General features: G+C 34.8%; 1 protein-coding gene, 1 non-coding gene and 1 pseudogene across 2 annotated transcripts; 1 reads left to right on the top strand and 2 right to left on the bottom strand.

Annotated features, from left to right (window-relative positions):
* Nucleotides 1-26,123: 26,123 nt before the first annotated feature.
* LOC114382874 lies at nt 26,124-26,230 on the bottom strand. The gene has a single exon (XR_003660332.1). It is a non-coding gene; the product is annotated as a small nucleolar RNA R71 (small nucleolar RNA).
* Nucleotides 26,231-56,780: 30,550 nt separating this feature from the next.
* On the top strand, nt 56,781-58,952 carry LOC114382151 (annotated as a pseudogene).
* A 1,562-nt stretch (nt 58,953-60,514) lies between these two features.
* On the bottom strand, nt 60,515-62,534 carry LOC114382150 (36.4 kDa proline-rich protein-like). The gene is made up of 2 exons (XM_028341385.1): nt 61,350-62,534; nt 60,515-60,897 (listed from the first exon to the last, which is right to left on the bottom strand). Exon 1 carries the CDS (start codon nt 62,459-62,461, stop codon nt 61,373-61,375), a length of 1,089 nt encoding a protein of 362 aa, XP_028197186.1. The 5' UTR covers nt 62,462-62,534; the 3' UTR covers nt 60,515-60,897; nt 61,350-61,372.
* Between the last annotated feature and the right edge of the window lie 9,555 nt (nt 62,535-72,089).

The following is a 72,089-nucleotide window of genomic DNA, read 5'->3' as shown; positions in this document are numbered from 1 at the left end:
TCTATTCTATTACTTAAACTTAATAAAATTAAACTTAAGAATTTAAATTTCGGTAAATTATAACAAATTCAAAAGACAAACCTTATTCTAGCAATATCATCAGTAAATTAAATAAACAAATTTATCATTAGATGAGAGCAATAATGCCACCTCGATGAAATTAGTTTGACAGCCGCGCGCTAATAGCAGTTACTGAAGATATCATTTGGCTTTGCACAGCCTTGAGAGAAGTTACTCTAGCCGCATTAGGAAAGATGTGAGAGAAAGATGTCTGAGAAAGATGTCACATTCGAAGGCAAAAAACTTAACTTCAGAAGCAACGTACTAAAAGGAATCGACACAGCAAAACCCGAGACTCTTAAAACTAAGTTGGGGGCATAATTTCTTAAACATAATAATATGTTCAAAACATAAATGTTGGGAGCATTGGTTCTATGTTTTTTTGTAAATTGTAAGTGTATATGAGGAAATAACTATAGTTAGCTTTAAAATTTAGTTAGTTGGCAGTTGTGTTTAGTTAGGTTTCTGTTACAACTGAATCTCAACAGTATAAATACTGCTCTTGTAAGAGATTATAGTGGCTTTGTAATATTTCACAATGATGGCCATGTTATCTATACTTTGTACATTCTTTTATAAAAATGTTACATGTTACGGTGTTTGTGTAAATGATGGTCATGTTCAACTCCCAAAATTCAACATTTGGGAGCTCCGTATAAAAGAAAACAAGTAGAAATTTCAATCATTACATCAAATCTTCATTCAATTTACTCACCCCACGTCATAAACATATTGAAGCACCGCGTCATATGAATGTCTCGCCAATGAGCCTTTGAAAGATATGTGCGAAAGGAAGGTATGATATGTATACATGAATGACATTGAACTGCAAAGAAGGAAAAATGAGGAGAGATTATGAAAGTGAAAGAAAGGATAGCTAAGCAATTAGTATTCTAAAACTGTAAATGAAAAATAAAGGACCAATATCAGTAACTTAAATGAAATGAAATTGCATATTGGGAGTTCTATATACGTATACGTATATTCATGTATTTTCGAGTATAATGCACGAGTCAATCAAAAAACAAGGGTAGTATAATGCACGAGTCTCTAAACACCAGCTAAGAGAGTAACGATAATCTCATTTCCTAACAATACTCCCTCGGGGTCACCAGTAGTTCCACTAATATACATTATGATAGATGTTACTTGTTGATTGATTTTTGCAATCTATAATTTCATTGACACTATAATAATCAGAGAACTGCATGATAAAGAAAGAAAATGCAAATGGCAAAAGAGAAATTCAATTTACCCAGGTAGTTCAATATTTTCTGATCCTGCCATGTTTACAAACATTAGCCACCTGATCATTTTCAAGAAGCATGTGGTTACAAATTGAGTAAATGAAATTTATTTTTATCTAAGGAAGCAAAATGTGTCAACAATTAATATTATAAGAACCATGACCTGCAACAAAGCATAGAAAAATTATATAGCAATAACCAACAAAAAAGGTAAACTTTACACCTTAATTTGTTTTACAGAGAAAATACTGGGTATTCCCTGCTAAATAGTCTTACCTAGGATAAAGTAATTCTCTTAGCTCTGCAACATAAGAATCACCATGTCAGACTCGGAATATATTCCAAAGGATTAAACATACAAATAGAACACTGGAGTTAACTTCACTTGATCAGAAACATCATAAACAAAAACAAATAATAAAATGGTAAAGGTAAAAGGGAAGGAAAAAAAATGAAAGATTTAACTATCAGAACACGTGGCAGCTAGCAAGACGTGATTCAATAGTACATGTGATCCAATAGTAGTGCAAAACTTACAGACTATATTTTTTCATAAAATTTAACTGATTAGATGGATTTTTTTAAAAAGAAGAGTAGAGGGATTAAGGTTGCTTCTGCTTTTTTTTAGAAGATGCTTCTGAGAAAAATTGGAGAAAACTGCTCTGAAGCACATCAAATTGATGTATCTAAACATACCTAATCTATCCTCTGCTTATTGTATTGAATCTATTAATTTTTTTTAAGTACTCAAAGGTTGATAATTTGAAAGCTCATCCAAGATTATTATTTATCAACATATTATCTAATTTGAAAAGGGCTATAATGGCAGGTGAGCATTTTAGCCTGCAAAAGATAGAGTAACTCATGGCTATCTGGCACGGCTTGGGTAATTAATATTTATGCCAATATATGGAGTAAATGATAGGACACTAAATGAACAATGCAGAATAATATGAAATAGATGGAAATACTTAATAGTATTATTGATTTAGAAAGATACCCAGAGAAATCAGAATTAGAAAGTTTCAAACATGGTTCATGGAGTTAAGCAATTTTAGCAAAAAGTAAATAAAAATCTCTCCCTCGATGTCTCGCACTAATCACATTATCTCTCCTTCGTTTTCTAACTTTTTTCCCCGTATTCTATCTAATATTAATGAAAGTTTGTTTTTCGAGAAATCTAAAATTGATAGCTAGGCTAAATGTTTTATGATTTTTTTTATTTTTAATGGAAGTTAGTGATGAGATGTTATTATGTTAATGGAAGTCTAATACCCTCGAAAAAACAGAAGTATAACAATGAATAAGAAAATATTATTTTCAAATTTAACTGATATTATATTAGTAAGTAAAAATAATATTCCTTTAGGTTAATCCTTCATTTTTTTGATTAAAAACAATCTTACATCTTATTATGCTAATTTTATAATGGATTTGAATTAAGAAAAATTGAAAGTATTAAGCAAGGTAATGCTGCCGCTAGTTAAAATTGGTATGCTTTTTAGTAGCTTTAATTTATTTATTATATTTTAAAAGTATTATTAATGGATGCTTTCAACAACAAAACATTGCATTGAATATGGTGATGTCAGCAACATAAGGAAAAAAAAATCAAAAAAAGAGGCCAACTATTCTAGAAACTAAGAAGTACTACAGTTGTGAGGTGGGGGAGTAGTCAAAACTAAAAATTAAATACAAAATACCAATCCTAAATGAAAAAAAGAAGAAGAAGAAAAAACCTAAAACTGAAAGGCGACTTTTTAGCTTCTTCTCCAGCAAGTCTCATCTTCAATGAAGTTTACTAGAATGATGTACCATGGAGGATTACATAGCCTTCTTCTTCCCCATCTGTTATAGACCAAGATTTAAAATGTTAAGTTAAAAGATATGTAAGTGGAAAAATATTTCAACTTTCTTGCAGCGCCCTCTTTCTTCCCCCGGGTCCGACCCATATTTCGTGTCAACACCCAAATCGTGTGGTGTCGACACGGGTATAGTGGGGAATAGGCGAGTCCAAGCATTAGAGCTTTATCCTACCCTACTTCCCTATTTTCTGGACCCTCTCACTAACTTAGACACATCACCAAAATCCAAGCAGCAGCACTCACTTCACTCTGAATAAATTGGACATCACCATTAATAGTAACGTTGCACCAAGGTCATCACCATTAGTCATCAGTTATCAGCTGAATGTTCCAATTTAAATAAGGCTAAACTAAAACACCTCATGAGATAGTGGAAGGATATAGATTGCATTGTTCTGCCTATTACTTTCTCACGCTTTATCGTGCCAGAAGAATTCATAAATCATGACATAAAATAAATATCAGGCACACCTGGTTCTTCTTGAGTCCTGAGGTTCTGAAACCACAGAAACACCTGCCACGACTGCAATCCCAGCTTATTAGCCAACTAGTCTTCCTCTAAGGCTCCAGTTTGTTCTCTTCTTCTTCAAAGCTTTTCTCCAACAGATGGACCTAACTATCAATCACACTACAGGGTCACAACATGTAAATATAGGATGCAACAATATATATTAATCTAAAAAACCAAGAAAGTGAAAGCCTTATACAAATTATCAAGGGTTTAAGGGAAAATTTTCCACTGCACCATCATCGGGTGATTCTCTTTACATAATCAAAAACAAGAAAATTTTATAATCTCTCACTTTGATTTGAACCCCAAAGGCAATAGTTGTGAGTTAGAAACTTTCGTTGGCATAAACCCTGGCCCATGGAGAAGAGTTAATCTGCTGGAAGTATGTGATGGAAGGAAGAGAAAGAGGCATTATAGTACCTGGAGCGAGCGAGGGAGCTAAGACACTGCACCGACGACAAAGAGAGTGAAGGGCACTGCTCTGCACACTGCACCAACAAAGGGGGGGGGGGGGGAATGAGAAGAATGGGAGGGAAAATAGAAATTTGGAGCACCCGCTCCCTCATAATTTGGATCCGGGGCCCAAACAAAAAGGGTATAACTTTGACTGATTTTTTAATTTTCTTTTTTTTTTGAAGTTTTTAGTCCTTCACTAATGTTTTGTTAACATTTTTAATCTTTCTAAGATTTTTTCTCCTTTTTAGTTTCTCATTTATTTTTATGACTAAAAATTAATCTTAAATATAAAATAAATGAAGGACTACAAATGAAAAAAAAAATCTTAAAAAACTAAAAATATTAACAAAAATATAATAAAAGATTAAAAATGGACAAAAATATTTGACTACACAAAGAATTGTGCATGTTAATAGCAAAAAAATAATGAGGGAGATTATTATTGTTTTGAAAATTAAGAGACTAAAAAAAGTAATTTACATATTTGCACTGCAACAAGAAATGTGGGTACAATAAATAAAGTAAAATAAAAAAAAATTAGAATAAAATAAATGATACAAAAATAATTTTAAAAAAACTAAATTAAAAATAAATTAATAAAAAATATATAAAAGAAAATAAAAAAATAAATTAGGGAAGGTTTTAGAGAAAGAGTGGTCGGTTATTGGCTATTAGGGAGGGAAGTTTGTGTATTGATGACGTAATTGAGTTTTGTTGTCTTCATGAAAGTTGTAAATAAATTTGTCGTTGAGTTAATGGCCCGGTTTGATGTGATTTGGAATTGTATACTTATCGGTATGCTGAAAATAACACAGGTATGCTTGGTTGAGATTGAATAACATGGCGAAGTTGAAACCAAAATTGGTTGACATGCAAGGCAAACGAGGTCTTGATCTATTGAGGAGAAATGTAGGTAGTTCTTTAAGCTATGCAAAGACACCTAGATGAGTTGGGTTACATTTAAGGAGAGAAAGTTAGGAGCATTTGAATAAGCACATGTAGGTACGAGAAAAGAAGCCTAAAAGTTTGAAAGGGCATAACTTTTGCCTCCTAGGTCTGATTTTGACGTATAATATGCGTATTTGATATAACTTTTCGAAAGGAATAGGCGGCAAGTTCCTGTCCATAAAATAAGAAGAAATTTTAATTTCAATGGTTTGAAATATGTAAAATTTTTATAAATAACATAGTGCTTGTATAAAGAAATAATTTTATTCTCAAATATGGACATCTACAAAGTTTAATTAATAATAAATTAAGTCTTTAATTCTCCCATGTCTCAAAAACTTTTTCCTCAAACTCTGAAAACAACACTTTTAATGAGATAATAATCCTAGTGAATCAAATATGTTCTAAAAGAGTTTTCAAATAGTGTTGTTCTCAATCAGTGCGGTAATCGAAAAAATCCAACTATGATATTTGCAAAATTAAATTAAATACATATATAGATATACTTATAAAACAATCTCAAATTTATTCACACAACAAAAGAACATTTCAGTAAATAAACACCAACATTTCCCTGCATTCAATTCTTGGACAAACAAATATCACAAACATAACTTAGTGAGTTCATATCCATGAACCAATGTGGATCTCTGATTCTTCAAAAGGTCTATGCACTACTAGAAAAAGCGTATTCTATGATGGCCAAACGACAAAGGTTCCTCAAGAATCATCTTAATATATAAGTTTCATACCCTAATTTCGTCCGAGGATTTTCATTTGATAACATGTTGATTCTTGCTAGCCGAATTGAGATGCTTAACACCAGTTGTCGTGCAATCCGTAAGGTTTTTCGACGTTTCGGAAAAGAATGCGAAAAATACTCAAAAGGGAGTGCAAAAGGGTCTTTTTTACACTTTTTTAGACCCCAGGCTAGCCTCTGACTCGCTTGGCCCACCAAAATAACTTCATGGTGAAGTAACCAGCTCGCTTGGACGAGCAAGGTTGCTTCATAATGAAATAACAACTCACCTGGGCGAGCTACCTTCATCCCAAATGCCTTATTTTGCTATAAATAGGCGTGAAGGGAGGCTGAGGAAGAGGTCCTAAGGTCCAGAATTGAGAAGAAAGAAGAGAAAAACAAGCTAAAACGTCGTCGAATCGCGGCTGCAATCGATTTCAACATCATTCTTCGATTGTTCTTCGTTCTTTGTCCGGTTAGTTTTTATTTTTAAGTTTTGAATTTACTCTATGGACCCTTAGGGGTCCTTTTTATTGTTTTGTGCATCTTTATCTCCTTCTCCTATCATCGGTGATCGCTTTTCTTTTGTAAAGTAAGTTTTAACCAGTCGTTAGTGCCACAATTTATCTTTACAGGATTGAAGGTTAATAAACAAAAAAAAAAAAAAAACAAAAAAAACCAACTCATAAACTTCTTCATTTCATCAAAAATCAAAAGATCGTTTCAAGGTTCAACGCCTTAACGATTCTCTTCGCTTTTTAAACTTGAGAAGATCGTTTCAAGGTCCAACGCCTTAACGATTCTCTCCGCTTTTCAAAAGTTTAAAACATCGTTTCGAGATCCAACGCCTTAAACAACTTTTGTTCGCAATTAAAGTTTTTAGTCCTTCACTAATGTTTTGTTAACATTTTTAATCTTTCTAAGATTTTTTTCTCCTTTTAGTTTTTCATTTATTTTTATAACTAAAAATTAATCTCAAATATAAAATAAATGAAGGACTACAAATGAAAAAAAATCTTAAAAAACTAAAAATATTAACAAAAATATAATAAAAAATAAAAAATGGACAAAAATATTTGACTACACAAAGAATTGTGCATGTTAATAGAAAAAAAATAATGAGGGAGATTATTATTGTTTTGAAAATTAAGAGACTAAAAAAAGCAATTTACATATTTGCACTACAACAAGAAATGTGGGTAGAATAAATAAAGTAAAATAAAAAGATTTTAAATAAAATAAATGATAAAAAATAATTAAAAAAACTACATTAAATAAAAAAATATATAAAAGAAAATAAAAAATAAATTAGGGAAGGTTTTAGAGAAAGATTGGTGGGTTATTGGCTATTAGGGAGGGAAGTTTGTGTATTGACACTACTAAAAAAAGGAGATTCCACGATGCACTTTTAACGACGGTCGTTAGACGACTGTCTTACTAAGGAACGTGGTGGCATTAACATAAGTAAATTCCAACTCAATAAAGACGGTGTTTGAAGACCCGTCTCTAATGTAGCATACAACGACGGTGGATTTGAACACCGTCTTAGTACGGTCTTCATTGTAACTTATTTAAGACGGTGTTTTAAAATTGGTAAAACCCATCTTTGAATCAACGACATACAAAGAAGGTGTTGTTAAAACACCATCGTTAATACATTGTTATATAAGAAGAATTTTCAACTAGCCCTGTGTTGTGCTCAAATCGAACCCCTTTCGCGAAAGACACCATTTGAAACCTTTGACTGTGCTTAATCCATTTTTCGATTACCTGCAACTGATAAACCACTTTGTTGGAGATCGAAAGCACCCACTGTGCTTAATCTAACCCCTTTCCAGTTTGTTCGCGATTCCCTTTCACGAACCCCTTTCGCGTACCCTAGGTCACTGTTTTCGAACCACGTACCCTCAACTGGTTTCTAGGAAATGAGCCCCTCTCGCACCACTTTCAACTGAAGTTACGGTTGTTGGGTATTGGTCCCTGCTGCTGCACCTCAATCTTGAAGGCAAGTATATGCTTCTGCACCTCAATCTCTTTCGCATGTTCATGTACGTTGGTGCTAGGCCACTGTATCTCTCTAACTTCAGTTCGGTTTCTGATTTTGTTTCATCTACTTTCTTCAATTTGTACACACTACAACTACTTTTAAACTATGCAGCCTTTTCAATTGTAAAGCTTTTTCTGCTTCCTAAGATTCAATCAGTAACACCAATAATATAGCAACAAGTATGTTCTTTTCTTGTTTCACTCCTCGAAACATTTCCAAATCCTTTGTTAATTTGGTGTTTCATGTAGTTTTTTATTCTATTAGTGTAGAGTATGTAGAGTATAGACTATAGTATAGAGAGAAAATATATATGCGATAGGGTATAAGTAATTAAGTTAAAGCATTAGGTTTTGACTTATCACTCCTTAACCAATAAAAAGCTTAAAGTTGCTTTTTCATTTTGTTTTAAAGATAAAGAATACTTTTGCCAGAGGGTAATAAGAATTTATGAAAAAGGAACACGGTGTAGGTTCTGCTTAAAAACTTCCAAAAGAAAAGGGGCAAAAGTAAATGATAAAAACCTTCTAGTGGGGGTGACAGAGGGTAACTGACAGAGAATTTATCAATTCCAGAAGAAGAGAATCTCCACATAATTGGCTAAACACCTTATTGAATGCCATCAAAAACTATAAAAATAGATTAGCTTGATTCAGAATAGAGTAAACTTAGTTTATATTAACCATACACTTTTCTGAATTTTAGTGTTCATGGAATTGGGATCTATGAGAATTGCCTATATGAAAAAGGTGCCTTGGCTAGGCTTCAAATGCAATCTTATTTGGAAGAAAAACATTAATGGTTTCTCATTCCTCTGTCTAGTTGAAAGCAATAAGTATCTTTCTATTGTAGCTTTCACTGTTTGCCATAATTCTCAGATACTTGACATTTGGCTACTAGAAGACCAACACTTAATCTTTAGAGAAATTTGGATCATGATGGACATCCTATTGCCATTCCTCCTTGGAATTGGACAGAGACTCCTGGAAATGATAAGCTATGTAAAGCTTCATAATTTGATGCTTGCTTGCTCACCAAAGAAAGAGAAAATGACAAATTAAGCTTAATGGTTTGGGGGCAATTGATTTTGGTTACTAGATTCATGTATGCATAAAGAAGCATGTTCAGAAGCATAATTATTAGACTGAGTAGGAGGATCAGACTGATGGAGAATAAAAGAATGATTAGAAGGAACAACAGATTTGTTATTGGATTCATTAGACATGGGATTAGAGACAACTTGTAGTTGTTACTGAGACAAATTTTTTAATTCGACAGATTGTTGATACCTTTAAGGTAACTTAAAGGTGCTCTTCATTCTGGTCTTATTTTGTATCCTGCTTCTCCTCATCAACACCTTTCCATTAGGGGTTTATGTGACTAATAGGGCTTTAGACCCGGATGTATGTTGGCCCTAACTTGGTATCTTGGTGGTCCAAAAAGCATAAAGAGGTCTCCAGGTCTAGCACTGAAGCAGGATATAGGAGTTTAGCTGCTGCCATATGTTAGACAAGTGGCCTCAGATATCTTAAGAAGGGGGGGTTGAATTAAGATATTCCAAACTACTTCCCCAATTAAAATCTATTTCACTTTCTTTTCAAGTTATAAATTCCCTTAACAATGAACTTCTTAAATATTAATTCAAATAAAACAATTTGAATATGAATATAAAGCAATAATAAACAAAGGAGATTAAGGGAAGAGAAAGTGCAAACTCAGATTTATACTGGTTCGGCCACACCCTTGTGCCTACGTCCAGTCCCCAAGCAACCCGCTTGAGAGTTCCACTATCTTGTAAATTCCTTTTACAAGTTCTAAACAAACAAGGACAATCCTTCCTTTGTGTTTAGAATTCCTTTACAACAAGAGACCCACGGTCTCTTAATCCCTTAGAGAATGAGGAGAAGAAGAAGAATGAATCTCTCTAGAAAGAGATAGATTTTACAGATTAAGCACTCAAATAATTCCTTAATGAATTGCAATTGAATTGGCCAAGGAATTTTTAAGAGGATAGAATGATTTTTGCTCTTTGAGAGGATAAACACTTGTTGTTCTGAAAAACTCTATCAAAATCGTGTCTCAAGTCACATATATATAGGCCTATGATAGCCATTCAATAACCACATAAAAAGATGTGACTGTTGAGAATGTTTTCTGAAAAACTCCTCTGGTAATCGATTACAATAAGTGTGTAATCGATTACACTCTTTAAAATTTGAATTAAAACGTTCAGAAACTATTGGTAATCGATTACCATATATGTGTAATCGATTACACAGTGCAAATTTTGAATTCAAATTTTAATAGCTGTTGTAAATCAGTTTTGGCCACTGGTAATCGATTACATCCTCTGGTAATCGATTACCAGAGAGTAAATTTGTTGAAAAGACTTTTTTTTAACTTAAAATTCTTGGCCAAACCTTTTGCGATTTCAATTGGAATTCCCTTCCTATTTAATATCCTTTCTAAGACTCTATAGACTGTCTTGATCATCCATCTTGAATATCTCTAATTGCTTTGTCTTGAGTAAATCTTTGAGAAGCATATGATTCATGTAATCCTGGCATCATCAAAACATTCAGCTTGATCCTTTGTCTACAATCTCCCCCTTTTTGATGATGACAATACCTGAAATCAAGACAAGCTATATACAAGATGATAGCACGCTCACACAACCCTTACTCCCCCTATCTTTTGGCATGTATGCCTAATTGATTTCTAACCCATATGTGTTCTCCCAAGTTCTCTCCCCCTTTGGCAACATCAAAAAGAACTAGATCAAAACAATCAATATCCAAACATTAACACAATAAATATCCAAACAAAGCCAACCATTAAATCGAAATAAATCCATACAGCGTCATAATTAACCAAAACAAAAGCGAGAATTATAATAATAGTGCAAGACTAGAACAAAAAGCCAAATACATGGCGATAAAGCAAAGTACTAATAATATTTGACTACTAATTAAACTAAGTTAGAATAATAACATATAATCTAAGAGGATGAAGGAGGCCATGGTGGTAGATCAAAGCAAGTTCGGATGAAGGAGACATCTTCTTCAACCCTAGTGATCCTTGATTCCATAGCATCGAACCGCATGTCAACTTGCAATTCCATGGCATCAAACTTGTCACCAACAAAAGTCTGAAGTCCATCAAACTTGTCCATAAGCCTTTGAAGAAGAGTGGAATTATCTTCAACTGGTATGTGGCCTTCATCATCAACAGGTGGAACACCCTTTTTGACCCAAGAGCCATCACACTCTTTGCGGTAACCAAAAGAAGCAATCACAGCAGCACCAATTAAAAAAGATCGCTTGATTGGAACATAAGGTTCAGAATCAAGAGGAATTTGAAAATGGCGGAAAAAGAGAGTGACAAGCTGTGGATATGGTAGTGGAGCATTTAATAGCAATGCCTTATGCATGCGATATCTAACTAAGTGTGCCCAGTCAAGTTGACGCCCTGTATGAAAGACCCACATGATAATTAGATCTTCCTCAGAAACCTGGGCAAGGTTGGAAGACCGTGGAAGCAAAATACACACAATTAAATAGTGAAGGATGCGGCTTTCAAAAGCCAATGACCCGGCAAGAAGACGTCCGGTCATATCCGCATTGTTGGTGCAAACCAACTGGCGGGCATCATGGGCAGAGAAATCAAATTTCCAGTCGTCATTCAGTGTACCTTTAAATGGTACACCGTCACTGGGTAATTTGGTTAAGTCATGGAAAAGGGATTGGTCAATGACCATTTTTATCCCAAAAATTTCAGAAATCAGAGTGCTGTCCTAAATTTCAAGATTACAATAAAAAGCTTTAACCAATTCAGGATAAATAGGAAATTGTAATGACATAAAAGGTAGAAGACCTAAGTTCTGAAAGGCTTGAATGCAATCAAAGGTTTCAGCAGAAAAGAATTCCATATCAATAAACTTAGGGTCGATAATGGAACAAGATGAGAAAAGATTGGAGTACCGTTTCTGCTGTTCGTCGGAAGAAAACACTGGGGAAGAGGACAATGAGGGTGGAATTGGTGCTGTGGATGCGCTAGTGGCTCCAGAACGATGAGCTCTTGAAGCCGAAGAGGAGGCGGAAGAACCCTTTCGTTTCTTTGACGATTCTGCCATTTGAGGGAGTTTTTGCAGATTTTAATTGGTGAAATCAAAAGAAAAATGAAAAAGAAGAAGATTGCAATTTACGGGAGTTGATTTGATGAAGAAATGAATGAGATAGGAAGGTTTGGAGGTTTGGGAATGGAGGTACGGCGCAAGGAGGAAGGGGCTGCGCAGGAGATTCTGAAAACGTGATATTTATAGAGCAGGACGCGTGGTAATCGGTTACAAGTAGTGGTAATCGATTACAGGAGGAGGCAGCCTACTGGTAATCGATTACATGAATACTGTAATCGATTACAGGCCATCTGTTCTGGTGTAATCGATTATAGTATTCATGTAATCGATTACCAGAACAAAAAATAGCCTTTTCCTAAAAGAAAACTTATTTCTTAAGTCTAAAAACTTATGTTATTTAAAGAGTTAATTATACTAACAAGAAAAGTAAACTAAATTAAACAAGACAAGCGTCATACTTCATCAAAAACACAATCAATCATTCAAAAAAAAATTACCTATTCAAATCACTAAGGTCTAAAAGCCCTAATTCTCTTCTTATTGAAAAGAATATTTCTTTTGGGAGAGGTTTTGTAAAGATATCAGCAAGCTGATTCTTTGTATCAACAAACTCTAATATACAATCTCCCTTTAGGACATGATCTCTAAGAAAATGGTGCCTAATTTCTATATGTTTGGTTCTAGAGTGTTGAACAGGGTTTTTGGATAGATTTATGGCACTAGTGTTATCACACCTAATAGGTATACGATCAAGAAGGATACCATAGTCAGATAATTGTTGCTTCATCCATAAAATCTGTGCACAACAACTGCCGGCAGAAATATATTCCGCTTCAGCAGTGGACAAAGCAACACTGTTTTGTTTCTTACTATGCCATGAGACAAGAGCTGATCCAATGAATTGACAAGTTCCACTTGTGCTTTTTCTATCAGTTTTAGATCCGGCAAAGTCAGAATCAGAATATCCTATTAAGTTACATGTTGAGTTCTTAGGATACCATAATCCTAAATTTATTGTACCTAATAGATATCTCATGATTCTCTTAACTGCACTCAAATGTAATTGTTTGGGGTTGGATTGAAACCTAGCACACATGCATACACTAAACATAATATCAGGCCTACTAGCAGATAAATAGAGAAGAGATCCGATCATACCTCGATACTGTTTCATGTCTATAGATTGACCGGATTCATCTTTATCTAAGTAACAACTAGTGCTCATCGGTGTAGCCATGTGTTTTGCATTTTCCATCCCAAATCTTTTTATTAATTCTTTGCAGTACTTGGCTTGATTGATGAATATACCTTCTTGAGTTTGCTTGATTTGTTATCCCAGGAAGTACTTTAGTTCTCCCATCATTGACATTTCAAATTCACTTTTCATATCAAGGGAAAACTCCTTGCACAATGAATCATTAGTGGATCCAAAAATTATATCATCAACATATATTTGAACCAACAAAATATCATTATGTTTTCTCTTGATGAATAATGTGGTATCCACTTTACCTCTAGAGAATTCTTTTTCTAGAAGAAAATTACTTAAGCGTTCATACCAAGCCCTAGGGGCTTGTTTCAAATCATAAAAAGCCTTTTGCAATTTATAAACATGATTTGGTTTATCTGGGATTTCAAAGCCTGGGGGTTGTTCAACATATACTTCTTCTTGAATTAAACCATTTAGAAAAGCACTTTTAACATCCATTTGATAGAGTTTAAAATTCATTATGGATGCATATGCTAAGAGCATTCTAATGGCTTCTAATCTTGCAACTGGAGCATATGTTTCTTCATAGTCTATTCCCTCTTCTTGATTATACCCTTTTGCTACTAATCTAGCCTTATTTCTAATAATTATGCCATGTTCATCTAATTTATTTCTAAAAACCCATTTTGTTCCTATGACAGGATAATTTTCAGGTTTTTCTACTAGTTTCCACACATTATTTCTTTCAAATTGATTCAGTTCTTCTTGCATGGCAATGATCCAGTTATCATCTATTATGGATTCTTTTATATTTTTAGGTTCAATCATAGATACAAAAGCCATATTATTGCATAAATCTTTAAGAGAATGCCTAGTTGTTACCCATTTTGAGATATCACCAATAATGTTGTCGAGGGGATGATCTCTTGAAGCTTTCCATTCTCTTGGAAGTTCATCATTTGATTTGACTTCTTCTGGAGGATCTTCATTGTTTCCTTTATCATTTCCTTTGGAATCTTGTTCATGAATATTCATATGTTCTAAAGAATCTGCAATATCATCTAGCATATTCTTTCTTGACAAGATAGCATGAGATTCATCAAAGGTAACATGAATGGATTCCTCGATATTCATAGTTCTTTTATTATATATCCTACATGCTTTGCTTTGTGATGAATATCCAAGAAAGATACCTTCATCAGATTTTGCATCGAATTTTCCTAGATTATCTTTACCATTATTAAGCACAAAGCACTTGCAACCAAAAACATGTAGATGAGAAATATTTGGTTTTCTACCATTATATAACTCATATGGGGTTTTCTTTAAAATGGGTCTTATTAAGGCCCTATTCATGATGTAACATGCAGTATTGACAGCTTCATCCCAAAAATACTTTGGAAGAGAAGTATCATTTAATAAAGTTCTTGCAATTTCTTCCAATGACCTATTTTTCCTCTCAACAACTCCATTTTGTTGAGGGGTTCTAGGTGCAGAAAAATTGTGTTCAATACCATGTTCATCACAGAATAATTCAAAATCTTTATTTTCAAATTCACCCCCATGATCACTTCTAATGGATGCAATCTTGAGATTTTTCTTGTTTTGTATGACTTTAGCAAGTTTTCTAAATGCTTGGAATGAATCACTTTTATGTGTAATAAATAATGTCCAAGTATATCTAGAGAAATCATCAACTATAACTAGAGCATATTAACTTCCTCCAAAACTCATGGTTCTAGATGGACCAAATAAATCCATATGCAATAATTGTAAGGGTTGAGTGGTTGAAACAACATTTTTAGGTTTGAATGAGACTCTTGTTTGTTTGCCCTTTTGACATGCATCACATAATTTATCTTTTTCAAATTTCAATTTAGGCAAACCAACTACTAAATCTTTTGAAATTAATTTATTTAAGTGATCCATGTTTATGTGAGCAATTCTTTTATGCCATAACCATGGATCATCATCTTTGCTAAGAAAACAATGATTGTTTTCTAGTTTTATGCTTAAGTCTATCATGTAAACATTATTGACTCTATGTCCTACATGCTTTATATTAATGTCATGCTTATGTTCTATAAGACATTTTTGAGAATCAAATGATACTAGATAGCCTTTGTCGCATAATTGACTAACGCTAAGCAGGCTGTGCTTAAGGCCTTCAACAAGTAGAACATTTTCAATGGAGTTTGAAGAATTTGTACCTATTTTACCAACTCCAAGGATTCTACCTTTGTTGTTGTCACCATATGTTACGTGCCCACTTTTCTTTGGAGAGATATGTGTAAAATTTGATGCATCTCCAGTCATATGTTTTGAGCATCCGCTATCTATGTACAACTTCTTCCTCAAAGACACCTACATATCAAATTTTTGACTTAGGTACCCAAACTTTATTGGGTCCTTGCATGTTAGTATAAACTGAGGATCCTTTTGGGACCCATATCATTTTAATGTTGCTGTAATTTTTCTTAAAGTAGCAAGTTGATATGCCATGTCCTCTTCTTCCACAGTAAAAACAAGTTATATAATTACATTTTTGTGTGGAAGTAGAAAAGTTTTTATAAAACTTTTGTTGTTTTTCAGATTTATACCCTAGTCCATTCTTATTGGAAACATATCTTTGTTTACTTAATATGACATCTAAATTATTTTTACTATAAGAAAATTTAGCAAGTGAATTTTTCAACTCTTTAATTTCTTTTTCATATTTTTCACAACAACTACAAGGATCTGATAGTTTCTTGTCAGAAATAGTGGAGATATTAAATTTTTCATTTGTTTTAGAAATTGAGACTTCATTTCTAAGATGATCTAATTCTTTGTTTAATTTTGAGATTTCATTTTCTAAGTTTGAAATTGTTTTCTTTGAAGATGAAACTAATTTTGCAAGTTTAATTGATTCTTTATGCAGATCAGCAAATGCTTCTTGCAATTCATCAAAAGAAATAGATAAGTTATTTGAAGATGTTACCTCTTCATCACTTTCGTAACTTTTAGCCATAAGGCAGAGATTCATCTCTTCATTTTCTGAATCTTCAGAAGATTCCATATCATTTTCATCCCATGTGATGTATGCTTTCTTCAGTTTCTTTTCACTAAGATTTTTCTTTTCAGATTTCTCCATCTTTTTCTTGAAGATGGGACAATCAACCCTCAGATGTCCAGGTTGATTACATTCAAAGCATTTTAAAGTAGAGGATGAAGTTTCTGTCCTTCTCTTTGATTTAAAATTAGGTCGCCTATGATTTCCTCTTACTTTAAGAAACTTGTTGAATCTTTTTACAAAAAGACTTAGATCATCATCATTATCTGGATCATTTTCCTGATCACTTTCTTCTTGAATTGAGGATGATGCTTTAAGAGCAATTCCTTTCTTTTTCTTGTCATTTTCTTCATGTTGGTGTAATCTCAATAATTCCATCTCGTGTTCCTGCAACTTTCCAAATAAAGTGGCAAGGGACATGTTAGACAAATCTCTTGATTCAGTAATGGCCGTTACTTTGGGTTGCCATTCTCTACTTAAACATCTTAACACCTTGTTTATGAGATTCTCATTTTGAAATTCTTTACCTAAGGCTGCTAGATGATTTACTATATGTGTAAATCTCTTTTGCATGCTTTGAATATTTTCATTTGCATTCATTCTAAATAATTCATACTCATGAGTTAGTGCATTTATCCTAGATCTTTTAACATCTGTAGTTCCTTCATGTGTTAATCGAAGAGTGTCCCACATTTCCTTAGCACTCTTACAATTTGAAACCCTGAAATATTCATCCATTCCCAGGGCATATGTTATTATGTTTTTGGCTTTTAAATTGTATTGTACTCGTTTTCTATCCTCTTCAGACCATCTATCTCTAGGTTTTTCTATAGTTATACTTTCACTTGATGAACTGCCATCTATTGTAATTCTTTCTACTGTGGTGGGTATATAAGGCCCTATTTCTATGGCTTCCCAAATATTTAGGTCTATTGCCTCAATAAAAATTTGCATTCGGGTTTTCCAGTAATGGTAACCCTCTCCATTAAAGATTGGAGGTCTATTGATAGAATTCCCTTCTGGAAATAAGGAGTTTGCTGAGGCCATCTTTTTCTTGAAGCTTCTAAACTTTATACAAGAATGAAGCTCTGATACCACTTGTTAGACAAGTGGCCTCAGATATCTTAAGAAGGGGGGGTTGAATTAAGATATTCCAAACTACTTCCCCAATTAAAATCTATTTCACTTTCTTTTCAAGTTATAAATTCCCTTAACAATGAACTTCTTAAATATTAATTCAAATAAAAAAATTTGAATATGAATATAAAGCAATAATAAACAAAGGAGATTAAGGGAAGAGAAAGTGCAAACTCAGATTTATACTGGTTCGGCCACACCCTTGTGCCTACGTCCAGTCCCCAAGCAACCCGCTTGAGAGTTCCACTATCTTGTAAATTCCTTTTACAAGTTCTAAACAAACAAGGACAATCCTTCCTTTGTGTTTAGAATTCCTTTACAACAAGAGACCCACGGTCTCTTAATCCCTTAGAGAATGAGGAGAATAAGAAGAATGAATCTCTCTAGAAAGAGATAGATTTTATAGATTAAGCACTCAAATAGTTCCTTAATGAATTGCAATTGAATTGGCCAAGGAATTTTTAAGAGGATAGAATGATTTTTGCTCTTTGAGAGGATAAACACTTGTTGTTCTGAAAAACTCTATCAAAATCGTGTCTCAAGTCACATATATATAGGCCTATGATAGCCATTCAATAACCACATAAAAAGATGTGACTGTTGAGAATGTTTTCTGAAAAACTCCTCTGGTAATCGATTACAATAAGTGTGTAATCGATTACACTCTTTAAAATTTGAATTAAAACGTTCAGAAACTGCTGGTAATCGATTACCATATATGTGTAATCGATTACACAGTGCAAATTTTGAATTCAAATTTTAATAGCTGTTGTAAATCAGTTTTGGCCACTGGTAATCGATTACCAGAGAGTAAATTTGTTGAAAAATACTTTTTTTTAACTTAAAATTCTTGGCCAAACCTTTTGCGATTTCAATTGGAATTCCCTTCCTATTTAATATCCTTTCTAAGACTCTATAGACTGTCTTGATCATCCATCTTGAATATCTCTAATTGCTTTGTCTTGAGTAAATCTTTGAGAAGCATATGATTCATGTAATCCTGGCATCATCAAAACATTTAGCTTGATCCTTTGTCTACACCATATCCTAAGGATTCAGACTCTCCTCCAGGAACCTGCAATTACTCATACTACACCTCTAGTGCTTTGTGACAATTCAAGTGCAATGCAGCTAGCTCATAACCAAGTTCTACATGCTAGAACCAAACACATGGAGTTGGATGTGTTTTTTGTAAGAGAAAAGGTCCTCACCGTGCAACTTGTGGTTTAGCAGATCCCTGGGACAGAGCAGTGAGCATATCTACTTACCAAGCCCTTGTCTCCTACTAGGTTTACCTATTTTTGTTCCAAACTCAATGTAGCTAAGCTAGGTCTAGTTAGATTTCAGTTACAACTGAATCTTAGCAGTATAAATATTGCTCTTGTAAGAGATCTCAGTGGCTTTTGTACTATTTTCTAAATGCAATATGCAAATCCCTTTTCTCTTCTTTAGAGTTTCTACACAACCTAAGATCCAAACTGAGTATGGTTGGCATCTATCACCCTGCTGAAGGGGAAATGTTTAATGTTGACACTGATTTGAAAATAGTATCAGTCATAATTGACTAATTCTATTTTTCCCCAGGTTCTCTTAGTTGCACCAGGTATAATATTGTCTAACTACCTTAAAGGGATTATTTGTATATAAAATCCCTTCTGATTCTAATATGTTCAGATTATTTCATTGTTAGGTTTAGTTGTTTCCAATTTAGACTCCTAAATTAGTGTACAGTCTTCATTATTACTTTGACCTGTAATTGATATTTGAATCAAGGAAAGGAAACATATATTTATTTAAAATACCACAAATGACTATATATCAGGACTTAAATAGAGTAAATCTACAAAAGCACTCCTAATAACTAAAGGTGATTGAAGGATTAAGAGTAAAAAGCAACTAGCCTTACCTTGAGAGCTAAAAAGGGTGTGCCAACAACCAACTTTCTTAAAATCTTATGCGGTTAGATGAAGGTTAAAGACTAGTTATATATCTCTAACCCCCTCACACCAATTCCTTAGGGTTTGAGACAAGGCCATTGCACAGGTTTTCTCTATCTTGTGAGAGAATTGAACTTTATTTATAAGAATGAAAGTGGCAGGGATCAAACTTCTAACTACTTGGTCATAGCAGCTCGAGTACGATTTCAAGATTGGTTTTAGGTGAAGCTGGGAAGGTTCATATCATAATGCCTTAAGTTATTAGGTGAAGGTTCAGGATTGGTTTCATATAATGGTGGATGAAAGAATAAAATACACTCAAACAGATATCATAAATGAGGTTAAAAACATTTTTCAAATGGAAATCAGACCTTAGACATATGTTGGCTCAAGCTTTCTTCCTGGCACCCACTTGTGTAATTAGCATGACTTTCATAATTCAGCATGTAACATCATTATATATCATGTTTCACCGTAATTTCCTTTCAGCAATGTATCAAGTTTTAGCTGAATAGTGATTTTCTTTTGTAAAAGTAATTTTGAAACCTATCATGTTTTAAGGTCAACTGCAACACCCAAAGGGACATACTATGTTATTACATCCTCCCGATAACAATGTAACATGTCCTCGTAGGACTCATTACCTCTACACATGTATGTTTTAACACTTGGTATATTTTATATATTATGGAGTTATTACAATAATGTTGATGCTAATGTAGTGACATTGACCCATATTTTACTTGTTACTAATTCAATATTTTGCTTGGTACTACAGTGTTTTCTACAAAAGGAGCATTCCTGCTGTGTTTACCACATTGTTTCATCTGCTTGCCGTTGAAGACACGAAGTAACTTACTTGTTGAATTTTGTGACTATCTTTCCAGGTATGTTGTTGTATGTCCTAGCCTCCAAAATGAATATTACTTTTTTGCTTGTTGCTTATTGAATGTATTGTTTAATATAACCACTTATGTTCATTGCGAGTGAACCTTACTTTCCTGTTTGAGATTCAATACATTGATTAATACGGACAGTTTGCATTAATCATTGTATTGAATCTTGAATTGTCCGTTTGGACAGTTTGGGAGGGCTCTTTGTTTATAGTACATTGATACGTATGGGTTAACTTTTTATTTGTTATATTGGTCTAAATTTTGGTATACTGCATTTCACTTTGTTCTCTGGGTGCATACATGAAAGTGGTGGATGGTTACATTTCATCGCTTTCATGACGTGTACTTGGAGATCAAGGCGAAATGCTGCCAAAATTTAGTCACAATTAACAAATAACCAGGTGTACCAATGCGTACAAATGTGCTTTAAACTGGGTCTTTCTGAACGGGTTAAGGCCACATCTTTAAGGAAAAAAAAGTGAGCTTGTCATGAATGTGGGATAACATAGTCAACTTTGACATCAAAGGGGAAACATGGATCAAAGTTGGATGAATGCTTTACGTATAACTGAAGACTATGAGAATGGTGTTGTAGAGTTCTTGTAGTTTGCTCAAAGTAATGCGCCAGCTCTGCGGGGAAAATATTTTTGTCCATGTGTCAAGTATGCAAATGGGAGACACCAAACAGTTAATGACATAAGAACTAATCTTATCTGTGATGGGATAGTTCAGACTTACACAAAATGGATATGGCATGGGGAATCGCCTAATAGAGCAACAATGTCACAGGCTAAGCCGATTAATGTAAACATTGGAAATCCTATAGAAGAAATGATTTGCGATCTTGGGCAAGAGGGGTTTGAACAGGCACATGCACCCTTGTATGAGAAAATAGAAATTGATTCAAACAAGCCTTTGTATTCTGGGTGCACATCTTTCACAAGGTTACCTGCGGTGTTAGCTTTGGTTAACTTGAAGACACGATTTGGGTGGAGTGGCAAGAGCTTCACTGAGTTGCTTATGTTATTGAAAAACATTCTTCCTTTAGATAACACGTTTCCAAAAAATCACTACGAGGCAAAGAAGATTTTATGTCCAGTGGCGATGGAGTACCAAAAAATTCATGCATGCCGTAACGATTGCATTTTGTACAGAGATGAGTTTGCCGAAATGCATTGTTACCCTATTTGCGGGGTATCACGGTACAGAGTGAACGACGGGGAATACAGTGTTGATGCAACCGCAAACAACCGGCATCTAGCAAAGGTGTATTGGTATCTTCCAATAATACCAAGGTTTAAGCGACTGTTTGCTAATGGCGATGATGCAAAAAACCTTAGATGGCATGTAGATAGCAGAAAATCAGATGGATTCCTCTAACATCCTGCAGATAGTCCGCAATGGAAGGCAATTGACCGTCTGTATCTTGATTTTGGGGGCGAGCCTAGAAATCTAAGGCTTGGTCTAGCTTCGGATAGAATGAACCCCTTTGGAAACTTAAGCACTAACCATAGTTCCTGGCCTATTTTGCTGTTAATTTATAATCTCCCTCCTTGGTTGTGTATGAAGCGAAAGTACATAATGTTAAGTATGATGATAGCTGGTCCAAGATAGTCAAGGAATGACATTGATGTATATCTAAGACCGTTAATTGACGACTTGCAGAAATTGTGGGAAGAAGGGGTTGATACACTTGTCAGGTGTTGCATCCTATCTCAAAAGGTCCCCGAACATATCTGCCCCCAGCATGTTACACAATGTCAACTGCCGAGAAGAGAAGTTTTTGTCAATATCTGCATAGTCTTAAAGTCCCACAAGGATACTCTTCAAATATCAAGAGTCTTGTGTCTGTTAATGATCTTAAGTTGGTTGGCTTGAAATCCCGTGATTGTTATGTGTTAATGCAATAACTTTTGCTTGTGGCAATTCACAGTACGTTGCCTGACAAGGTTCGGGTTGCAATTAGTCGCTTGCGTTTCCTTTTTAATGCTATTTGTGCGAAAGTCATTGACCCTGGATGAATTGGAAAATGAGTTTGCCATTGTCCTTTGTCAAATGGAGATGTATTTTCCTCAATCTTTTTTTGACATAATGGTACACTTAGTTGTTCATCTGGTCAAGGAAATACAGTTGTGTGAGCGCTACATGAAGGTGTTAAAGGGTTATACCAAGAACCAACACCGACCAGAAATGTCAATTGTCGAAAGATACATTGCTGAAGAATGTATTGAGTGTTGCTCGCAGTACATTGCACCATTGAAATCTGTGGGGCTTCCTGCAACCCGTCATGATCAGTCAAGAGCAGGGAAGGGTACACGTGGATACAATGTCGTCACAATGACTCGACATGAGGTGTCACAAGCATATTTATATATATTAAACAACACAACAGAGATGTTACCGTACATAGAGGCTCACAAAAATCATGTCATAGTTACTCACCCTAAAATGAACATGATGAGGGTGTTGCAAGAGCATAATAGAACTTTCATCAATTGGTTTAGACAAACAATATTTGTTGATAACAGTGCTTCCAGAAGACTAAGATTGTTAGCTATTGGGCCAAATCTAAATGTCCTTACTTGGAAGGGATATGACATTAACAATTATTCCTTCTACACAAAGTCACAAGATGATAAAAGTTTTGTCCAATATAGTGGGGTTAGTGTTGATGCTGATTCGGATCACTTTTGCAGTACATCGGACAACAACCCTATTCGAGCATCGATGTCTTACTTTGGCGCCATTCAAGAAATCTGGGAGGTTGATTATAATGAATTTAGAGTGCCTGTTTTTAAGTGTAAGTGGTTGAATGGGAATACGGGTGTGCATCAAGATCCATTGGGATTTACTTTGGTAGACCTTAGCAAGGTGGCTTATATGGAGGAACCTTTCATTATGGCAGAACAGGCCAGACAAGTTTTCCACGTCGAAGATCCATGTAATTCAAGATTGTCGGTGGTTCTGTAAGGAAGACCAAGTGGAATCAATTACCATAATGATGATTCAACCCTTGACATTAGTGAGACGCCTGGTTTTTCACAAAAAATGCCTTGTATGAATGAAGCTGATGGCGTCGATGATGGATATGCAAATCGTATAGATCATGATGAAGGTTTATGGGAGAACATTCCTACATAACAAAGTTGCATTGTTTCAGAGTAATGTTTTGTTTTTTGTGTCAATTTACTTATTGTTTTGTATTCAGATTTTGTGTTATCATTGAACATTAATAATTATTAATTCTATTTTGACAGGATCATGTCCACACCTCCAAGGTCTCTGATGTGCCATCATTTTCTTCTATTTTCTAAACCCTTTTTGCACCATTTTAATTACTGATTGGTCTTAATTGTCAATTAATCAGGCAGTTTTATTATTTGGGCTCATTTAGCTAATTTGATGTTTTTAATCTAATTTCAGGAATTAATGAAACATTGGGCTTAATCCGGATTTTGGTTATGGACTTGAAGAGGGCAAATTAAGCAGCGCTTACCTTAGTTAATTAGGAAATTTCACAATTTTATTTTATGTTGTTTAGTGTTTATTTTGTTTTGGGCCAGAGTATTGTAATAGGGCCCAGTGACTTTGAGTGACTCTTTTTAAATAGCAGCCTTGGGATTCGTGCAAGGCTATTCTGTTATGCTATTCATTATTCAGAGCTTTTGTTTTAGGGTTTTCTTTTTTCTGCTTTGATGCTACTGTTCACATAATGCAATTTTACGTTTTCTGCTTCTAATTACAATTCCGTTCTTGCTTCTTCTTCTACTCTCATTTACGTTTCTGTTTCATTTACATTTCTGTTCATTTACGTTTTTGTTCATTTACGTTTCTGTTCATTTACGTTTTTGCTTCATGTTTCATTTGCGTTTTATGTTTGAATACATGGAGGGCTAGATTTTCTGGTGTTGTTTCCTTTTGAGGACGAAGCCCAACTCTCTTTGAGGTTTCGCTTGTAATGTGGTTTCCTGGCAGTTCTCCCTTCACCAGTTATCCCAAATTCATGAATATTAATCAGTGCACGCTTCGTGTCGACTAATTGCCTCTGAGCCTAACTTGTGTTCATGCTTAATGGACGAAGGGGTAACTGGTGTATGTGGTGCCTAATCACGTATTGATAACCCTAAGTTGATTTTCGCTTTGTAAATTGAAATAGGGTTGGATTAAGTGGTTGACTATTAGGGACGAATTCTCCATAACCCAGGATAAGAGAATGGCTTCTGAATCAGAGGAAACAACCCGTTTTTAATATTAGTAGTTTCGTATTCCAGTTTACTTGTTCTGCTCTTTAATCACAAAACAAACAAACCCGCCCCCAATCGTTACTGTTACTGCAAGTATATTATGAACATTTGGTTTGTCACTGCTCGTTGGGAAACGACCTAGGATCACTTCCTAGTTACTGCATTTTCATGTTTATTTTATTCGGCTACGGCCTCGATCAAATTTGGCGCCGTTGCCGGGGAGCAGTGTCCAAAGGTTCATAATAGCTATGTGTGTTAGTTTGTGTGTTGGTATGCGTGTTAGTGTTGTTTAGTGTCCTGGTATTTTGTTTAATGTGTGTTCTGTTTCAGTTTTCCCATTAAGCGTTTCCCCTGTTTCAGTTTTGGGTGTTTTGCTGTGAATAGTGTTTTGCGACGGACTTAGCGACCATTTCTGCTTGCGGCAAACCAGAGTAGTAGTAGAAATCCCTTAGCGACGAATTTTAGCGACCACCCATGCTGAATTATTTGAGATTTTTTGCTTTAATAGCTAGGGTTGTTATTTTTGGCTGAATTTTTTTGTGGTAACTTATTTTAACCTATATTTTGTGGGAAAAATAGCTAAAGCCTTTAGTTTGGTCAGGTTTGAAAGTTCCAAAAAAGTAGCAAATTTTGTGTTTGTCGAAACTTCAAACGGCCATAACTTTTGCTCCGGTTATCAGAATCGCAATTATTATATATGCATTTGGGGTTGAAAAAAATTTCCTACGCTGTGGCAGCTAGCTATAGGCTGGCTTAGGTCTCCATCGTTTAAAAAAAGCGATTCTGTCAAAAGTTTTTTATTTTTCAAGTTTTATTCACTTATTTTTCTTAACCTACCATTTTTAGCTTCCATAGTTAGACTTTGAATTTTTGCCTGAAATTTTTTTTGCTATCTTCTCATCATTTTATAAGGTTGCTCACAAAATTTCAAGTCATTTGGATATCATTTGAGGGTAGCTGTAGTTCAAACCTGCACCTTTATTTACATGACAAGGCAACTAGTTGTGCATGCTGAATGTAGTGTATGACTAGAGGCAATCCATCTGACTTACAACCCTTTGACCCTGAGATAGATAAGACATTTCATAGATTATTTAGGCATCATTTTATACCTTTTGATCATCCTGAGCATTCCATTACTGTTGAATCTGTGCATTCTGTTATTGGTGATTTTGAACATCCTGATTTGGAGCATTATAATTTTGAGCATTCTGATTTTGCACATTCTGATTATGAGCATTCTGATTTTGCACATTCTGAGAACATGGCACAACCTCCACCCCGTGAGAGGACTCTAAGGGAAATGGCTGCACCTGATTTCACCTACGAAAGCTTGTGCATCCAATACCCTGATGAGGATGTCCCATATGTTCTTAAAACTGGACTGATTCATTTGCTTCCAAAGTTTCATGGCTTTGCAGGTGAAGACCCGCACATACATTTGAAGGAATTTCATATTGTCTGCTCCACCATGAAACCCCCAGATGTCCAGGAGGATCACATATTTCTAAAGGCTTTTGCTCATTCTCTGGAGGGAGTGGCAAAGGACTGGCTGTATTATCTTGCTCCAAGGTCCATCACGAGCTGGGATGACCTTAAGAGAGTATTCTTAGAAAAAATTTTCCCTGCTTCCAGGACCACAGCCATCAGGAAAGATATCTCAGGTATTAGACAACTCAGTGGAGAGAGCCTGTATGAGTACTGGGAGCGATTTAAAAAACTATGTGCTAGTTGCCCTCACCATTAGATTTCGGAGCAGCTTCTTCTCCAATATTTTTATGAAGGACTCAGTAATATGGAGAGAAGTATGATAGATGCTGCCAGTGGTGGAGCCCTTGGAGACATGACTCCTGCTGCCAGAAATTTAATTGAGAAGATGGCTTCCAACTCTCAGCAGTTTAGCGCCATAAATGATGCCATAGTCATTAGAGGAGTGCATGAGGTAGCTACAAACCCATCTGCATCATCTGAAACTAAGAAGCTTGAAGGCAAACTAGATGCATTGGTTAACTTGGTAACCCAACTTGCCTTGAATCAGAAATCTGTTCCTGTCGCAAGGGTTTGTGGTTTGTGCTCCTCTGCTGACCACCATACAGACCTTTGCCGTTCCATGCAGCAACCTGGAGCAATTGAGCAGCCTGAAGCTTATGCTGCAAACATTTACAATAGACCTCCTCAACCTCAGCAGCAAAATCAACCACAGCAGAACAATTATGACCTCTCCAGCAACAGATACAACCCTGGATGGAGGAATCACCCTAACCTCAGATGGTCCAGCCCTTAGCAACAACAACAACAGCCTGCTCCTTCCTTCCAAAATGCTGCTGGCCCAAGCAGACCATACATTCCTCCACCAATCCAACAACAGCAACAACCCCAGAAACAGCCAACAGTTGAGGCCCCTCCACAACCTTCCCTCGAAAAACTTGTGAGGCAAATGACTATGCAGAACATGCAGTTTCCACAAGAGACCAGAGCCTTCATTCAGAGCTTAACCAATCAGATGGGACAATTGGCTACCCAATTGAATCAACAACAGTCCCAGAATTCTGACAAGCTGCCTTCTCAAGTTGTCCAAAATCCCAAAAATGTCAGTGCCATTTCATTGAGGTCGGGAAAGCAGTGTCAAGGACCTCAACCCGTAGCACCTTCCTCATCTGCAAATGAACCTGCCAAACTTCACTCTACTCCAGAAAAAGGTGATGACAAAAATTTACCTAACAATTTCTGTGCAGGTGAATCTTCTTCCACAGGTAATTCTGATTTGCAGAAGCAGCACATTCCCCCTCTTCCATTCCCTCCAAGAGCAGTTTCCAACAAAAAAATGGAAGAGGCAGAGAAAGAGATCTTGGAAACATTTAGAAAAGTAGAGGTAAACATACCTCTGTTGGATGCAATAAAGCAAATTCCAAGATATGCCAAATTCTTGAAGGAGCTGTGCACTAATAAGCGGAAGCTTAAAGGAAGTGAACGGATTAGCATGGGCAGAAATGTCTCCGCATTGATTGGTAAATCTATTCCTCAAATTCCTGAAAAATGCAAAGATCCAGGTACATTCAGCATACCTTGTATTATAGGGAATAATAAGTTTGACAATGCCATGCTAGATTTAGGAGCTTCTGTTAGTGTTATGCCTCTGTCTATTTTTAATTCTCTATCTTTAGGTCCCTTGCAGTCAACTGATGTGGTAATTCATTTAGCTAATAGAAGTGTTGCCTACCCTGTTGGTTTCATAGAAGATGTCTTAGTTAGAGTTGGTGAACTGATTTTCCCTATTGATTTTTATATTTTGAATATGGAAGATGGATTTTCTCAAGGATCAGTTCCCATCATTCTAGGCAGACCCTTTATGAAAACTGCTAGAACTAAGATAGATGTTTATGCAGGCACACTATCCATGGAGTTTGGTGATATAACTGTTCATTTTAATATTCTGGATGCTATGAAATACCCATATGAAGATCTTTCTGTATTTCATGCTGAAATAATTGACCATGTTGTTGATGAATACATGACTGATCTTTATTCTAATCTGCATGCCTCTCACTCTTCATGCATTGAGTCTAAAATTGTACTTGATCATATGTCTGAATTTGATGCTGAGAGTGAATCTGAGAGTGATATTGATTGCATGTCTGGTGGTGGTGTTTTACCTCTTGAGATTGATTTTATAGAGTCAGATAGGACTAACCATGTTTCAGGAAGTACACATACCTCTGACTTTCTTTATGAGGTAAAGGCTGAGAAACCATCTCCTTCTACCACTGTCCAGCCGACCACACCAGAATTGAAGCCTCTGCCATCAAATTTAAAATACGCTTACTTGGATGATAGCAAGAGTTTTCCAATGATTATATCTGCCTCCCTTACTGATGAGCAAGAGGAGAAGTTGTTGTCAGTTCTCAAGAAGCATAAGAAGGCTATAGGCTGGACCTTGACGGACATTCCTGGTATTAGCCCATCCACATGTATGCATCGAATAAATTTAGAGGATGGAGCTAAACCAGTAAGACAGCCACAGAGAAGACTCAACCCGGTGATTCTTGATGTAGTGAAGAAGGAGATAACCAAGCTTTTGCAAGCTGGAATCATTTATCCTATCTCCGACAGCCAATGGGTGAGTCCCGTCCAAGTAGTCCCGAAGAAGACCGGCCTCACAGTGATAAAAAATGAGAAGGAGGAGCTAATTCCTACTCGAGTGCAGAACAGTTGGAGAGTCTACATTGACTATAGGAGGCTGAACCAGGTTACCAAAAAGGACCATTTTCCCCTGCCATTCATTGACCAGATGCTTGAACGCCTGGCAGGTAAATCCCACTACTGTTTCCTTGATGGTTTTTCTGGTTATATGCAAATTACTATTGCTTCTGAGGATCAGGAAAAGACCACATTCATCTGCCCCTTCGGCACTTTTGCCTATAGGAGGATGCCTTTCGGCCTGTGCAATGCCCCTGGTACCTTCCAGCGGTGCATGATTAGTATTTTCAGTGATTTTTTTAGAAAATTGCATAGAGGTGTTTATGGATGATTTCACTGTATATGGATCCTCTTTTGATGGTTGTTTGAATAGTTTGGAAAAAGTTTTGAATAGATGCATTGAAACTAACCTTGTTCTAAATTTTGAAAAATGTCATTTTATGGTTGAGCAAGGTATAGTTTTAGGCCACATTATTTCCAGTAAGGGTATTGAAGTAGATCCTGCAAAAATTTCTGTTCATTTACGTTTCTGCTTCATGTTTCATTTGTGTTTTCTGTTTGAATCCATGGAGGGCTAGATTTTCTGGTGTTGTTTCCTTTTGAGGACGAAGCCCAACTCTCTTTGAGGTTTCGCTTGTAATGTGGTTTCCTGGCAGTTCTCCCTTCACCAGTTATCCCAAATTCGTGAATATTAATCAGTGCATGCTTCGTGTTCGATTAATTGCCTCTGAGCCTAACTTGCGTTCATGCTTAATGGACGAAGGGGTAACTTGTGTATGTGGTGCCTAATCACGTATTGATAACCCTAAGTTGATTTTCGCTTAGTAAATTGAAATAGGGTTGGATTAAGTGGTTGACTGTTAGGGACGAATTCTCCATAACCCAGGATAAGAGAATGGCTTCTGAATCAGAGGAAACAACCCGTTTTTAATATTAGTAGTTTCGTATTCCAGTTTACTTGTTCTGCTCTTTAATCACAAAACAAACAAACCCCCCCCCCCCCAATCATTACTGTTACTGCAAGTATATTATGAACATTTGGTTTGTCACTGCTCGTTGGGAAACGACCTAGGATCACTTCCTAGTTACTGCATTTTCATGTTTATTTGATTCGGGTATGGCCTGGATCAGTCTCCTCCGCAGTCCAATGGTCAGCCAGAGGCCACTTCCAAGAGGAGTAGACAATCGACACGGCTTAGAAGCTTAACATTAAGAGCCGTGGATCAGCCGAGACTGACAGTTAATATCGATCCCGCTACTGGGAGAGGATCGGGCCCTCAGAAGGAAAAGTTCCACAACTATCTAGGGGTAGTTGCTCGAGAAAGGTTCCTATTGTGCATAGCAACTGGAAAGATATACCTGAATTGCTAAAGGAGCTAGTGTGGGATGACATTTTAGTAATTCCTCAAATACATGTTGTCTTTATTTTGATGTTATATTTTAAAAGTACATGTTCACATTGACTAAACGTAACATAACAAATGTATATATGGAGGCTAAATTTGATATCCCAGAAGCACCAAAGGCGAAGAAAAAGGTCATGTCAATGGTTGCGATAAGATAGAGGCAATTTAAGTCCGCCTTGACTAGCAAATTTGTGTTTGCTAACACTAACGGCCAACAAATGCAAGAAGTCACAAAATATGGTCTAGATCCTGAAACTTGGAAAGAATTTGCAGCAACCCGCCAGACACCTAACTGGGAGGTTAGTTGTGCATGGCATCTAACTTCAAATGAATATTGCTTGTCCAATTTCATCGGTCTCATCAATAAAATTGATGGATATTATATATTTGACATTACAGGGTATTAGGAAACAGGAACAAGCAATTCAAAAACACAACGATTGCCCTCACCTACTTTCACGTGGGGGTTATGATTTGCTTAAGAAAAAGCTGTTAGACGAGAAAAGAAAAAGACTACAAGAAGAGGCACTGCTGACTGAAAATACAACAAATATTGAGGACCCCCCATCTTCAATTAAAAGACATGTTAAGTGGAAGGTGGCCCGCACCAAGCGTTATGGCAATATGACATCTGAGTCGGCACAAGAAATATATGATAAAATAGTGAGTTAACTAATATTGTTGAATTTGAATGATTTGTTAATTTTATAATGACAATCACCGCACATTGTTGTTTGTCTGTGACGTGCTTTGTGTAGGACTCCTTAGAAAAGCAGACTAAGCAGGGTAGCTTTGTACCCCATGGTCGTGATGACATACTCAACACTGCCATTGGGCAACCTGACCATGGGGGTTGTGTTCATGCAGTGGGGTCAGGTGTGACAATTATTCAGTACTATAGAAGGGCATCACGTGCATCCAGTAACTCCTCCACATCCATCAGCCAACAACGGTTAGATGAAGTTATTGCAAGGCTTAGGGAAGAAATGAAGAGTCAGCTTAGGGAAGAAATGAGGAGTCAGATAGAAGAAGAAAACAAAAGGAGCTTGGAAAAATGACTATGGCGTTGAAATAGGCCATTAAAATAAAGTTGTCACAAAAAGGATCCTTGTGCTCAGCCCCAATTGAGGTTGACATACAACAATTAGGTGCTTGTGTCAGCACAAAGGGAAGTAATGCTGAAACTGGTGTGCACCCTTCAGGGGAAGATGTTGTTGATGTCATACCAAGTATGGGATTGTATGTGCAACGTAATGATGGTACACAGTTGGTGGCATTGGGAAAAGTACTTCAGAGGGGTTCCATCATACATAGTGTGGCTTATGCAGATGATGTGGTAAGGGTCAGTGTTGAAAAAGTAATCCATGCTGACATTGAAGTCTCATACCCCATGTCAGAAATACAGTATGTCAGGCAGGCCCTTGACACATTCATTGCATGGCCCACACAGCTTGTGAAAGTTGTATCACATGAGGTAACACGTTTATTTTGTCGTACATGAATTAACACATTCATAGATTAGACATTAACTACTGACCCATATTCATTAACCATGCAGGATGCATAAATTACTCCAAACAAAGTGGCTGCACATGTGCCAACACCGATTGATGTGGATGCAGATGATCCGATGCATGGGCTGATAAAGTTGAGTTTTGATATTTACGACAAGCCTATAGAATTTATGTTTGATGGGAGTAAATTTGCAATTGTAGATGGAGCTACATCGATCTTCCTAACATATTCTGATGTTAGTGAAATAATAGCAGGTGACAAAAGTTTGAACATATCTGTACAACAATTATGGATGATGTAAGTAAAATCCTTATTTTATTTGTTCCTCATAGAATGAATATTCGTTATGATATACATGATTATGTTTTTTAATTTCAAATGTCTTCAATAGGTATATGGATGAGTGGAGTTCAAGCTTGGGTCATGGTTCCATGTATGCATTCCTTGAGCCACAATCCTTGCACAATGCAAAGGATAGATGTGGTGAATGCCAATAATACATTGAAACATGACTTAAGGAATCCCAATTAGAGGTGTACCTCGGAGCTTACTTCCATCAGTAAGTCATGTTTAACAATAATACTTTAAATGATGCTTGTGTTATACATATGTAATGTGCATGAAATGCAGGGCCCATTGGCAGCTGGTAGTTTTGTGTCCTATGCAACATGTTGTTTGGTTTTGTTCGTTGCGTAGGAAACCTGATATTCATATCAAAGCCGCAATTAACAGGTTAAGTGATAACATATAACTTATTCCATGCCTTCTTAAATGTTCATGATTGAATATCAAACCTGAATATGTTGTCCTTTTATATGCATTGATGTGGTTTTTTGTAACTAGTGCAATGAACAAATTAAAGACGACTTCGCATGGTGATACTAAGCAAGCTGGGCCTAAGTGGATTGAAGTTAAGGTTAGTCATATCATGCATGCCTTATTGTTGTCTGCTGATGCTTTGTAACTTTGTAATGTATAGCATATTGAATTATTTTTCATATGTAGAGTCACGTTCAAACCGAATGTTATGAATATGGATATTACGTGATGTATTGGATGTGGAACATTGAAAGCGGGGAGGTGAAGACTGATTGATCCCTGGTATACATAAAGTTCACTTTCGTTATTTGTTGACTATGACTTGTACTCAATTTTGATATTTGCATCAGTAACTTTTAAATATTATAACTTGTAGTGGTTTGGTCATGACACGCTATTGGACAAGGACACCATGACAACAATTCTAAAGAAATGGGCAACTTATTTTTTAAAGAATCGAGACATGGGGTGTAAAAAGGCTTAATCATTAGTTAGGAATAACAATTATGATGTATTTGATACAATTGGTATAATTTTCTTATCAGCACTTGTAGTATTGTTGACAATTAAGGGACAATAGATATATTACATTGTTGTGAGGTGCTTTTGTTGGCATGTTGATGTTTAAAAGTTGTGCTTACAGTCGATTCCCTTATTATGAAATTATTGTTACATTCTATCCAGTCATTTCCGTAACTGGCTGATACATGGTTATTTTACTCTATCGTGTGCCTTCATACTGGCCTATGTGTACCAATAGTGGTCTTTATCATTATATTTTTTATGATCTAGGTTGGTGTAACTATTATTGTTGTCGTAGCAGGCTATGGATTTCTTGCAAGAATGATTGGCAACCTTAGTAGATGTACAAGTTGAAATGATTTCTTGCAGGTATTGTTTTATATTGGTCTTTATGATTTATTACTTAGCTTTCTTAGACATGTTGCTGCATGGCTTGTTTTATTTGTATGCTATTCGAACAAAGTGCGATGTGCATCTTTGAAATTTGTGTCAATGACTTACTTTTTTGCAGTTGATTTTATATTTGTTATGAGCAACCTACTTCGGCATGAAGGTAGATCTCTAAAACATTTATAACTTGCCACCATTTTCCTAGCACTTTTAGTAGGTCATTAATTAACATTTTGTTGCTTTGTGTGATGCTGACAAATAAACTTCACATTAGAACTTGCTGTGACCAACGATGTGTTGGTAACTATATAGGCAACGAGGCACTGCAAAAAACATGCTTAGTGGTAACACTGCTTTCCCAGGTACATAATAGTGTTCAATGAATTCTGTGCCAGCTTGCTGTCTTCATAATTTGACTAATGGATTTAATTTGTCTGGAGGTCATGTTGTGGTCAATGTTTACATTAATCATGACAACACATGTCTCTCTAAGTCTATTTGTTTCTCAATTTTAATTCCCTTAATCTTATTTTCAGTGCTTGTAGCTAGCAAACTCAAGAAGAAGATGACATTGACCCCAATTCCTATGAGTATTTTATGTATTTGTAGTGTCCATAATGTAACAGTTATTTATTTTTTTTCTTTTCCCAATTACAGCATGTCAAGAGAAGTCTGAAACACCCTTGAATCCATTTGGTAATAATCTTTTGGATGGTTTTTCTCAAGGGAACTATATGCAACCTTTTTAATTTTTTGACAAGAATGGGGAACTACAACTTCTGATGATGTCTTATTATATTAAACCCATGCCTATCTACAAACTTGAAAATGTTAAATGGATCTCTATAGCTTGCTTTTCTTTCACATTTGTTAGTTTTCTGAAAAAAAAAATGAATGGCATATGCACTAATCCAAGTCTGATATGTTTTGGTTTTTGTCAATTGAGAACGCGTGTGTATCATGATCTAAACAGTAGAAAGAGAGAATGATATGATTATTTAGAAAAATTTTTCAAACCATCAATGAAGTAGTTCCCCCCATTACCAAGAGAAAATTAAATATTAGGTCTATTAGTATTAGCTACCTAGTTAGGCTTGGTTTGGTCATGTCAAGGTTTAACAAAACCATGGTAGTGATGAATTCTTTGAATTTTTGTTTTTCACGGTGGATCTGATGAGAGATGGGGAGAGATTGAAGGTCAGTCATTTGTGTGACTGTGTGTGTGTGTAGTCTTTACTGGAAATTGGATCTTGTCTTTGAGATCACTTAACAAAAGGTTCAACTTTTGAGTGAGATCAACAATTTTGTTCATAGTTGACCTAAGCCAGCTGTTGCCTTTAGAGGCTTCATAAAAATATCTGGTTTCTATTGTTTGTTGAAGCATGTCACTTATTGAATAGATCAATTCTATGGTTTTACTTGTATGTATGAAGTATGAACATAGTAATTTATAGCATTTATATTTTGGAAAATTTTCCTATAACGTAATCAAACACATTTTCTCCATCATGTCCTATTTTTAATGAAGATGAAAATAGAAAATGAGGAAACCAAACTGGGATCTTTATACATTTTTCGGTGTACAACGACGACAAAGGGATTTGAATCTAGTTACTTGGCCATAATATATTCTCACTTGTTTTCTAGAGGGAGTGTTATGGCTCGCAACAACTTTGGATTTAGTCACATGGAACATCATCCTCGCTTCTATACTGTATTAGGCTAGCCACTCTAAATGCCATGTTTGACAATGTTTATTTAACAATTTACCAAAAGAATATGAATATGGCTTCTCATAAGTATTGGGAACAACTCTTGTTCTTCAAATTTTTTAGGGTAGTGGTAGGTTATAACTTAGAAGTGGAAGGTTTATTATAAATTTCTAAAGATTAAATCCAGACAATAATGTTCCTCTTTTTCCAATTGGTAAAAGTTAATCAAACAAACATGAAGCCATTACATTATGAAAAGAAAGAAAGAAAAAATATTGACATAGATGCAACAAGAGTAATTTCAGAATTTAATTAGTAGATAAAATTTATTTGTTGAAACATATAAACACACATGCAGAGGCACCCTTCAGAACTGAACTTACATAGATCATAATAATCTATTATCTGTACCTTGTTTGCTGATTGGGTTCCCTTTGTGACATGGGTTTGACTTTATTATGGTAGTAGCAGAGCCATGTTGAGCTTTAAACCTAACAATACTATCTGACTAAAAATATTATGCATTATGCAGAGTTTGTGTGGTCACACTAGTTCAGTAGAATCAGTGACTTTTGACTCAATAGAAGTGTTGATTCTTTCTGGAGCATGGTCAGGAGTAATAAAGTTTGGGATTTGGAAGAAGCAAAGAGTAAGTTAATTAGTATATTCTGAAGTCATGGACTGTATAATATATAATGATGTTATTTATATGGCTTCAGACTTTTATGCTAGAGAAGAAGTGCAAACTTGCTGATCATAAACAAACAATTAGTTGATTTAAGAATTGAGTTAAGCTATCTTCTTTACATGCATGATATTATAAGGGCATCTTGGAGAACTATTATAAATCCAAGTTAATCTTTTTGAATTATCGGTGAAATGTAAGGTTCGTGCATTTTCCAATACACCACTAATGTGTGTGTAATTGTTCTTGAAGTATAGTGGTTCGCACTCTTATCGGACACATATTCAATTGCACTACTATTGAGTTTCATCCATTTGGTGAGTTTTTTGCATCCAGCTCCTTGGATACCAATGTAAATTTTGTATCATGGTGGCTTAAGCTGATTATAATCCTTCCTTAGCTGCTACTAGGCCCAAGACAACCTAACCCAAACCTGAATCGGGGTGCTGTAGGCTTAACACCTAGGTCGGCCACTGGACTTCGATCATGGTCCTGATCGGATTTCATGGGATTGTGCATTACTTGTACATGTGTTTCTTACCAGGATCACTTGTACATGTGTTTTAAATTCTAATTGCTTTATACTTTTGATTTCGATCTGTAGAAACTGTAATTATGTTGCAGCCAACCTTATTTCTCAAACTCATGTAGTTTCTTCAAATGAGCTCAAAGATGATGAAGACTATGATGAGATACTTGATGATATGAGACAAGAGTGCTCAAATTTTGGTAATTTCTGATTTCTGATTTAGTTTGCTTGTGTGACTGTCAAGTGTTTGTCACTTCATTTGAATTTGTATACTGTTGTGCTCAAAATTTGGTAATTTTTATTTTTGATTTAATGGTTTAACACAATTTTACTGTCACAGGGAATGCATTCAAAGAAGGTTATTATGAATAACCGTCATTGAATGTAAGGATTTCTATGACGGTGTTTGAAAAAAAAACCATCTTTGAATAGTCTTATTCAACGACGTTTTTTATGGTGACCGTCGTAGAAATCCTAACATTCAACGACGGGTATTAACGAAAAATTGTTGTTGTATAGAACTCTATTAAGTCAGGCTTTACCTTTACACCGACTTAAAATGACCCACAAACAATGACAATGTTAACATTAACACCGACGTAGAAATTATGGCAATCAACGTCGATTGTTATTGAAAATACCGTCGTTGAATGAAATTATATTATGACAGTGACTGCAACAAGACTGATGTAGTTTCATCAACAAACAAAGACGGGTCTTTTACGACCGTCGTAGAAGGCTAGACTTTCAACGACAACTTATTCAAAGTCGGTCTATGACCCGACGTAGAATATTGATAATAACCGATGTAGAAGGTCATTTTTTTAGTAGTGTGATGACGTAATTGAGTTTTGTTGTCTTCATGAAACTTGTAAATAAATTTTTCATTGAGTTAATGGCCTAGTTTGATTTGATTTGGAGTTGTATACTTATCGGTATGCTGAAAATAGCACAACTATGCTTGGTTGAGATTGAATAACATGGCAAAGTTGAAACCAAAATTGGTTGACAGTGCAAGGCAAACGGGGTCATGATCTGTTGAGGAGAAATGTAGGTAGTTCTTTAAGCTCTGCAAAGACACATATATGAGTTGGGTTGCATTTAAGGAGAGAAAGTTAGGAGCATTTGAATAAGCACATGTAGGTACGAGAAAAGAAGTCTAAAAGTTTGAAAGGGCATAACTTTTGACTCCTATGTCTGATTTTGACGTATAATATGTGTATTTGATATAACTTTTCGAAAGGAATGTGTGGCAAGTCCCTATCCATAAAATAAGAAGAATTTTGAAATTTCAATGGTTTGAAATATGTAAAAATTTTATAAATAACAAAGTGCTTGTATAAATAAACAATTTTATTCTCAAATATGGGCATCTACAAAGTTTAACTTATAATGAACTAAGTCTTTAATTATCCCATGTCTCAAAAGCTTTATCCTCGAACTCTAAAAACAACACTTTTAATAAGATAATAATCCTACTGAATCAAATAAGTTCTAAAAAAGTTCGCAAATAGTGTTGTTCTGAATTAGTGCGATAACCGAAAAAATCCAACTATGGTATTTGCAAAATTAAATTAAATACATATATAGATATACTTATAAAACAATCACAAATTTATTCACACAACAAAATAACATTCCAGTAAATAAACACTAACATTTCACTGCATTCAATTCTTGAACAAACAAATATCACAAACATAACTTAGTGAGTTCATATCCATGAACCAATGTGGATCTCTGATTCTTCAAAAGGTCTATGCACTACCAGAAAAAGCGTATTCTATGATGGCCAAACGACGAAGGTTCCTTAAGAAACTGTCTTAATATATAAGACAATGACAATTTTGTAAATATATAATTTTTTAACGAAGACGATTTTATAAAAAACATCTTAGAATGGTTATCATTCCAAGACGGTTTTCATAAAATTGTCATAGAATGTTGTCATTCTAAGATGGTTTTTACAAAAACCATCTCGGAAGTGGATGTATTTTTAATGTTTATATCTATCCTTCTACTCTCTTGCACGTCATTCTCCTTTTCACTCTCCGACTCTCCCTCTACCTCCTTTGGTTCTTTCTCCCACCCACCTCCTCCAAGAGAACCCCATCTTCGTCCACCTCCTCCACTCAATCTCCCAAACCCTCAATGATGTTGTTTCACTCTCCCAAACCTTCATCGATCAACGTCTGCAACCTTCTTTTGGTGCAGGAACTCTCAAACCCTAACTCCCCTTTCTTGACACCGGATCTCCATCTCCTAATCTAGCGTCTGGAGTTGCAGTCCCTCCAAATCTGCTCTCATGTTCAGTCCTACCTCATCTTGCACCATGACGACTTCGTGTGCCTCTTCTCCCTCTGCAACAACGTCGTTTCGCAGGCGTGCGAGGTCTTCGAATTCATGGCTCAAGGGTTGAAGGAGTTGAAGGTTGTGTTGAGGATAGGTGAGGAGAATGATAGGGAGCCTTTGGTGTATGGCTTCCATTTTTTAATCGAATGCTGTGGCGTTAGGATTGAAATGCGAGTGTCTGTGAATGGAGATCTTGCTGTTTTGTTTTGTTTTTCCTTTTTTCATGGATTTTTTTGGGGGGATTTGGCTACACAACTTCAATTTCGCATTGAATTTGTTGGTTTATGGATTTTATCTATGTTGTTTGTTCTTATTTTGGTTCTTCTTTGATCTCCTAAGTACTGCAATGTTTATTAGTCTTGACGCTCGTGAATCATGTATAATGCTTTGATTCGCCAATTGAGTCAAATAAGTCAGGTGGTGAGGATGGACACAACAAAGAAAACAACAAAGAAAAGAGCTTGTGGGTTCCAAAAACTTGGAGGATTGATGACTCAAAAGCGGCAAAAAGCTCTATAAGGGCAACACTAGGGATTAAAAATGACAAGGCTAACTCAGTTCCTGGGGGAACACTCTTTAAATCCTTCCCTTCAAAGCATGATGAGAACATGATTATGCAAGCCTCGCCGGTCTTGCAGGCCAGTCCAGCGGCATTGTCTAGGTCACTTAAATTTTATGAGACCTCTTAATCATGTAGCTTATAATTAAATTTGTAATTGTGTTTTAGGTGCAGCAAACTGATTTGGCAGTGTTCATCCGGTCCTATGGGAAACACATGTTGTAAAGGCATATTGGTTCACTAGCCTTGTTTGTAAGAATACTTTGTTTTGTTGTCAGCCAACTGAAGAAAGAGCAGGATGGTTCTTTATGCATTTCCTTCTAAGGTGAAGAAGCATTCTTGAGTTTACTGAGTATCTCCCTTATCTTAGGTGACATCTAGCTAGGCAGTTTTACCCTTTTCCCTTTCATTTAGATGGTTTTCTTAGTTCATGTACATAAATATATATAAGTTCATAGTGAGGCATGGTGAGTTTATTTTCCTAGACATCGTATGTATATAAATAAGAATAAGAACGGGAGTTCAAATTGAACTTCTGTAAAACATGTCAATCCTCGCTCGATAGTATGTTGCTGAAAATCCTCAGGTGCCTTCTCTTTTTCCCTTTGCTTCCATTCCATCAATGTACTATATGACTGCATGACCATAAATTAATTTTCTTACACTATTGCAGAGTGACAACCAAAATTCTATCACGTACGATCAGCTCAAAGAATAACACCAAAAAGTTGAAGCCATTGCATTGGTTGAGACTATCTAGAGCAGTGGAAGGAAGTTTGTGGGCTAAGACACAAAATCTGGCGAAGCTTCTAAGTAATGTTGATTGGCTATGGTGTTTCATTTCTAATGAAAAATCATCCTTCTATTATTCTAGTGTCTTACACGCCTCCTTTTATTATCTTAATGTAGGGCCCCAAAGATTGATATGTTAGACCTTGAGAGTCTCTTCTTAGCAGAAGTCTTTTCAAGTCCTGCCAAAAAGTCAAATGTGCAAAGCTCAACTGGTCCTAAATATGATAAAGTGAAACTGGTAATTTAGATTCAGTTTGCAGTAGCACTGACACTGCTTACGGATATTTACATAATCTGCTTGTTTATAACTAAATGTGACAGGGAAATGCAAGAGAACTAATTACTAAGAAAATGCAAGAAATGTGATAGTTCCTAGTAATTATAACCCGGGGCATCAATGTCTGTGGTAGTTTTAGTATGATACTATTATATAACTATAAGAGTTCACTTATATTATAGAACTATAAGAGTTCACATGTATAGTGCAATGTGGGAGATAATTAGTGTTTATCTATGTGGTGTAGATCCTAAAATAGTTTCTATTTATCATTTTTCTCATTGATATATATTTGGTGACCATGACACAATTACCATCCTTTTGATTTTGATTGATAATATTATCACTCCCTGCAGATTAAGCATAGGCGAGCATATAATTGTGAAATCATGCTTTCAAAAGTGAAAGTGTCGTTGGATGATTTAATGGTAAGATTGATATTACATTTATGTTCTCTGATAATGTAGTAAAGAAAACCAAGTACTATCATCAAAATAAAATGGAGTGCTAGTGAATAAGAAAACTATGATTTGAATGACAATTGAATGATAACTTTGTTCTTTTGATTCAGAGTCTAAAGAAGATGGTACACTTGTCCTCTTTCTCACCATGTTATTGTTTTTCATTAGTGTTTTTAAAATTCAGTCAGTACATGCACTCATGATAGATATGATCGGTGATAATACTATCTATCTATTTATTATGCCAAGATAAAAGGTTGTTCATTCTGAAACCAAAAACTGAATTTCATGTTATGCAAATTTTTGTAAGTCTATTGTGGAACTAGCATGTCTTTGATTCCTTTTATGGGAAGAAATCATAAGTTCAGTTTTCGGTTTCTTCTAGACCATATTATAATATCTACATAATTTTTAATAATCATAATTTTATCATTTTTATTTTTTTTAAAAAAATTCTAAGACGGTTATAAAAAAACTGTCTTAGAAAATCTATTTTTATGACCGTTTTTGGGAAAATTATTTTAGAATCCTCAATTTTTTTTCTAATTTTTTGTTTTAAAAAAAAACATTCTAAGACGGTTTTTAAAAAAATCATTTTATAATTCTCATTTTTAATTTTTTTAAATAATTCTAAGATAATTTTTGGAAGAACAGTCTTAGAATTCTCAATTTTTTTTTTAAAAAAAACATTCTAAGACGGTTTCAGGACAAAATCGTCTTAAAAATTGTACCCTTAAAGACAAGATTTTCCACGACATTGACTATAAAGAAGGTTCAAAACCATCTTCGAATGTCTCCAAAAGAAGGTTGAAAAATAAGAATTCACAATTTTTTTATTTCTTTCATAATTTCATGCACTCAATAAGAATTCACAAGAACATACTAAGAACCTATATTCCAAGTTAATTGATTATTAATGTATACAAAATAATCCTGGTTTATCTCAATCAATCAATCTTGTGAGTACCAAATTATAAACATCTAGCAATAATACATAATATAATAAATCTTATATTATTAATAATAATAGGAATAGTAATTCATCATCAGGTTTCAGAATGCAATCATATATTCTCACCACAATCAAAACAAACATATATAAGTAACACTTAGAATGTTACTAATCAATCCCCAATTTTTTTTTAATGAGAATCCCAAAGAAAATCCTTCAAGAAATATACCATGGAAGTTTTGAAAAAGAAAATTGTTTTACTCACTTCTTGAAGCACATAGTAATTCACACGTTTTTCGCGTATAATTCCTCTTCTCCATTTAGTGGCTCAGCATGATTTTCTTTGTTTCTTCTTTCTTCTCAATCCTATATGATCTACTAAATTTTTATTTTCTAAGAGAGACCATCTATAAAATTCTAGGAGAAGACAATTGTTTATCCTTATACAATGCAAGAGTATATGGTTTAAAATTAGTTCACTAAAAAATATATGTATCTTGTTGCTATAGGTAGTACCAATTAATTCTTTTTAAGTCATTCTCAATTGTACAGTCTCATATATGCACAGCCTCTAGATCCTTTTCATTCTAGTGTGATTCCCCCAGGGTGTGCTAAGTTTCAAGGCTCGATTTGTCTAGTTCTTGGTTTTGGCCTGTGGCAAGTCTTGGCACGCCATTGGCTCAATTTTTATCTCTCGGTCAACTTCATGGTTTTGGCTCGTTCTTGCCTTGGCTAGGTCCCCGGTGCTAGGTTATGGCCTCATGCTAAATTTAGGGGCTTATGAGTTTGCCACGTGCTCAGTTTTGGCAGGTTATGGTCGGTTTCAAGTTTTTACGTAGGACTAACTAACTAACTAACTTTGGCTTTGTGGCCCATGGCTACCGGTTGTCTTGGTCGGTGCCCCGTTGGCTAAGTCTGTGCCTCGATAGCAGATCATCACCATATCATAACATAACTTAATCACTATACTTACACACACACACACTTAGGACTTGGTCATCCGCACACATTTAGCAATGAGAGCCAACGGACAGTAGCCTCTTTTGGCCAAACATAGTAGAAGAAAGAAATATTAGATTGGTTTTGTAGGGGGGGGGGACACATTTGTTTGTAATTGGATTAGATTGGGAGGGGAGGGACAAATCAAAATGAAAAGGGCTAAATCTCAATTGATCGTGGAAGCAAGGTCACTCTACCACTTATAATACCCCATCGCATATTTAAGTCTTCTACAAAGGATTTTACCTGTCACTCAATGGGAATTACGCTTTAAGGCATCTCACAAGGCTAATTCTCCTTACAAGGGTCACCAACAACACGTGCCTTTGGGGCGCCGAGACCACCTACTACTATTCGACAAACAGACAGTTAGCGCATGCGTTACTTCTAGCTCAGATTCTAACTTAGAAGCATTCAGTCATAATCCAATGCACGATAGTTTCACGCCACTGGCTTTTCAACCAAGCACGATGACCAATTGTGTGAATCAACAGTTTCTCTTGTACTAGGTTGAATTACTATTCTGGCACTATCATTAATAGGGTAAAACTAACATGTCCTCTCGTACTAGGTCTAAACCCAACTCACATTCCCTATTGGTGGGTGAAAAATCCAACACTTGGTGAATTTTGCTTCATAATGATAGGGAAAGCCAACATCATGCACTCAATAGGGACACACTTGGTGAACGCTTGGCTGCCATAAGCCATTTATTCCTATGGTAACTTTTCTAACACCTCTAGCTTCAAAATCTGAAAGACTAAAGGATCGATAGACCCCGCTTTCATGGTTTGTATTCGTACTGGAAATCAAAATCAAACAAGCTTTTATCCTTTTGTTCCACATGAGATTTTTGTTCTCGTTGAGCTCATCTTAAAACACCTATGTTATCTTTTAACATATGTGCCGCCCCAGACAAACTCCCCACCTGAGAATGTCTTCTGCCCGAATTGACTGACTGAAGCCGACCTTGGGTCCAAAAAAAGTGGCAGTGCCCCACTTCCGATTCATGGAATAAGTAAAAGAACGTTAAAAGTAGTGGTATTTCACTTTCATTGTTTCTAGCTCCCACTTATGCTATACCTCTCAAGTCATTTCACAAAGCAAACTAGAGTTCAACTCAATAGGGTCTTCTTTCCCCGTTTATTCCGCCAAGTATGTTCCCTTGGTTGTGGTTTTGCTGGATAGTAGACAGGGACAATGGGAATCTCGTTAATCCTAAGGGGCTTCCCCCATCCCTTAAGATCATCTAACCCAAGTGCAAGTGTCATTCAAATGGAACCTTTCCCCCTCTTTAGCCTTCAAAATTCTCATTTGAATATTTGCTACTAGCACCAAGATTTGCACCGACAAACGCTTTGTCGGGGCTCGCACCTTGGATTTTGAAGTGATCGTCGCGTCCTCCTACTTATCCAGGCGTGGTCCTTGCCCCAACAGTCGGGTATAGATTGCACGCTTTAGCGCCATCCATTTTTTGGGCTAGTTGATTCGGTAGATGAGTTGTTACACACTCCTTAGGGAATTTCGACTTCCTTGACCACCGTTCTATTGTCTTAATTGACCAACACCCTTTGCAGAGTCTAGGCTAGCGCATAATTGGAAATTGTAACGCAACTTCTGGTTCATCACGCATTGTCAGTTCTACTTACCAAGAATGACCCACTTAGAGCTCTTGATTCCATGGCATGACTCAAAAAAGTAGTTGTATCGTCTTACCTATTTAAAGTTTGAGAATAGGTCGAGGGAATTGCGCCCTTGATGCCTCTAATCACATTGGCTTTACTCGATAGAACTCACCTGCAGGCTTCATCTATCTTGAGGGAAACTTCGGAAGGAACTAACTACTAGATGGTTCAATTAATCTTTCACCCTTATACCCAAGTTAGACGAATGATTTGCACGTCAGTATCACTATGAGCCCCCACTAGAGTTTCCTCTAGCATTGCCTTACTTAGGCATAGTTCACCATCTTTTGGGTCCCAACAGGTATGCTTTCACTCGAACATTTCATAGAAGATCAGGGTTAGTTAACGATGCAACCCACAGGGGGATCCTACCAATCAACTTGTGCCTTACGAGTTTACTTGCCTATTGACTCTCACACATGTCAGACTCCTTGGTCCGTGCTTCACTCCTTTGGTCCAAAAAGAGGGGCAATGCCCCACTTTTGATTCACGAAATAAGTAAAATAGCATTAAAAATAGTGGTATTTAACTTTTGTTGTTTCTAACTCTCACTTATCCTACACCTCTCAAGTTATTTCACAAAGTCGGACTAGAGTCAAGCTTAACAAGGTCTTCTTTCCTTGTTGATTCTGTCAAGCCTATTTCCTTGCTGGTAATTTCAGTGAATAGTAGATAAAGACAATGAAAATTTGTTAATCCATTTAACTAAGAACTATATATTGAAACCAATATGGTGTGATAAAGTTAGTAAATAATCTTGATTTACACACACAAAAAAAGAATCATATGGTGGATGAAATGGTTACAAAATTAGTGCGGAGAAATCATCTATCATGATACAAACAAGGCCCTGACAATGCCTACGTGACATTGCCAGTGCCTACGTGTCGCAATGCCAGCGTTTCTCATTCCCGCCCAAAAATGTCTTCTCGGTTGCCATTAATTGCTTTTGTCATTTTCTAGATAACCCTTCAGTTACCGATCCGCCTTTTCAAATTTTTCACTATTTTCGATGTCCCACGCTTTCCATTGCTACACGCCTTTCCATTTTCCATTTCCGTTGTGGCTTTTGGTTTTTGGGTTTTGAATGCTCTCCCGTTTCGATTAGCTCTCCTTTGCATTTATCGTTGGACTCATTGTAGGTGCTCTTTTTTCCTCATTTTTGTTTTTGCTATTCAGCTTGGTTAGCCATGTATACACGCCTTTCCATTTTCCATTTCCGTTGTGGCTTTTGGTTTTTGGGTTTTGAATGCTCTCCCGTTTCGATTAGCTCTCCTTTGCATTTATCGTTGGACTCACTGTAGGTATATCGGTGTATATTACGTGTTTTTGTTATGCTATATGAGTTTTCACAGGCCAACAAGACAAAAGGTTCGACCTTTGTTCATTTTGTCATTCGTTTATGTTTTCCTATACCAAGGTTTTCATTTTTGGCTGTGAAACCTTTTTTATGATGCATGTGCATTCTTTATAAGGTTTTCTTCCCCATTTTTGTTTTTCCTATTCAGCTTGGGTTGGACTGTATGATGAGGTTTGAATATCGGTGTATATCGGTTTAGGTCTTTTTGATGATGCATGTCTATCAGTGAATACGTTTTTGTTTTATTCTTAAGTTTTTGCAGGACAACGATACAAAAGGTTAGACCTTTGGCAATTTTATCATTATGTTATCGTTTCCTAAAGGTTCGACCTTTGTTCATTTTGTCATTCGTTTCTGTTTTCCTATACCAAGGTTTTCCATTTTTAGTCGGTTATTTGTGTCTATGAACGATTTTTGGCTCTGAACCCTTTTTTAGGATGCATGTGCATTCTTTATAAGGTTTTCTTCATCATTTTTGTTTTTCCTATTCAGCTTGGGTTGGAATGTATGATGAGGTTTGAATATCGGTGTATATCGGTTTAGGTCTTTTTGATGATGCATGTCTATCAGTGAATACGTTTTTGTTTTATTCTTAAGTTTTTGCAGGACAACGATACAAAATGTTAGACCTTTGGGCATGTCTACCAGATTTGTTGTGTTTGGTCTTCGTTTTTGTTTGGGTTGGTTTGGTATGTTTGGTTTTTTCACTTCTTTATCGTTTCCTAAACCTAGATTTGTTGTGTTTTGGTCTTCATTTTTGTTTGGCATGGTTTGGTATATTTGGTTTTTTCACTTCTTTATCGGTGTATGCCATGAAGACAAAAGGTTCGACCTTTGTTGATGTTGCATATGCATGTTTTAGTACTTTTTGTTGTTGTTTTCATTTACTTTGGCTACCCTCATTTTTGTTCAATACTCTTTAATTTGGTTGTCTGTTGGCGGAGAATAACCAAGTAGCCGAAGAGAAGACCTATAGGTTTGTTCTTTCCTCATTTATTTTTTTCAATCCTCTTTTATTTGTTCAATGCTTCACATAAATTTTTTCTTTGTAGTCATGTCTCGCAAAGAAAACCTCCTATGTGAACTACATACAAAGAAAGGTACTTGGAAGATAGTCGTGCGAATAACTAATATGTGGCATCTTAACAAACATAAAGGTCGACAATCCATTGAGATGGTGTTGATGGACCATACGGTAATTTAAATGTTGTTCAGTTTAACAAGTTTTTCATCTTTAGTTAACTAACAAGTGTCATTTGTATTTGTTGCAGGGTACAAAGATTGGGGCAACTCTATGGCAAGAATTGTTCCCTGAATTTGAGCCCAAGTTGCGTTGTGGTGGTGCATATGTTATTCAGAACGTGAAGGTTGTTGATACTCATTCTGACTACAAAGTGAGTGCAATTAAATATTTGGTTTATTTTGTGAAGACAACGTCTGTCAAAGAGGTGGACAGACCTGAGATTCCTCCTAATGTTCATGCCATTACTTCATTTGCTGATATAATTTCAGGCGTTGCAAAACCTGATACTTTAGTTGGTATGCAATTTATTTTTTTGGTAGGCATCATTGTTGTACGCATCATTAGTTGGTATGAATATATTTAACATAATTAGCATTACTTTGTCTGCAATGTAAATAGATATTGTGGGTGTTATTGCTGAAGTGATTGAACGCAAAATAGTTAATCCAGCACACAAAGTGACTGTCAAGTTGAGAGACAACAGGTCTTTTTAATTTTAATCCACCTCTGTAGTATTCTGTGATCTGTAATCAAATTTAACTTTGTCATTCTACCCTAATTGAGACCCAACATGTATGTATATGTTTTGTTATGTTATAGTCATGTTGAGATCATCATGACTGTGTGGGAGGAATATGCTCTTTAGCTGGATGATGCTATTGAGCAAAACCATTTTGTGCAAAAGCCATTGGTTGTTATGCTAACTCTTGCTAAGATCAAAGAACCCAAGGGTCAGTATTAAGTCGTTCTCCATTTATTAAATGTTTCATTGTTAACTTCAATTTATGAATGCATTATATGCGTTATATTTTTTGCAGACAAGTATCCCCTCAGTGTACAGAATATAAAGCATGGTTCGAAGTTGTATGTGAATGGTGACATTGTAGAAATCCAATAGTTCCATGATAGGTACAATGAATGATTTGAATTTGTTTGCTAGGTTATTAAGCAGTTTGGTACAGGTATACATTTAAATTGTTCATTGATGCAGTTTACGTGTGCCATTTTATATTGGCGGTCTAGATGATGAGGGTGGTGTTTCTCAGCACAATCTACCCAGTATTGCCAAGATAAGTTTTTGCATGATGCTCAAATAGTGAGCTTTGGTGAAATAAAGACTCTACGACAGGTAAGTCTATTAACTGTTGTTAATTTAAAATGATGAGAGTCATTATCATTTTCAAGTATTACCACTTAAAGGCATTGTTTATAGATTATTATTATATTGATTTTATGAACTTAATCTGTTATGATATTATCAATTTGTGATGAACTTAATGTATAGTTAGCCGAGGACTTTGTTATGATATTTCTAATTTCTTATAAATTTTCAAAATGAAATAAACTTATTTAGGATTGTTACTGTTTGACTGTGGGCACTGTCGATGAGGTGATGATTGATACACCATGGAGTTATGACAGTTGTCCATACTGTACAACCACTTTTGATCCATTAAAAATAGGTGAAGCCTGCCGTTCGTGCCAGAATCATGTTACTCACACTATTCCAAGGTAACATTTATTTTTTGCCGAATACGAATTGAATAGTTATTCGAATTTCTGTTCTTTAAGTCATCCAGATTCACTGTTTTCTATAACAATGCTTTGTTGTTCTAGGTATAAGTTAGTTGTCAAGATGGAACAGAATGGGGAGAAGGCGAACTTCCATTTTTGGGATGTAGTATGTATCAAAATATTTGGTAAAACTGCATATGAATGTCGTCAAGATTTGATTGCGGTAAGTTATTTATATTACAATTATATTACAAAATGATCAATGAACACAAATGTGTATTTGAAATGGTTTTTTATTTGTAGAGTGGTGATGAGATCAAGGTGTTCCCTGCGTGTGTTGATCAATTGTTGGGTAAAACTTGGGTTGTCAGATTCAAACACCGTATACAGATGCACTAATCATCCGTGTTGGATTTTAGTGAACAGGAACATCATATACAGTCAGTGATATCCACGCTAGGTCTACAGGTAATAATAATTTGTCTATGTCAGTGTAATTCGTAGATGTTAAAAAAAATTCTTATCAATCTATTCTTACTTGCAGGATGAACAGTGTATAAGCAACAAGTCAGCCGCTGTTGGTGCTGCATCTTCATCACAACAAGATTACCATCCTACAGTAGACATTTTATTTATTTGTTTACATTATTTGTTTTTACCGGGAATCACTTTAATTACTATTGTATTGTTATTTACTAATAATTGTTATTTACTAATAATATATGTATTGTTACACAGCCTTCATTGTCACAGTCATCTGAATATGATCCTGGAAATGTTGCCTTTGTAACTCCTGCAAAAAGAACATCCGATCAGCAAGGAAGTAGTCAGTTTGATAGTGACGACTTCACAACATATGAACTATCGACCAACAAGCATATAAAAGCTAAGTAATTAGTTGTTATTTTGATTTAAAAAATTGTAACTTTTTAAGTGATGTATGTATGTTATGTTTCACATGTCATACCTTTTGGTTTGAACAATGTGTGTATGTTATGTTTGAAATGTCATACCTTTTGGTTTGAACAATTAGGTCATCATTATGATGTATTTTGTGATGTGGAACAAGTTTAATTACCGATGTATGAAGAATGAATTGTATGAATGTTACAACTTATGCCAACATTAACCTTGAGTTATTTTATAAAATAGTTAATGTAGAATATGATAATAACAAAATAATAACTTTAAAATTGTTCATAATGAAATGCGGATATAAGATTCATATTAAAATACCAAACATTAATGTATTTTAATTGTTGCTGAAATTTTACTGAAATTATTAGTGTTGTGTTTTAATAGTTTTATGCATTGTATTAAAATGAAATTAACATTGTTGTCAAATTCAAATTTGTGTTATCAATTTGTTCAGTAAATTTTATGTATTTCATTTTGGTAAACAAAAGTTCAGTTTTATTATTTTAGTATATAATTTTAATAATATGGAATGTCATACTTTTATTTACACATGCAGGTGTTTGAAGGGTTTTATGCATTGTAATACAATTTTAATATATACTTTTAAGTTAAAATTGTCCTAAGATTCGAATTCGTTTATTCAGAACATTTTATGTTATGTCTTTTATTTTCCTAATAACCAAAAAGTTGAGTATTATTATCTTAATATATAATTTTAATATGGAATACAGAATGTGATACTTTTATTTACTTGCAGGTTTTCAAGTACAAACGTAGGATTTAAAACTTCACATATCATGCTGACGTACTTATGAAGGTAACGTATACTCATTTACAAAATCCGGCCAAAGGATCATCTTGGAAATAGTACATATACACAGGTAAGCTCGATGCCATCAAAAGGATCATGGGCTTATAGCTATAATAAGTCTTATGGGTACAAACGTAGGATATAGATCAGTACATGTAATTAATTGGCCAGTTATAAAGTACAAATGTGAGCAGGTGCAAATTCCCAATGCACAATATATGTGTCGAAAGTTGTAGTGGTCTAATCATTATTGGGGGGTGAGAAAGGTAATCATTATTATTACGGGGAAGTGTAAAAGCCTCCCAACTAATACACATCACCAGTATTAAATATATTAATTTAGTTTATATAATTAAGAAAACATTTATTATTATGAACTGTTAATTAACTGTTGATAGTCGCACTATTAAATAGTATTAAAATAGTAGTATATTTGAAGAGACATCGCTTAAAAACCGGTGAGAATAAGCAATAACTGCTACGCCAAGTAGGTTATGTATTTATTAAACTCCGTTCATTTTCATTCAATAATAATAATTACAAAACGTGAAGTATATCAAACCACCACCAACAATTATCCACATTTCTTATGTCATTTCTCAAACAACGTCATACAACCCTTAACAGTATGAGTACATAATCATCAACCGCCTCCAATGTCGTAAGTTCTTTAACTTTTCCATCCTTCGTCTTTACTTTGTATATGTTTTTCCATCTTCCTCTTTTGCTTCTCATTTGTATATGTTCAACATTCGTTCATCCCTAATCCTTGCAATGTTGTTAGTGAATTTTACTTTTCCCTCCTTTTTGTATGGTTATTATATGTTATATGCCCTTTATAGACTACATGATGTTGATGTTTGTAACACTGTTGACTACGATATTCGTCATGTTCAGTCCGCAGATTTACAAAATATGTTGTTAGATTTATGTCTTTTCCTATTATTTGTGTGATACTTCTTATATGTTTTTGGTCCATCTTTGGTTACATGTTTTTAAAAAATGTCTTCCAAACACAAACCAAGTACATATATTTTGTTGTGCCTTCGTATAGCGTATTTTTCTATTTTGATTTGCAGGTTTGTTGTAATGAGCCATTATTTTTGTTTGTATTGCCTTATAATCCCCCCTGTGCATGATTCACTACATTTTTTTGCAACCGCTATTGAATATTAAGGATTGTATTCGGAACATTAACGGTATTTATTGATCATTTTCGTCAGTACCTTCGTATACCTGTTGTTATGTTTCATTATTTGTTTGTATTAAATTATTTTATTTGCTTGCATTTTGGTTATGCCATTCAGGACCCACCTATGGTATTCGCATCCGGTATGACATACCAATTTAAGGCCGTATTTCATGTTGACATGGTTAGTATTTGCCATCCTTTATGATATTTATCCATTTCTTTTAATCCCACAAAAAAATAATATATGTTTAAATATTTACATGATCCCTTATAAATCAGTAACACGTTTAGGTTTTTACTTCCAGAATATCATTGAGGTACCCTCTATTTATCATAAACAATGGGCTCCAGATTAGCCGGATTATGTGGTGTTGGACTACAATGGAAAGAAGCACCATATAAGAGTTAGAAAATTTAGTAACCGAGTCTACATTGCTGATGGTCTCAAACACTTCAGGAGTGATATGGGAATATATGAAGGTGTGATGATCACATTTGCTGCGCCGGACAAGAATTGGAAGTTTGATATCCACTTCTCACCGCCACTGCATGCACAGACATGTGGCAGGCCTGTCCATTCTGCCAGAGAATATGTGTTTACTATGGATGTCGATAATTGGATGATTTTTAGACTTTATCCATTGGTAACAGTTTGGTCATATGAAGTTTGTTTTTGTTTTCTAATATCATACCTTTTAATGTTTTGCTGAGCCATGGTTCCAATTCTTAACAGAAAACGATTTGATGGCCGTTGATGAAGTTGTCTTTTATTTCAGGCCGAATCAACTTCTTTGGGAGGTCATTGCCAGAAAGCAAACTGTGTGGGACGAGGACGAAGACGACTCCCCATGATTATTTATGTTAAGAATGCACTAGCTTTTAATATTTTGGTTTAAAATATTTGTAACTTTGTTTGATATTTTATTCAGTAATCATGTAATATTTATAACCATTTTAATATTCCCTTGGGGAACCAGACAATTTATTATTTGGTATGTAAGTTTTATGAACAACAAACTCGCTTAAGATTTGGATGCTATTGATTATGAATTTACTTAGTTGCTATATTTATGCCTTTACATGTTTAAATAAAGTGTTTGATGTTAGTTGATTAATATGATATTTATTCCTGATTGTTTAACATTACCAATGTTTGTTAATTAAGTGAATTTTTAGTCCTGAAACAATGTAATGGGTACGATGAATTTAGTTTTTAGTCTTATTAATCATTCTGTTTGAACACCAACAGATTTTTAATATTACCTACTTACATTAAATACAATGAATAATATATACCACTTTAACTACTGTGGATATTTATAAAATATATTTTATGGAAAAAAAATCTATTCTGGATTTTTTAAGAAATATCGATGCATATTAATAAATTAAATATTTAAAAAGATATCACAAATGCAACAACTTTTCCCGTTTGTCAAATCAAAAGAGCAAATTCGCAGGATTAATTAGACATTTGCATGCATATCAATAAAGGTTACAACCACATTTAATGGAGCAATTAATAACCAGTACTGTTGTTTACTGTTGGTCTAATTGACACAAGCGTGAGGGCCACACAATCTTTGATTTCAGGCTTGGAGGAAAAGAAAACTCCACAAATTAGTGGCAATGGATCGAAACCACTTCTTCTTTTTTGTTTAATAGCTTTAGTGCAGAATACTAATGGAGAATAATTCATAACCTTAGTCTCCCATCTTCAACAACATTCGCTCACATTCACCACCATCTAAAATGCATCTATTCATAAATGAAGAACCAAAAGTGAAGCTGCTAAACAACAACACCACATCACTTACTTCTACTGCTAACTGCCAAGTAAGCTTTTTATGTTAATGTAATAAATTATACTTTACATTAATTATTGTCCAGTAATGGATGTACATGTATGGCATGCATATTACGTAATGTTATCTGAGTATGTTTATCTGACATTTGTATTATGAAGCTCTGACACAATATTCTAGAACTTATTTATTACGAAAAGGTTAAATGGAAAATTTTGCTCAACGGAGGAAACATAGAAAACACATTTTGCAACAAAGAAGACAAAGTTTTGCCACTCCAAATCCAGATTTACATAGTGGTAACAATACATTCAAATATTCTTTTAATTTGTACTTAGTTTATAAATACTTATGCATGTATCACAATTATTGGTGCAGAAAAGCGTAGACGTACCTCATCATGTGAAACACACCCTTTTGTAGACAGTGCGTTACCACATACACAGTCTACACCATTATTAAAAAGCACTTTGACTGTGAATCAAAAACAACAAGATTTTACAGGGCAATTTGAAACTCGCCAAAAAAATTTTGTGAATTCGCGTACCATCAATGCATCTTCAATACAGAGGAATTTGTTGTCCAAGTTTGGGAAAAAGAATATAACTATGTCAACCCTTAATTCATCACCATGTATTGAACCACATACAACTACAAGTTGTCGACCCACTCAGATTGGCATGACTTCTCAACATATAAATTCAGGTAGATACACAATATTCAATTCCAAACTAATAGAGCACATCTCGCATGACACTGGTGACGAACTCGATATAACACAGGGAGACATTGTTACAGGTAATATGTTGTTATGTTAATTACAACATTTTTAAATATTTAACTATTTGTATTTAATTGTTGACTATGTATGTGCTATATAGATTATTCATTTGACAACATAGCAACTGAGGATTTTGCTTATAGCGATTATGATGGCAATCTTGAAGCACCATATGACAATGAAAATACTGGTTTTTACATTCACTGTGCAAATTATGTTGTATTGTCCTTCATTACCTTTGATAATGTAATACCATGTCTAAATTTCTGCATTTACATGTAGGTGCAGGTTACAAAGATATCGGAGATCCTATTTGGCAATGCAAGCAATGTAAAGTGAAGATGTGGTATGATGAGAGGATTAACAAAGATAAACAGACAAAAAATCCAAAGTTTTCATTATGCTGTGGTGATGGTAAAATAAAACTGCCAATACTACATGATGCTCTGCAACCCTTGCGGCAACTACTCTTTGACAGCAGAGACTCACAAGCAAAGAAATTCTAGCAAAACATACGTTTATACAACCTAATGTTTGCATTCACATCTCCCGGTGTCAAAGTAGACACATCCTATAATACTGGAAGAGGTCCTCCTACATTGCACATACATGGTCAATCGCATCACCTTATTGGAAGCCTCCTACCTATGCCGGATAACTCACCAAAGTTTGCACAACTATATATTTATGACACAGAGAACGAAGTCAACAATAGGCTTTCACAATACCCGTAAGTGTTAACATTCAATTAATCTAATGCCACCTTTATAGTTATTTAAATTTAAATTTATATATTTTTTTAATAATGGTTACCGCTAACAATTGTCTATGTCCAGTATAAAAAATAATGTTGATGAAGACATTATAATTGGTATCAAGAATATGCTAGATACCCACAATCCATATGCACAAAAATTCAGAATGGCAAGGGATAAACTAGACTCTTCTGAAGTGTGTGACCTGAAACTAAAACTCATTAGTGACAGGTAAACTAATGGCAGATTATATAATTTTCCAAATGCTTCTGAAGTGGCTGCTTTAATTGTTGGTGACGAGCATACAACAAATAACAGAGATATCATCATTGAGAAGCAAACAGGCATGCTGCAAAGAATAAATGAACTTCATCCTGCATATTTACCTTTGCAATATCCTCTTTTGTACCCACACGGTGAAGATGGCTACAGACCAAACATTCTTCATAAGCATCATCCGCATAGCCATGCTGCAAAGAGGAACAAAGTTACCATGCGTGAGTATTTTTGTTACAGGATGCAATCAAGGGATAATGAAGCACAAACAATACTTCATTCAAGAAGATTGTTTCACCAATGGGATGTTGATGGGTATTGTATGATTGAGTCTCAAAAACTAAACTATGTTAGACAACATCAACAAGAACTCCAAGTTGACAAGTACATCAATTTAAATGACTGTAATAATCAACCCTTAACCCAAGGTAATGAAAAAGGTAAGAGAATTATACTACCAAGTTCGTTCGTTGGTAGTCAGAGATACATGGAACAATTGTATTTTGATGGGATGACAATTTGTGCCCATGTTGGATTTCCTGATCTATTCTTGACATTAATGTGTAATCTAGCATGGCCAGAAATACAACGACAAGTTGCAAAGTCAAATCTTACAGCTCATGATTGCCCTGATGTTGTGTCACGGGTATTCAAAATGAAACTAAACCAGTTGATGCATGATCTTAAGAGTGGACATGTATTTGGTCCCATTCTTGCATGTAAGTAACTACCACCTACATCAATTTTTGCTTACATTACAATTTTACAATTATACATTATTAATCATGCTACTGATATTTTATTTGTAATACAGTTGTTTACACCATTGAGTGGCAAAAAAGAGGATTGCCTCATGCTCATATCTTAATCTTTTTGCATCCTTCAAATAAGTATCCAAATCCAGAAGACATTGACAACATAATTTCTGTTGAAATACCAAACAAGGACACAGATCCAAAATTGTATCAAATTGTCTCCAACCACATGATGCATGGTCCATGTGGACTAGCTAATAAAAGGGCACCATGTATGGCCAATGGCAAGTGTTTCAGGTTTTTCCCAAAAAAGTTTCAGCCAGCCACAATTGTTGACCAAGATGGTTTTCCTGTTTATAGAAGAAGAGACATCAGACGGACTGTGCAAAAGCAGGGTGTTCATCACGATAATCGATTTGTTGTCCCATATAGACCACATTTGTTACTCAAATATAGAACACACCTAAATGTGGAATGGTGCAATCAAAGTACCTCAATAAAATATTTGTTTAAGTACATCAATAAAGGATCTGATCGGATTACAACAGCTATTGTCAATGACCAAAACCAGGATGGCACACACAATCAATTTCATGATGAAATTAAACATTATCTTGACTGTCGGTATGTATCCATCATCTTCTCATTAAATTGCATTTCTTCTATAGACAAAAAACCCTTTGTTATGAACTAATTAATAAAATTAATAATTACTACAAATATTGTGTTCTTATTTTATTTTTCATTATCCAGGTATGTGTCGGCTCCTAAAGCATGTTGGAAGATTTTTGCATTCCCAATGCATTGGCGTGCACCGACAGTTGAACGTCTTTATTTCCACCTAGAAAATCAAAAGCATGTTTATTGGAAAGATAGTCAAGAAATTGGCACAGTACTGGCTAAGAGTACAATCAAAGAATCAATGTTCACAGCTTGGATGGATTCTAATAAAATATACCATCATGGACGAGATCTTACTTATGCTGAATATGTGTCCAAATTTGTTTATGATGCACGAAAAAGATGCTGGAAACCAAGGAAATAAGGAAATACTATTGGCAGGCTGATTTGGGTGCCCCCTTCCAGTGGAGAGTTGTTCTACATGAGGATGATGCTTTCCTCTGCTAAAGGATCACAATGTTACGAAGATATTAAAACAGTAGAAAATGTTGTCTATCATACATTCAGAGAAGCATGCTTTGCAAAAGGTTTTCTAGGAAGTGATCAAGAATTTGTTGGTGCCTTACGAGAAGCAAACACTTGAGGAAATCCACACTATCTTAGGAAGTTATTTGTGAAGCTGCTATTTATGAATACCATGGATAGGCCAGAATATGTGTGGAAACAAACTTGGCAATGGATGGTAGATGATATTGTATTTAATCATAGAAGACAAGGTAATTTCATAAATCCTAAATAAATACGTATCAATCATACGGTTCATAACTGACAATGTCATTTTTTACTATTCATAGGCATCCAACTAACAGACAAAGAAAAAATGCATCTTTGTTTGACGGAAATTGAAAACCTCTTGCAAGCCAACAGGAAAAGCCTACGAGATTTTCCTTCAATGCCATACCCACTAGGATATGCCGCCAAGGAGCACCAAAATAATCTCATCTACAATGAATTGGCTTATGACAGGGAGATATTGGCCGCCGAATTTGACAAATGCTACCAGTCGCTAACAGGTATTTATAAATTTTTTTACTTTTTACTAACACAATATGAATTCCTAACAATCCACACTAATAATAAATCATTCATACATTACTAAATGCAGATGAGCAGGCTTCTATTTTTAATAAGATTATGCATGTGGTTGCAACTCAATCAGGTGGAATTTATATTCTATATGGATATGGTGGCACAGGCAAGACATTTGTGTGGAAAACTTTATCATCTGCTATACGCTCTACTGGAGGAATTGTTTTAACAGTAGCTTCAAGTGGGATTGCCTCGATACTATTGCCTGGTGGTAGAACAACACATTCTAAGTTTGCTATTCCTGTCCCTGCAACAAAAAATTCGACATGCAATATCCATCAAGGGAGTGATTTGGCTGAATTGTTGCATATCACAAAACTCATCATATGGGATGAAGCTCCAATGTGTCACAGATATAGTATTGAGGCCCTTGACAAAAGTTTACAGGACATCATGCACAACAACAATCCTTTTGGAGGAAAGGTCATTGTTTTTTGTGGTGATTTTCGTCAAATTCTACCTGTTGTGCCAAGAGGTAATCGTTCTTGTCTATGCAACTTTAAATTCATCTTACATTTGGAACCATTGTCAAATTCTAAAGTTGACTAAAAATATGCGGTTGCAATCAAATCCTACTGACCATTCCAACTTGGATGAACTAAAACAATTTTCTGAGTGGTTGCTAGACATAGGTGATGGTAAACTTGCAGAACCTAATGATGGTTATGGTGAAATCACCATCCCAGATGAATTTCTTATCAAGGACTTTCAAGATCCTATCCAGGCAATTGTTGAAGCAACATATCCAGACTTATTACACAACTACAGCAATGGCGATTTCTTGCAAAAAAGAGTTGTCCTTGCCTCTACAAAAGATGTTGTTGATAAAATAAATGACTATGTCCTGTCTTTGATTCCTGGTGAGGAGAAAGAGTATTGTAGTGCTAATTCTGTTGACAAATCAGATGAACTACTCAGTCCTGCATTTGGAGTACTAACAGTTGAATTTCTAAACTCATTGAAGACATCAGGCATACCAAATCACAAGCTCATAATCAAGGTTGGTACGCCTATCATCCTACTACGAAATCTGGACCAAGCTGATGGGTTATGCAACGGAACTAGGCTTGTTGTTACAAGACTTGGTTCAAGTGTTGTTGAAGCGGAGATTATTACTGGGTCCAACATAGGTCATAGAACTTACATACCAAGAATGAATCTTTCTCCTTCTGATTCACCATGGCCATTCAAGCTAATTAGAAGACAATTTCCATTCATGGTTTCATTTGCAATGACAATTAACAAATCTCAGGGACAATCGTTGGCACATGTTGGATTATATTTGCCAACCCCAGTTTTTTCTCACGGCCAGCTATATGTTGCACTTTCACGAGTTCAAAGCAAAAAAGGGCTCCACATTCTTATTCATGATAATCAAGGCACTCCCAAAAATACTACCATTAATGTAGTATACAAAGAAGTTTTTTCAAACTTATAATCATGGTATGCTTCCCAAATCCTTTTTTTTAATGTACATTTTCATTATTAAAATTCATTTTCTATCAAACACTAATTGTTCGTTTCATTTTCACTTTGTCAATTTCTGATTATATGTTTACAATATACTATGCTTATTAGTATACAATTTCTTATATTGCAGTATACATCAACACTATGTTGTATAGTCTCCCACTCCGTAGAAGATGTTACTATCATAATATTTCTAGCACCATCAAAAGCATTCTATCATACAATCATATTAGTTTCAAATACATTCCTAAATTAATGTTTTCCTTTCCCTACATATATTTTGACATACTTCACATTTATCAATATTCAAATAAAAGTATGAGTCCGTGCATCGGCACGAACGTCTCTCTAGTTAAAAATAAAAAGGAAGTTTTTTTCTTCTAATATTAAAAATATTAAAAAAAAATTTATAATACTTGTATACTAATTAAAATATCTTATAATTTTCTATATGTTGTTTCTATTTTTTCTTTTCTTTAATCAATTGAAGTATATAATTTTATTTTCTCATTCTTCTCTTCTTTCACCTCCATTTAAATCATTTGCCCTTCTCGTGTGCTTTGATCCAAAATCAGGAAAGAAAGTAAAAAAGTGCATTATACATATATTTATTCACCAAATAAATACACCTAGCGTTGCTTTAATTATCTTGCGGACAAAATTACAGCTGGCTATAAATCTTCTGACGCAATAAATGATGCAGGCTTTTATCTATTCAGGCAAAAGAGGAAGTATAATATATTTACTTTGATGTGAGTTACGTCTTTGTCCTATTCAGGGTTATATTAATAATAATTGAACTCTATAAATCACTTTCCAGAAGTGGTTTTACGTTTATATTATCGCATTAGAAATGATAGGTTACTCCCGATATCATATTACATTTGATATTATTTTCATAACAAGTTTATATATATATATCACATGGTGTAAAATTATTTTCATAGAAAGTTTATATAATAACTTTTACAATAATAACAATAGGAGTGACATAATAAATAATTAAAAAATAAATTATAAAAATATTATTGATCTGTCAGATTAACTTTTACCTATTCATTATTATCATTTGAGAAACTTCTTTTAAAAAATAAAAACAAACTTAAATTAGTTTTATTACTTCTTTTTTTTGTCTCGTCCATTTTTATCCCAACCAAACATCCTTTTAGTGAAGTTTAACTTTTAATAAGACTAGTACGTGGGGGAATTAATAGAGTCAAAGAGAAAAAAAAAACATTTAAATTGGATTTTTATACCATATTTTTAATAAATAACAAGTAACAAATTAGAATACATACTCAGTATACTAGTTTTAATTATGAAATTAATTAAAAATTTAATTAAATTAAAATAATCCTTTATAGACCACAAATTGTAATCCAGTTTAAGGACATACGAAAAGAAGAACATTTTATTACTTGGTAATTATTATAAACTTATATATACCAATTTTCTCTTCTATCTCGTAAGTCCTACCTATTATATCTTTTCTGGGCTATAAAGTATTATAATTTGTACAAAGGCAATGCATAAAAGAGAAAACGTGAAACAAGATAACCATTTCTAAGAAAAATCTAAAGCTTCGCTTACTAGTACATTTCCCAACGTACTCACGGGAAAGCTTACACAGGCTGACATGCACACAGAACCACACATGCAATAGACAAAGAAAAACAGAGAAAATAATTAAAAAGATGCTATGGCAATATTGCATGACTTTGTATACAAGGCAGATCAGAAAATTATGTAGTTTGAACAAGTATACCAATATTGGCCCTCATAGAGTCATAGTACAATTATGTTGTCCTTGGCCTTTGGTATACAACAACTTGATGAAAGAGAAACGAAAGACCATTCCTTCACTACATCGATCTTCTCAACTTGTTTTTATTCATGCATGAGTTATGCAATTCCTGTGAACATTAAGTTAGAGAATACTGTTATTACATACATACATAAATACATAGCTTTGAATCTTTCAAGGAAAATTTAGTAAAAAGCATAAAACCCTAATTTTCTTGCCCAAAAGAAAAAAACTTTTTCAAAGAAGGATCCTGTTCTAACCGAAATAGGGTGTTTATTAGTATGTATTTATTAGTATGTATTTCAAAAATTCTTTAGCTCAGCTGATTTCATGTATGGGTTATATTCTTCAGGGAGAAGAGTACAGCAGTCTGATATATATAACTTTTTCCCCCCATGTTCTTTATGTAAGTATACTTTGAACAAGGAAGGAAATGGAACATGGTGAATGACATGACGAAAAAGGCAAGACATATATGTAAAGTCGATGTGAAAACTGATTAAAGAAGAAAAGAAAGAAAGAGAGGGTTGAAAAATATAACTTTGGTCCTTGGTGCATTACCATAATAATTAATTATATATTAACTAACTATCTGCACACTTGAATCCATCTGGTGGGGTCTTGCCACAGTCAATGAGAAGCTGAAGAGCAATGGGGATGATGATATTGATGTTAAGAATCTTAGCCCTAATGGTTGTGCAGAGGCACACAGCAGCATCCAAGTCCACAAGCCCTGCAAGCACCGGACAGCAGGTCTGCTGGGCACTGCTGCCTATGCCAATGTGTATGAGGCCACCAAGCACATCCACACATGCCCCCAGTTTTAGGGTGTCGATGGGGCATGTTGGTTGTGCTGGTGGTGGGTATGGCACCACTGGTGGTGGTGGTGGTGGACATGGTGTTTCACTTGGAGGACTTGGTGGTGTAACCACGGGTGGAGTAACCACCGGTGGAGTTGGTACAACAGGTGGATACACAATAGGTGGTGTAACAATTGGTGGTGTTGGCACAACTGGTGGATAAACAATTGGTGGTTTCACAATGGGTGGTTTTGGCACATAAGGTGGTGTAACAATTGGTGGTTTTGGCACAACTGGTGGATAAACAATTGGTGGTTTCACAATGGGTGGTTTTGGCACATAAGGTGGTGTAACTGGCACCACTGGTGGTTTAGGGACATATGGTGGTGTAACTGGCACCACTGGTGGTTTAGGGACATATGGTGGTGTCACAACTGGTGGTTTAGGGATATAAGGTGGTGTAACTGGCACAACAGGCGGTTTTGGGACATAGGGAGGGTTCACAATTGGTGGTTTTGGAACATATGGTGGTGTAACTGGCACAACTGGTGGTTTTGGGACATAAGGTGGATGGGGATGCACTGGAGGCTTTGGATGAGGTTTTGGGACATGGGGTGGATGTGGATGAACTGGTGGTTTAGGGTAGTGAGGAGGTTTTGGAACATAGGGAGGGTGTACATGGGGTGGTTTTGGAGATGACTTGGGTGGTGGACATGGTTTTGGTGGTTTGTGAACCGGTGGTTTCACAACGGGAGGCTTTTTTGGAGGCTTGGGAGAAGGGTAAGGGCAATAGGGACAAGCAAGAACATTGAGCAAAGTGCTCAAGTTCAAGAGAAGGACCAAGAGGATATTGGCTAGGGCAAACTTTCCCATGAGAAAGATTGAGGTAGGTAGCTAAACTAGGGAAAGGGGGAATATATGTTTGAGTAGTGAAGATACAATGAGGGGCCTTTATATCATGATCCAACCCTAAAAAAACCCTAGTTTTTTTCTCTTTCTTTCTCGTGAGTCTTAATGATCACGGACAAGAGTTGTGGCAATCAATCAATCTAAATCTAAATCTAACTCCTAACAATTGGAATTAAATTATTCATTTTTTTGCGATGAATCATTGACTTCAAGGACCGAAAAATCGTTCAGGATATATAGGTGGGGCCCACGGTGTGGCAGAATGAATGAGCTTCTCTCGTTCAGCTTGGATTCACGGACAAAGTCGATCAAGTGACAAAAAAAATTGTGAAAAAAGAGGGCCAAGTTGTTATGTCCAAAACTACGATTTCAATTTTTCATGGACAAGGGGAATAAGAAAAAAGCAATGCTGTGTAAGAGGACATTTTTGACATGTAGTGACAAGTGGAAATCGGGTTATATTCAGCCCGTGATGAAGGTAATCCTAATTCGTAAAGGTGATGTAAAGATGCTTTAGAATTAGTGGCTTTCTAGTGTATATATATCCTTCGTTACCATTTGGTGTTTAAAATTTAAACCCATTCCCTCATTAATTTAATTTGACTAGAAATTAATTCTGACATGGCACTAAAATCAGTCTAATAGTGAAAATTTTGGATAGTTTGCATGAAATGTTAGATTTAAACCTCAAAGGAAGAAAGATTTGGATGTTAATCGGTAAAAAGGAAATATATATATATATATATATATATATATATATATATATATATAATGTAAATAATACTTTGACGTAAAAGAGGTAGATAATATTTTATTTATTTCAAAAAAAAGTATGTATGACTTTTTTAATATATTTTATCTATTTAGTTCGTGATGAGAGTGAGCCCTGCCACAAAGATAATTGTAAAGTTGCAATTTGGTTTGGTTGATCATAGTTTAAATGGAAAAATAACCTCTTTACATATAGAAGGATAACGCTGCATATAATGAACCTTCTTTATACTTGCATAGTCATAAACTTTCTGACACTAGGAGTTGTTAGATAATTATCTATTTAGTTTGTGAAAATGAAGAGTTTCTCCATGTGGGTAGGGCAATTTTTTTTTCTTTTTTAAAAAGTAGTATGTAGTCCAATTTAATATATTAATTAATTTCCCCCCCTTTTGCCTAACCATAGTGTCGGCCAGGGTTAATACGTAACATCAAACTATCATGTCGAGAACTTTCAACATTGACTGTGGTATTTAAGTTCAACTAAAGAGAAATGCAAACGGCTGTGTCGTGTCAAATACTTTCTCAGAGAAAACAAATAGTATGAATTTAATTAGAAACTAAACTAAATGTGCCGTATCACCCGTACCAAAAAGATAATTACTATACAAAAAAATGTGTCATTATTATGTATTATAAGACTATTCACTTTTTAATAATTAATTTAAAAGTGATATTTAACATGGTTTTTATTAATTGATAATATAAATTTTTTACATTAACATTACAATATGTGAAAATTAAACTAAAATGTTATACATACATCATAAAATTTAAACAATTGAATTTTTTATTTTAGATCGATGGTTTGATCATAATTTAGTAAACTTTTATTTTAAGGAATTAAACTTTTAAAACATACTTACATGAGTTACATCTCTAATATTAAAGCGTTTTTTAAGTATTATTACAAATTTTAAACACATCTCAATTAACTTTTTTTTTGAAATAAGAATAAGAAGGATTGAGAATTACGTGTCTAATTAAATTACATGTCTAAATAAGAATAAGAAGGTGCAAAATACCCAAAGAAGGATTGAGAAAAATCGTAACAGAACCTGCAAATCTCGAGATACAGAAGGTATACCTAGCATGCACACATATGGATTACACAACTAAATAACAGAGTGAAACATTGAGTATATATAAAAGGATAGAAAGGAAGAAGAGAGGTAAACATTCATGCATTTCATATGATCATATCTAATATCCACACCCTGTTCAGAGTGGAAGGTTTGAGAGGTTCAAGGTGAGATCAACTTGAGTTACATAAAAAATTCCATCTTTTGGGTTGGTACTGAACATTTGGTGTCATATGTAGGAACAATTGTTAACCCACCAACTTCATAAGCATCATGATACATAACTATCGTGCGCGCATCATTAATCCACAATATATGTTTGGCGTTAACTATACTTCTTTTTTTATTTATATAAGGAAAAGGAATTTATTAAAAGAGAGTAATGGGGTACTCAACCTATATATATCAAATATCTGTGATAAGATTAATCATTCCAATTGCATCCAAAGAGGAAAAAATTTCGAGGCTGTTAGGTTTGTGTGGTCTTTCGCTATATAAAGCAGATTGATTGGTTAATTTTGTTGTTATTCATTTGTCGTTTTGACAAGGGAGCATATTCGTGTAGTTAGTTTGCTTCTCCTATTTTGGACTCCATATAACTTTCACATGCACAGGTATGTAGATATTCCGGAGGCTTAATAGTTTCGGTGATCTTGGTGTTTCGTGATATTAATTAATTTTACATTGAATTTAAGTTTGACATCGTAGCAAAAATTGAGCTAGGTTAGATAAGGTTCTCTCTATATATACGAGAACTTTTTTATATAACAAAAAAAATTATTGAAAACCGAGTAACAAAAGAATCCAAGAATAATTAACTTAATATCGGCAAGAGGTGCACCAGTGGAATAACTAAAATATATATAAGACCCCCTTCCGGCATGTAATACACCCTTAGCTAAAGAGAATTGAATAAAAAAACCAATACCATGGACGTAATATAATAGAGAGAACCAGGACAAGAGAGGCCACATTAATATATATCATGCAGCCTCCACGTAATAGTCCATGCAGTCTCTATTTAATTGAATTTTAACATACATATTACACCTTCACAAGATTCTGGTTCCATTCCACATATGACAGCTTTCCATTCTGGCTATTTTCTTTGATCCAAAAACAAGTCCTTCCCTTAATTAATTAAGTAGACTTCTTCTTCTATAACGAAAGCAGAATTGGTGGTTTTTTGTTACTGATTTTTTATCAAGATTTTTTTTATTACTTATAATCTATACGGACGAGAGGATTATCAACCGTTGGAGCGTATCGAATGTGTCATGGGGATAAATAATGGTGCTAGCTAATTCTTGATCATAATGGAGGTCCCATGTGTGAATCCAAATATATACTGTCTGGTGGTGCAACAAAGAGGGTTGTAGTGTATCGGTAGAGAATGACACTCAATTTAGAATTTTAAAAAGTGATAATTAAGTATGAAAATTAATTATGTGTACCTGATTAAGGTAAACATGGGTGTTTAGAGTCCTGGGAGTTACTAATCTACCGCATTATGGACCCATTATATCTCGTATTGTACTATTGGGAGTATTTGAGGGATCAAAGGGGTCTTAACATGGGTGATAATGTTTGGAGTCTTCTATTGAGAAAAATAAATTATTTGATGTGGTACATAAATCATGTATGAGACTTTGTCACATAATGAACTAGTCTATGGATCAGAATTGGGTTTTGTTCATTTACTTAAGTCTTAATAATTGTTGTTTTCATTAAAAATTAAACTACAAAAAGGATTATCTATAATTTAGATTAAGTTACCAAATTGATACTAATACTTGAGTAAAGTCATCAAAGGATAAAGGGTTACCATCGGTCAGTGTTAATAGAGTAAAATCTGTTGTGAATATCGACTCTTAAAGGGTGTGAGAGTGTTAGTAGTCCCACATTGAGAATAATAAATACTTGATGTGGTACCCTTAAACTATAAGGCTCTTCCACCTAATATGCTAGTCTTTTGGATTGAGTTGTGTTTAACTCCTAACAATATTTTTATTTCTTTTCAAGTGCCATCTTATATCATTTTAAGATTTTAATGATGACACCTTTTATCCCATAGCTAATTAATTAATAAAAATGTTGTGAAAAATAAATAAGGTTAATTTTCTTTGAGAACTTCTCTTCGCGGTAAAAGAAATCACATATATCTCATGGCAAATTCTAGCATAGAACACTTAGTCGAGTGGTTCATTATGCATCACTCTTTATAGTCGTTATATATATACATCAATTTGTATAGTATTATCATACATTCTCCCACATTGAAACATTTTTTCTTTCCCATCCTTTCTCACAGTTCCTTTTTTTCGTTTCCTCCGCTACTAAAAAAAAGCCTTCAACATCGATTTTGGAGGACTTTTAACATTGGTTTAGAACCAATGTTGAATTGACCATTATTGAAAGTGGACAACTTTTGACGATGGTTCAAAAATCGATGTTAAAGAACCTTCTTACATCATTGGTTTTGCTCAAAATTGATGTTGTAAAGGTACTTTCTACATCGGTTGCAGGCACAACGGATGAAATTAAGTGCATTTTTTAATATTTATTTTGTTTCACAATGAACCCAACCTACAAATTCAAAACAGACCTCAACACCTTCTAAAAAAATATTTATTCAATGCATAAAAACTAATAAGTGTACAAAACTATTAAAAGTATATTTTTAAGTATGATATATATGCTTACACAAACAATTTTGGATATGTCACTAGTCTTTACTGGAATTTTGGGAAGAGTTAAAATGACAATATATAAAATAAAGTGGCTTGTTATTAAGTCATAGCATAGCATATTTATAATCAACAAAAACTGGTGTAATAGTGACAAAAGTTGAATAACAAATCTCTTTCACCTCATTACCTAGAAGTACATGGTTCTCCTCTTAGTCATAAAGTTGATAATTCATAGCCTCGTTCCATTTTTCAGTTATCAGTATCTTAGGCTCATCAACAAAATTATACAAGTATCCGTCTACTTTATATCTACTAGTGCTACAAATGCAAATATGCAACAAGAATGAAGGCATATATATAGTAGATAGACACTAACGCAAGAAAGAAACAAGAAAATGGGTTTGTGTTGTAGATTGTAGTAGTGAAAAGTCCCTAAGTAAGAATACATTTTAATTAGAAGCAAAAAAAATTAAGTTATGCTTCTTTTTCAGAAATACCAAATCCTGTAGCCATACAAACTTAAGTTACGATTCAAAAGCAATTAGTCACAATACTGGAACCCATCACTCATCTTTCTCAATGTGTTCATGGTTTTGATGGTGCATTTTGTGACTAATTGCAAAATCCATGAGAGCGTTAAAAGCAATTTAGTTATCGAAATGAGATTTGGTTCCATATCCCAGATGGGGTTTAGAAGTTGATAGTTACAACTTTCACATGCCAATGAGATTTCCAAACACACTATAAAGATCTAATTATCAATAAAAGAACTTCCAAGGACAAATGAACAAGAAAAAAAGTTAAGTATGTACACCATTGTTATTATATTGGTTCTTTACTAAAAAAATAATATTGTGTTGTGAGCATAATAGTTGCAATAACCAATAACTAGAACATGTTTAATATCCTTTTTCCATATTTTAAAAAATAAATAAAAAATAGAATTCTTTTTATTATAAACACACCCTTCATTCCTGAAGGTTGCCAGCTCTCCTTTATCACAACAGAATATTCTCCTGAAATTCATATTCTATATTATCATAAGCATGCCATCACAAATTTGAAATTAAACTATGAAAGTAGCAATGTGAGTATAATAGTGATAATTTCAAGACAACACTGAATCCAAGGCAGTTGGATAACTGAAAATTGGTGAATAATGAAAAATAGAAGACCAAAGTACCACACAAGTAAGCATACCCACAACAAACCAAATTTTTAGTATTGAAAAATATTACACTACACTGCAAGTATGTAAATTAGAATTTTACATAAATTGAAACAAACAATTCACCTACAAGGGCATCATTAATAAAACCAATTTTTGTACTATAGAATTAACATCCTCTTTATTAGTTCTCTCTTGTAGAATATGTAATTGGTTCTCAAGATTCATCCTGTCTAATTGTTTATAAAAAAAAATAAGAAGAAAATTCAATAGCTAAACCAAATAAATCTACAGAACAAAATGTAAAAAAGTATAGAGTGGAAATTGAGAATGAGCCAAGAGAGTAAGAGAAAGAGAGGTACCTCATTGCTGAACAGAGTATTGAAAGATAATTAAAGAAAACTCTAACCAAATTAATTAAAAGAGAGGTACCTTGTCTGATTGAGTACATCCACGTTCTTTAAATCTGGAAACGAGTTTAATGTCTTCACTGTGACCTTCGTGCAACACACCTTCAGCGTGTCACACCCCTATGAGTGCACCTTCACATAAAAATGGGTTTCATATCTCAAATCTAAAAAGAGTTTGAGAGATCTCAAATCTCATTTTGCACTTCTTATATATTTAAACAAATTAAAACCCCTCAAATCTCATATCCCATTTCGCACTTCTCTTGAGAGGGAAGCAAAAGACCCTGCGGGGATCCAACTGAAGCTCTGACTTTGAGTTAAAGCCTGAAATAATCACAAGCAAAAAGGGAAAGCATACCTATGACACAAAGCGTTGTCGTGGAGAAGGCAACGACAGAGCTTTGGGCAACAAAAATTGACATAAAATTGGGTATTAGAAACAAAAGATTAACAACACTGATTTTAAAAAAATCGATGTTAAGGGATAAATAACAACATCGGTTTTATAAAAACCGATGTTAAGTTAGCATTGACATCAATTCTTAAACAACAAATGTTAAGGGACACATAACTGAGGTTAAGAATGACACTTTGTTTACAAAAATGCTATCGTGCTTTTGTTTTTAAAATCGGTTTTCCTAAAATCGATGTTAAACAAGTGGCGTTGAATCCATATTTTATAGTAGTGCTCATTTCTCACTGTTTTGCCACCAAACTTTTGTCATGCTATGAACCACTGCTCCATTAGGCACTACGGCCTCTTCGAAGGTCTATGGTGAGCCCGTTACCCAACCACCAAATTGCAACAAGTCATTCACACACCCATCAAGCCCCCAACGACTCCATGGTGCACCCACCAAACCTTGTGGCGCACCCACTTTGTGATTGTTGTCTGATATGAACTTATTTGCGTAGAAGCAAAGCTTCCAAGATTATTTTGATGATGCCAAAGATTTTTAAGAAGATACATTCAAACAAGTTTGAAGAAATCAAGAAGATTCAAGTGAAGATTCAAGAGAAGACTCAAGATATGCAAGAACCTCAAGAAAAGCATCAAGATAAGTATAAAAAGAATTTTTCAAAGAAAAGATTGAATAGCACAATTTGTCTAAAAGAATTTTTCAAAGAAAAATATTTTACCAGAGTTTTTACTCTCTGGTAATTGATTATCATATGGCAGTAATCGATTACCAGAAGCCCAAAACAATTTTATGACTATTTTACAAAGTAGTAATCGATTACCATGGGCATGTAATCTATTACCAATGTTTTTGAACGTTGAATTTCAAATCTCAAGAGTCACAACTTGTGACAAAATATTTTCAAAATAGTGTAATCGATTACCAGTGGTTTTTGAACGTTGGATTTCAAACCTCAACATGAAGAGTCACAACTTTTGATAAAATAAACTGTGTAATCGATTACACCATTATGGTAATCGATTACCAGTGACTAGTTTTGAAAAATTGTCAAGAGTCATAACTTTTAAAGTGATTGGTTTATAAAAATTGTCAAGAGTTACAACTTTTAAAGTGACTGGTTTTTTTGAAGAAATTGCCAAGAGTCACAACTTTTTTAAAGTGACTGATTTTGAAGAAATTGTCAAAAGTCACAACTTTTAACATGGTTCTTCAAGAGCCATCAAATGGCTATAAATATGTGATCATGACACGAATTTCAATATGATCATTCTGAACATCTTTCTAAAAGTTTTTGTTCAAGCACTTGCTTTGTCAAGAAAAGTTCATTGGGCAAAAACTTGTGCTATTCTATTTTTTTCCTCTCCTCCATTCTTACAAAAAGCTTTTCAAGAGACCTACTCTTGGTGACTATTTTCAAGAGAAGGTCTTCTTGGTTACAAACACTGAACACAAGGGACCAACGTTCCTTGGGTTCATTGCAAGAAGCAGGATTTTCTTCTTGGTTGATCACTGGACACAAAAGACCAACGTCTTTTGGTTTCATTGCAAGAAGTGGGTATAACTTCTTGGTTGTTATCACTAGACACAAGGGACCAATGTTCCTTGGGGTTCATTGCAAGAAGTGGGAATAACTTCTAGGTTGTAATAACTGAACACAAAGGAGAGAAGTCCTTTGTGGTTCATTGCTTGTAAAGGATTTTACAAGGATAGTGGAAATCTCAAGCGGGTTGCTAGGGGACTGGACGTAGGCACGGGTTGTGGCCGAACCAGTATAAATCCAGTTTTGCATTCTCTTTTCCCTTAATCTCTTTTACTTTCTGTTGTGTTTATATTTCTTTAAGGTTACTTCTCCTTATTTATTATTCGAGTAACTTATAATTAAAGAAATAATTGAATCTAGGGAATATCTAAGTAAGGAAAAATTTTCAATTAGGAATAGTCAATGAAGTCTTAATTCAACCCCCCCCCCCCCCTTCTTAAAATTTTTTAGGCCACTTGTCCAACAATTTGCACCCAAATAATGTCGACAACACAATGAAAGCACGAAGAGCTTATTTTCCTCTTCGATTTTTGCCGTTGCCATGGTACAATGTGGGAAACCCATATTTGGTTTTCTCGTCAACAACACAGTCGTCGTGTAAGTGTGCGACACTAATAAGGGACATGACCATTGTCAAAGACAACAACAACGAGCTATTCTTCTTGTTCTGTGTCCCCATAGGTTTCATTCTCGACAAGGAAGTCGAAGGAAAAAAATGCATTTGTAGTAAAAGATGTCATAGGTGACACCGAACCATTCAACCCTCTAATCACACAACCATGCTCAACACCAAGTGCTCATAACACACCATAAACCTAATTAAGTACAAGCTACAAACATGTGAACCACCTGCGACAAGACAACTCAACATGGACATGTTCCAAAACACATTCTCAATTTGTTTTGAAACATTGGTGTCTCCCCAACATTGAACCCAAGAACCATTCTTCAAAATTACACAAGAATAGCCATACCTAGATGAAATTGAAATGAATTCATTAGACATAGGTAGATTTTGAAACGTGCTACTAGTTCTCCACCATTAATTTGTAGGCGGAACCATGATTGTTAATGGCAGTGATGAGAATGGAGAAGAAGGAGAATGATTGTTAAAGTATTTTGTGTTTTGGATTTGGAAGGAAAGAAAAAAGATTAAAAAAAATGAAATAATGCCACCGGAAATCGTCTTCGGCGGTATGCAATCAGTAGTTATTGAGGATAAAGAAATAGGTAGTACTATTATGCAGAGGTACACCGTAACACTATGAATATTAGATCAATCTAAAGGCCACCATTAATGATCCATAATAGACCACCTATTAAGGTGGTCTATGGAAGCAATGTCCATATCTCATTGTCTCAAATTTAACTCCAAATTTAATATGCTTCATAAACAAAAACATTAATTAATATATAAAATTTGACACTTTAAAAGCCATACATCTCAAATGAAAGCAATATAAAAAAATTAGTTAAAAATATAGAAGTTCTCATTCCTTGATGTCACAA

This window comes from Glycine soja, chromosome 13 (assembly GCF_004193775.1).
Source record: "Glycine soja cultivar W05 chromosome 13, ASM419377v2, whole genome shotgun sequence".
Taxonomy (NCBI): Eukaryota; Viridiplantae; Streptophyta; class Magnoliopsida; order Fabales; family Fabaceae; genus Glycine; species Glycine soja.
This window is presented reverse-complemented; position numbering and strand designations above follow the sequence as displayed.

Bases quoted from the DNA above. Each gene is read 5' to 3' on its own strand.
- LOC114382150 (XM_028341385.1), bottom strand. From the start codon at position 62,461: ATGGGAAAGTTTGCCCTAGCCAATATCCTCTTGGTCCTTCTCTTGAAC.